We start from the raw sequence: 65278 nt of genomic DNA on the forward strand, positions 1-65278 counted from the left end.
AACAAATCTATATCTAAAGTCGGCACACATGACTTCTGCTGAATTTGATTTGTTAGTTAACATGAAGTTTTAGCAGAATAGAAGGAGCATTTACAACATTTACAACCTGCTACGATCTATGAAATATTTGCACATAGAAATTATGTCTTTTTGTTTTTTTAAACTCACTGCAAACCATTAAACTAGTAATTTTCTGATTTAAACAGGCCTGTGTACAAACTTTTACATTTGTATTAAAAAACAGGCATCATAATAAATCAAATTCTGGACGGTGTTAAATATTTTCCTATTTGATTTAATTCATATGTTTACTTGAAGTCAATAAATTATTTTAATAATTGCATTTTGGCAGATAAAGTATATAAGCAAACATAATATAAACAATGGCATTTTATATCAGTGAAAGAGACTTACAACTAGTATTATTATTATTGTAATGTATTATGTTATTATTATTTAAAAAATGTTTACCCCATATTCATTATTTTCTTTTTATTTGAAGTATTGGGTCCATTCATTCATGCTAATTCCTGAGGTATTAAGAGTTAGAATTTATTTATATTTTGAAACTCTTTTTAAAGTTTTTATTGGGAAGTTAATATTCTCCATGTGTAGCTGGGAAGTGTGTGATGAATTTAGGCAGCTGGAATGTGCATATGATTTATTATGGCGGGAGGTGAGGGTAAAAATATTGAAGGATTTCTCTTTAATCAGATCTCTTAGGAGTCCAAGTAGTGGACCAATACCCAGATGAGTTCCCGTTTGTAAAAAGCCAGAGACATTAGATTGGCTGCACGCTGCTTTAGATATCGCCTCAATCACTGGGAATTGGGTAGGATTTGGTTAAATCTGGCTCTTTACATCTCTGAAAGTTCATTTCTCTTCATCCATTAACTCGGAGTGAACGCCGAGCGTCATTTATGCATGTTCTCATTTAGGAATCCTGGAGCTCGTGAGCTGTTGATCTCAGCCCAAATTTGGCTCGTACGGATGACCAATCACAGAGGTACATGTGCCTCAGAGCGAGACCACAAATGGATCCTTCGCAGCATTGTAAATCAGAACCTCAAAGGGTATTATTTAGCCTGGAGCAAAGTGAGCTTGTTTATCAAATGGCTTTTCTGAAGAAAAAAAACAGCGATAAATAGGGTAACTTTTCATGTGCTGATGAAGACTGGTTGCTTCATCTCAAATGTAATGCTTTGACGAATGCAGAGGTAAGTATGCCTTTAGCTATTGACCCTGATTTTCAATTTGTATATGTAAAACAAGGTTGTTCTACATTAAGGTGGAAGCATATCAAGCGGGTCGCTATGATAATTGGGTTTCTAGAATCTGCCAAATCAGCCTTGATGTGTTCGCATGTCAGCGCATTGGAACGACCGTTGGCTTTATCAATGTGCCGTAAAGTCTTTACACAAAGAAGCTGTTTTGCTATTTCTCATGATGAATTATTAAGGGATATATATCATAAATATGTGACCAATTTTTATTTAAATAGGGATTCTCTAAGAGGAAAAAATATTTCTCAATTTATTTTAAGGGACAAGTCATAAAGAATGTATGTTGAAGAAAGGGAACTTGAAAAAATCATCCAATTTAAACTGATGAAATAAATGCAATGATTTTTAAATATTACACTACAAATTTGTTGCTACTACATTTGTTGTGCCATTATGAGATAAATGTCCAAAACACATTTACATTTTCAAATCTTCAAGTGGTTTGTCTCGCATGTTGCCATTAGCTTCACACCACATCCTAAAAAAATGTAATCCATATTTGTCGTTTAATAAAAATGTAAACATTTTAAACTTTCATCCTGAACACCTCCACTATAACCAACAAGAGAGACACACATAAAGTCCATATTACACATCAAATGCTCACATGAAGTTAATAAATTATCAAATGAAAAATATAGTTATTACATGAATGCTCTTAAGATAAAGACATTATATATTATTGATAAAAATAAACAAAAAAGCATAAACACAAGTATGAATTAAACAGAAATGTATCAATCAATACGTATATTGTATGATCAGCTGAACATTGTTCAATACAGTGAAATTATTTAAACATTGAAAACTGTTTGATATCAGGTTAAAAATCAGTTATCTACAGTCGAATGTGTTTTATTGAAGTTGAAATTCTGCAATTTAGAATTTATGATGTATTTTAAAGGATGTGTATGATTGTTGAAAATTGACATCAGATAACAAAATTTTATTGTAGCTAGATAAAACTTTATTGATCCTTCTGGAGGTGTATGGTGTATACAAAACAAAAATGTGTTTTAAAAAATGCATTTTAAAAACATACTTAATTTAATGGTGAAAAGGACATAATGAGTTTCAAAATGCATGCATTGGAAAGGAATGTAATGTTATGTGTGTCAACTTTATCTATGAACCGTTAAGTCTTTACACAAAGAAGATAATGTGTTATAATGTGTTAATCTGTTAATGAACAGCATATTTTCTTAAATCTGGGGTCTGCAATACATATCATAAACCAGTGACCAATTTTTATTTAAACGATGGATATCTTAGAACTAGGGCCAAAAATATTTTACTATTTAACTTAAAGGCAAGACAAGTAATACAAAAATAATGTAAAAGAAATGCAAATTAAAATCATAAGATTTAACTAAACTATATTATTATGAAAGTGGTGAAAAAGGGAAATTGAAAATGAGATTGAAACAAATAAACCAACATGACCACGAAGACCAGCGTTAAAAAAAAATCCATATTGTTATGATTTTAATCGATACATGATTGTTGTCTAAAAATCACAAAAAAGGCAAACTTTGGCTCCAAACTCAGAGTTGCCTGGAGCTGAATCAATCTCTGGACCTTCATGCTGTGAACTGCAGCACTTGGATTTAAAAAACATCATAAAAATACACAACAGAATACAGTTAATAGTATCCATGCTAATGACTCACTTCAATTGATTATTCAAGAAAAAAGAATCATTCATTGACTATGAGATAGTGTTTCAAAAGAAGTGTTTACTTCTCTATAGGCTCTGCATCAAGGAAATATTCTGAAGCTTTTTTTTTTTGTTTTCTTATATATTGTTTGTGTGATATAGCAGCGCTAAACCCCAGGTGATAAATCAAACATGCAGCGGCTGCCTCTGATAACTCAATAAGCACCTGGACTCCTCCTAACATGTCACACCTGCGCTGGTTCCTATACAGTTCTTCTGCCTGAGCCTCACAGGGGGACTCAATACACCTGTCTGGTGGGTTTGTGAAGCTTAGCAGCTGCGAGAGGAACATTATGCATGCTTAATTAGGAATATCAGGAACCATGGAAAGACTGTCTTCTATGGATATTATTTTTTTTACACAGCAGAATATTAAGCAGGCCTGATTAAATGAGCGTATTTAACACGAGGATACCAAAGGGTATACTTTATTAGTCAATATTATTGCATACAGTCTATCGGATCAATGTAGGCGCTTCTTATGAGTCATTACCAAGTGGAATAAATTGCTGTTTGTTTAGTGAAATCATAAAGTAATGATTCTCAAAACCCTGCGGTATCTGTTGAATGTAAAATAATGAAATTACAGTCGATGAATTGACTTTTGAACTTGGCTCTATATGTTTCATGCAGGATAGTAAATTGAAAAAAAAAGAAAAAGTGAACAGGAAACTCACATGTTTTTATCATTAACGTTCAGAAAATTATAAATTAAACCTTTTATTATAACTTAAGTGTTAAATAGAAATATGGCAATTATATTTTGATCCATTATATATATCATTAAAAATTTAAAATAATAATCCTAAAAAACCTTCAGTCATATTTCTAAACTGATAAGAATGTAACAGACATTCTTATACCTCTGGAATTGAACTCTTCAATTTCTCTTCTTCAGTTTGATTTAATAGAGATTGGAAGAAAACATGAGACGTCAAACAAAGTTACTTTGTTAGTTTTGCATTGTATTCTGCTTGCCTACACATTGGAGTTTGGTGTTAAAAAAAAGGACAATGCTGCTCATTCTCAGACTCCAGCATCTCTCTGACATTAGCATGAAGTGAGAATAAAATGAATATATTTCCTTCAGCTGGGAAGTGAATCCCTGTGCGATCTGTTAGGCTTTGGTGACAGACGTGACTTGGCGCTGGGATTTGATTCCCCGCTGAAAACAAATGACTACAGTCGCCGAGGTGTCTAAAAGGCAGTTCAAAGACGAGGTAAAACTCTAGTTATGTTTTTGGAGTGTTTTATGAGGCCAATCTCCGGCCCCAGTGTAAGGGTGTCTCTGATAAGGCGGGAGCCCGATGTTTATCGTGGACTTTGAGTCATATAAGCAATTCTGATATGAGGTCTGGTATTGCTCCAGAGGCCATAAAGACTAGGGCAGAGCGTGCATCAGAGAGGCGGCTTGATAACTCAGAGCGTCCTTCTGTAATTATGGTATTCATGAAAAGATGAAATGGAGTGCAGACTAAATCTGTAGCCTGAGGAAAAATCAACAGCTCCGCATTACGCGCTGACCCCTGCCTATCTCCAGGATACGTGAAACATACCAAAACTTTGCTTTTGCTTTTTTTTCCCTCATCTGTCGGGAGTGAGGGAATGAAGTGCATCGATTGCTTGTGATTATTAACTAGACTGAGATAAGCCCTCTCCTTATTATGCAGATTACTGAGGCTCTCCGCTCCAGCATATTGTACAGATGCAAGAGAGCAGCTGCTCTTACAGATGGTGGGTACACAGATCTATCATTATGCCTCCATTGTCTCCACTTCAATTGTTTGGGGGACAACAGAACTGCATCAAAGAGGAATCCGACTGCAGTAAATTAAGAAAGGGAAACGAAAACAATCAAGTAAATTTATACACTGGAGGCCGCGGGATGGAGAGGAGCGTAAAGCTGGAGCTACCCCACATATACAAGCATGGAGTCGCGCAGTCATGTATACTGCATCCAAATGTGTTGGAAGCAGTGCAGTGCACCAGGCATATGTCACTTTTCTATTATTTACAAATGAATAATAATTCAGTCTGGATTTCAATTTCAGGTTGTTTTTGTGCATTTAATGAGGATAGAAAATCATGTTACAAATATTTACTTTTAATTATTCTTGAAAGCACTAGAAATGTTTTAGGTACTATTTGTTATAAACTAAATGTTTTAGACTAAAGGTCTTATAGCAAAGTGTTATCCATGATTCCTGCCTTTTTTTGTCTCAATTATTATTAGTTTGTAGGTTTGAAACTCAAATAACAAAAGTAACTATTGGAACTTATATAAGGACTTTCATAAGTGATTTTACATTTGTAATTTGCCTATTATGATGTACTTACTTATTTACTCCTAGTGTATAAATGTAAACAGTAGACAGCAGTAAAAAGAGAGTATTATAATGTAATTTCCATTGGTCAATCAAAGGACTTCCTGATGCTCATATCGGTACCAATAAATCTATACAGTGTTATTTTAGGGTTTGTATAATTTGACTTTAAAGTAAGAGTGTGACACAGCTTTCCATAAGAATCTACACATCAGTGGAGTTGAACAACAACATAATAATGTCAATAAATACCCAAAAATATCTAACACAGCTATATATGTTGTCTTTTGATCATCAGTTTTCAGTGTGTCTTTTTGAAAGCAAGTCTACCCAAAGCTGTATTCAGAAAAGTCATATTACTGACTAATAATGAATTCTACGACACAACCCACAGCAAGGACAGAACACGCCGGCAACAGCAAGTTTGCCCTTAAGGGGAACCTCTGGTTGCTTCCCGCTGAGCAGATCTGAGATCAGGACACTGGTAGGTTCTCTGATCCGACATGACATTACACTAGAGGGAATTACACGCCCACATTATAACAGAGAAGGTCACACCGAGCTGTGTGTCACGACAAAAGTCTTCAGAGAGAGCACGGCTAACGTTGCTTTGAGTGTAATGGGTAGTTCAAGAGCTTGTTACACGATGACAAAATGATCACATGATATATCAAGGATGGCCTTTATATATTCACACTCATATATATATATGGTTAAAGATAGCAGTTAGCATTTGGGTTCCCAGTGCTAGGTTAGCCTCCGGTCTTTAATCTCTTATATTAGCTCCAGCTTACTTGTCGATGGGACGTTTAGGATCGGTTTCTCCAGTACGCCTCTACATATAGGAGGAAGTTTCATTTACCACTTCCACGTATTGTTTGGAGTCGCAGCCATATGAAGCTAATAAGTGGCACATCGGTAGAGCAATCACAGTCTTGCAAAAATATGTTTCAACATGAATGATCTCACTTCGGCTTCATTCAATAACCAAATAAACAATTCTTCTATGCTCGTGTGTCATGGGTGGATAGATTGAGCTCCTGTCAGAACACAAAGCTCCCCTCAGAAGTCCACGTTGGTGTGTCTGTTGTTAGGACCCGGTCCACATGGGGCCAAATTTGATTGGAAAGCCCAAAGGGAGGAGTTCCACCAGTCACAGGGGCATTGTTAGCGCCTCCAAAATGGCCAGAGAAGAATGACTGATTATGCAACCACAGCGAGGGTTACTAATAGGAATTCTATTTGAATTTCTAACATAACAGATGTTTGCTGGGCACAGCCATGAAGTGCGAGTACACAGTTATGCTAATTCGCTAGTGTTTCCCTTCAACTTAGCTGGGAGTCATTAGAGCACACAACTATCTTGGATCCCTCTGTCAGACCAATAATTGGCCATTATTGATATTAATTAACATTTCTGCTCTCTGTGTCCTCTCTGACCCGCTATCTGTTGGTAAATCAACTTAGCGAGTCCTATTAGGGCAATAAAAACCTCGAGACTCAGCGGTAGTTGCAAGCAATTTATCAGAAAGAACATAAAGCCAATTAGGAATGGGTGCAGACAGTCGTCTTGATTCTCCTGACTACTTCTTGATCTCCATTATAAATTGCTAATGGGGCAGATACTCGTAAGGCGAGGAGGAGGTCGGGGGGTTCACCATTGCTCACTCCCACCCGTGATGACAGGTGAAAGGGACCAGTGCACTTCTGCTTGATGAGGCCTCATCATCAACGAACTGTTTTTTCTTCCACGACTTGTTTTCTCCCTCTATCATTTAAATTCTCCTCCAGAAAAGCGACGACAGTTGCTGACAGGGCTGTGGAGCGTTCGACAATAACAGCTTTTGCTCTTCTGCAATAAGCGTCGGAAACACCGCATAGCACGGGTTTATGGGCTCAGATCAAGAAATCCTAATAGGTGTATATTGACCTTTTTCCCACTGAAGTCCAGGGGGGATGATGCTCGCCAGAAAATATATCAAAAAGGCTATCAACAATGGTAGGGTCTTGGGTGTGAAATCAATAGTGAGCCAAAGACAGCTTGAGTTTTCACACATTGCTTTCGTCATTTTAAAAGACAGTACTGCCTGGTAGGACCCAAGAGAGGTCTGTGTGTGCGTTTTATGTTTGAAGAGACAAATATCGGTAATAACCTCCTCTATTTTGACAAAACCCTACAAAAGTACCTCGAGTGTGTCAGAGTGCTAAAAGATACGATGTCCAATACAAGATTAGAAAATAATTGTATTTTTTATCAAAATATATTTGATGTACTGTGGAGCTATGTACACACAGCCGACCCCTCCTTGAATGGCCACTGTGTCATGATGAAGTGGAGCCTCACAATGGTACTACGAGCTATGTGACCTGGCAGGGTCTCCAATAGAGGAACCAAACAAAGGGAGACCAAGGGAGAGTTTGTTACTTACATTTACTGTACAAGTAAGAAACTCATACTGGACTAGTTGCCACACAAAGAAGTTAACGATAACCTGCTTTTGTAAGTCGACAGGACCAGAGGAAAATGGGCTACTGTCGCTGAAGACGATCAAAAAAAGTACAGAGTTGTGGTAAACTGATAGGAAGTGGTAGGGATGAAGAGAGGGATGGAAGGTATATTGTCTGTGCAGGGAACCAACTAAAAGAGAAAAAGTGTAGACCTGACACCCAACCATCATTGGAAAATACAGATGAAGACTTTGGCCACATTGAGTTACGAATCTTAATCAGTTCAGACACAATGTTACACCGTACATTACTAATATTCTGGGTTTGACTCAAAAACTTCCAGCAATAAAATACATGTACAATTTATGGAATATCCAACACAAGTAGTTAGATGTACTCTAGTAACCAATAACATGCTCTTACGGCTTTTAGTTATGGAAAACGGGGCACACAGCAAGAAAGTTGCAGGTTTGCTTCCAGGTCCGGGGGGATTAAACTTGCAGCCTTTCTATGTGGAGTCTGTATGTTCTCTCCGTGTTGCGTGGGTTTACTCTGGGCACTACGGTTTCCTCCCACAGTCCAAAAACATACAGAGGCTGATTGGGAACTTAGGGAAATTGACGGTAAAAATGAGTGTGTGAGTGAATGGTTGTGTTTCTTTTTGTGCAAAAGACATCCTGTCCAGGGTGTCCACCTGCCTCTTGCCCGAATATGCAGTACACATGTGAAAAAATACATATAGAGAACCCAAAACTGTCAGATAATAAAAAAAAAAATGCAAAAGGTATTGCAATATATCACTGGATATAAATCAGAATCAGATATACTATTGTTTGCATTTAAATAGGAAACAATGTCTTGTTTTGTTCACACATTGTGATGAAGTTGATTCAGGTTTGTTCTCAAAATGTCTATAAAAATATAAACAATTAAATCTATGTTTCTTTGTAGATTATCTTAATAGTCGTTCAACATAAATAAATATATATTTGATATGCTGTGATTCTGGAATAACTCCACTGATAGAAAGATGTTGGTTCATCACTTAGAACCGCCAGACGCCATATTTCACTCCAGTGGAAATGAGTGATTTCCTCTAACAAAAGGGCTCGGCTGAATGAAAGATTGCGTGGTAAAGCAAGTAGCCTAACATAACCTATGCAAATTAAAACGTATGTTACTGCTCCCTAAATCCAGACACCTCGGTGACAGCCCGGGTTTATGACAAGAGGTATTGCGCTCCCTTAAATGAGTGCTACTTAATAGCCTGGATTCAAGTTTAAAGGCTCCTTCCCTGGTGCATTACACCAAGAACCTAATTACAAGTTTCATCATCAATCATGAGCATTATTTATACAGTGAAATGAAATTCTAATTAATAACTGATGAGCATTATGGCCTCAAAGACTGTTAAGCAATTAATTACACTTGGCAACAGGGAATATCCGGGTAAAGAGGTATCGGAGTCACAGCGTAACAACAAGTCCATAAAGGCTACGTAGCTTTTCATGTCATCAAATTAATTCAGTGTTTATCACATCAATCTTAGCTGCTATGGGTTCAGAAGTGACGCTGAAAGCAGATCATCTCATTTTAACATCCACTTAAACGTATAAAACAAACAAGCGAGTACGCTATTGATTATTAACTTTAGCAATGTTTTTATTTTTGCTTTTTTAAATGATGCACTGTGCACAACAAAGTCATATATGGCGATACTGTTTCCCACGTTACTGTATCAATATTCGACAGCACTGTATCAATTATTTAAAAATATATTTCAGTTTTGGCTTGCAAATCATATTTATGTGTTACCATAGTTTTTTATTGGTTATAGATGAATAAATAAAACAATTCAATTTTTTTCAATGAACATGCAAATATCCGTTGCATGCATTACAACCTCCGCAGCTAAACGAACATTGATATCCTGTGAGATCAATGACTGAGAACCAGAGGATACGGTTGAGTATTTTTTTGAAGCTAATGTTTGTTTTGGTTTCTAAACAAATGAAAGCAGTTACGACTTGTCATGTGTTCTGTAAATTCTGCAAAGCCAGGGTCAAGTATTCGGACAATACTACAAATATAAGGTAAGGTAAGGTAAGGTAAGGTAAAACTTTATTGATCCCTCAGGAGGTCTCCTTCGGGAAATTGTTTAAAGGAATATATCCTTGTACGTACAGTATCTCAATATATCTCAATATATTGCGTTGTTGCCCCTGTATTGTGATACATATCATATTGCCGTATTCTTGACAGTACACAGCCCTAATAGTCATCATAATCTTAAAATAAACCAAAGTCCATTTTCAATGTGTTATTTTCTTAACAGTTATACTTTTAATGACCTGATACTGTCCCTCAGTGACCAATTCCTTACTCGGAAAGAGAGATCTATAATTGATTCATGTTTTTAGTGGCCAAAGGTTATTCACCCAGTGGGGGTTTGAAGAATGGATCACCTTAAATGAATCTAGTAATCTCTGTTTTGTCTTTTACAGTTTCATTCTTAAAGAGCTAAACTCTGTATGGTTTGTCAGCATTAATTATTCAACAAGGTCATTCATTGCAACCCTTCGTCGATGTCGGCAAGTCAGACCTGGAGTGCATTTTACATCGTGGAGACGAAGAGCAGAATTATAAGAATCAACATATGTTGCAGTAATATTTTCATTTGGCAAATGGAAGTCAGTGAAGCAGCGCTTTCATTTAACTTACAATTCAGCAGGTTTTTGCAATTCATTTGTAAAACAATAAAATGTTCGTAGACAAAAAAGATGGATTGGGTCATGCATGGATGTTTAAACCATTAGACGGAGAGGTAATAAATGTATGTGACATGAAGGTGGTATTGAGGCAGAGTTATAATTTTAGTTTATAATTTAACAAAAAGATTTGATTTGGTTTCAAACATTAACTTGTCTTACATATGACCCAGAGCTTGTCACATAAAAAATAAGATGGAAATATACCTGGTGATAAAAGTACATTCATCATAATATAACTAATAAATACAACTAATTAAATGTGCTTCGGCGATAACTATCTGCAGCAAAGGGAGGTAAAAGAGAAGGACAACAGCGATCTGGTGAAAAAAAGCTTAATGAGAATCAAGTGTGAGAATAAATGTTCAACGTCAATACACGTTAGTGCTCCGTAAATGAAATTCTGATTTTTTTAGCATTGACGTTTATGTATATTGATATTTTTTTCTCCAATTAAAAACCACAATCAATCATAATCAATCACTATATTATTGAGAGTAATTGAAAATCAGCTTGTTCTTGAAGTGTTTTACAGACATGGCTATCAAAGAGGAGCTGATAATATAAATTATTAAAAGTATTCATTTATTTTATATCAAATGGTGTTAGATAAAACATAATATTGACAAATTTTAAATCTAACTTGATATATCATTTTCATAACCTACAATGCCACTTACCTACAGAGTTTTGCAAAGATGCTCCATATATGGTATCTTTCTCTCTGTATGAATCTTTATATTCACCGATCCCTGGCAACATCTCTTCAAGAGTCAAGCCTGCAGAAATCTAAAGTTAATAGAAAAAAACTATTCAAAGCACTAATAAACCAAAAGAATGATCAACCGTCATACTCACAAAATAAACTATTAAAAACAAGTATGTGTTACAATATATTAATATTTAATATGGTTAATATATATGCAGCAATCATATGTTAGAAAGACAGGAATATTTGACAGAAATATTCATTTTAACCCAATAAACAGAAGAACACGTTTTGTGTTGACAATTATTGTGCTGATAACGTATAAGCTAAATGCTCAAATTGTGGTTTGCAGGAAAAATGTCTTTATAGAGCTTTTCTGAAATAAAGATGAATAGAATAAACAGTCTAAATAAATAATAATAGTTTGTATTTTTCTAGTTAGCTACAACCCTATATTAGCATGCTGATAGTAATATTAAGCAATATTATTATCAAGACAATTCTTCTGTTTTTATGAGAATATAGGACCAATGTGTAACTTACTCCCTTCTTGTGTAGATCTTCGGTCTTTCAAATATAAATAAAAATTCCAGCCAGAAGTTTAAAATAAAAAAGAGAGAGATATCAAGCTTACATTTAGCTATTAGCAAAACGCTAGCATGAGCTAGCAAACAAGTTGGGGCTATTAAAAATACCACTAATAACACTGAATTTGCACTTTCTTAGTAGTTATTATCAGTTATTTAGAAAAGTTATAAGGTAAGTGTCTTGACGGCATAGTAAGTTAGCTAATCCAAGAGCTATTTTCTTCTATAAGGCAAAATTTATAATATTATATAAAAGGCTAGCACTGTTCTTTAGCAGCTCTGCTAACCAAAGTGTTGTACAAATATATTTAAGAGTGTTGAAGAACAATTCTTAAAATAATAATAACAGTAGTGCGTTGTTAATTTAAATACATTTTTAAAAAGCAATATGATAATATAAATAAATAATATAAATATATTTTTTAAATGTATCAGAAGCCAAGCATTTGAATCAAAAAATGTAAAACCAAAATAGTTCCTTCAAATGACAGACTTAAACTTAGGAGTAAAATGTATTAATTAATTAAAATTAATTTGAATATTTACTTTGGTCAATCATTTTCTTTTCTTTTCCATCTCTGCTGCTTCCGTTTTTTGTTGTTTTTTTTCCCATAAAATTAAGTTGTAAATTTAAACAAAAATCTTGTCAGTGGCATGTTTTATTGAAGTAGCTGAGACTCAAAGTGTGCAGATTTTCCACCTCCTCTTGTCTGCAGGCCTTCACTTCCCCCACAAACACACATGTAAACACTCACACACACACAGAGGTGCCAAAAGCGCTCGTCTTTCCATCTGCTAAAGTGGGCTGTTGTGATTGATTTGTGGATTCGCTGGCTGTTTTTTCCTCTCCATTTAAGTGAAATAATGTATGGAAGCAATCTGCCGACAGACATTTTAGAAAATCTATTTGAAATCATTTCAGCTGAAGCCCTGGCAGTTTGTCTTCTTATGGGAGAGGAGCAAAGTATAATTGTCTGCAGTCTAGTAAAACACAGTATAACTGCCATCACACTTGACTGAGCTTATAGCCGGCGAGTCCCATGGCCTCCAGAAGATAGAGCAGTTAATGTTCCCTTTTATTTTAGAGGATATGTCACTTGTATCGCAGATTTATACCATGATACAGCAATTTTGTCCAAACAGATGGATAATGGTGTCACCGGCAGAAAGCCCTGTTTTTATTGAGTTTGGAGCATATTGTTTAGATAGGAGGCGCCGTTGAACAGCTCTGATGCGCGCTCTCTCTTTATCTCTGTAATCTCAGCTGTATTAGATTTGATCATTTTTGTTTGAAGGAGGAAAATGTGGCTGTAATGGTTTCCTAATAGCAAACACAGGGGAAAGAAATCCGGGCACCCGCTTCTATAGTGCTTCCATAAGCACCGCTGATTTATAGAGGTCTTTATGACAGAAAGGAAAATGATCTGCTGCAGGTATAAATCAGGTGAGGAGAAGGAAATTGAACTTAGATATCATCTTGTCAGATGCTTAATGCTCTTCCTCCTGTCACATGCGATAGGACCAATTTGGAGAATCTTGCGGAGGTAAAAAGAAGACAATTAACAATGACAGTGTGGTAATAGATGGAGCTATAAAATGAACCTGCTGCGTGCAGTGTGCTTTGTATGATTTCCACATGAGCTGCTAACTGGAGCACATTTCCTTTCTCCTGTTTTTCTAAAAGACTGTCTTTTTAATGAGTATCACACGCAGATGGACCTCTGACTTTATCTTTAGGTTATTGATTTGGGGGCATGTTTTATTTTTGCATGACGATGATTTGATCAATAAATCCATACACATGAACAAGCCTGCGCTTCCACCGAGATGCAAGAAATATCCATTCAAATTCATCAACAATTTTACTACTGAGTATAATTTACCCAGATTTTATGGTTGAAAGCATCCAAAGTTAAAAGACCTTGACTTGTATAAACCCCCCTACCTTCTCCAGGTCAGTGAGGACCAGAGCTGGTCAGGATGCAACGGTCCTTCGACTGTATTAATGTGGCCCTCATGAGGTACAATATAGTGATGAAATAAACTATTTTATATTGTAATTATTTTTATTATTCATTACTAATATCTAAATATGACGATAGGATTTTTCTCGTTTTCTCTTGTATCCTTTGCTAATGTCATTTATTACATTTTTTATTTTTTTTAATTAGGGGGAAAAGTGACTATAGGACTTTTCAAATGCAAAAGAGCTATATAATAAATACATTAAATCATATTTAAATATTGAGCTTTATTTTATTGGTTGATTACATGCTTTTCCTACTTTTGGACTCCTGTGTTTGTCTTATGTGTCTTGGTCATCTATAGTATATAGTTTTAACTGTGTATTGTTTTTGATTGTTAAAGCTCTTTGTGACTCTGGTCTAGAAAGGCGATTTACAAATAACTATTACTTACTTTGTTGGTTCATTGTCTGTTACAACAGCCACTGTATATAGATTCGATTAACTTTATTAATCCTTCACGAAATGTAATTTCCGGTTTACAGCAGACGATAGAAGTTACAGAAGTTTCATGAAAGCAAATGGCGAAAAGAGTTATTGGTCCAAGATCACTGACATCGTGTCAGATCAACCTGGCCGAGTGTCCAGAGTGTCATAGCAAGGACGTTACACACACACACACACACACACACACACACACTGAGAGTTTGGGAAAACAACTTATATAATGAGATTGGAAAACATCTTGTGAAATCGTCCTGGCCGAGTGTCCAGAATATCATGTCAAATTAACATACATCATGTCATGCCAAGTAAGGTCCGGAGGCGGACCCGACTGTGTTGTGTATAAAGCCAGTGCGAACTCTGTAACAATTCGATGATGTTTGGACTCTAAGCTTGTACGGACAGTTAATGAAATCCATCATCCCGTTGACCTGGTCTGGGTTCACTCATTTCCAGTCGACAACCTCTGGTTCCTTCTTCTATAGAATATAAAATATAAAGTGCAAATAAAAACAAGTGCAAAGCGATAACAAAGTGAAAATATAAAGAGCAAAAGGAAATAACACAAAGTATAATACGGCCCCGAGGAAATTGAATTGACCACCACTGTAGTAGACCTTCCTATGATGAGTCAACTTTTACGCTGCTATATGCGGGGATGTGATACGTTTGACATGTGGCACGAATGTTCAATTTAAAGAAAATTTTCATTCATCAACATTAGATAAAAGAAAGATTCTGTTGCCATGTTGCATTCTGACAAACTTTTAAAGCTAAGCTAACAGGACTCGGGGCAGGAAACTCAAATGAAACAGGCGTGATGAATGAACTAATATATTAATAGAAGACTAACCAAAAGAGCAGCACAAGGTACTGATAAAACAAGGCACAAAAACATTGGCCAACTGAACTCAACATATACTAACATAGAGCAAACCATGTACCATAGAAGTTTGCCATCAAGACAGAGACTGACAGACAGTGAAGGGTTTAAGACACAACAATCAAGGGAACAAGGATCAGGTGAGACGAAGACTAAGATGACCCGAATCAGGGCAATCAGGAGCAAAAGAGGAAGTAAACAATACTTGGATCAGGACTTCACAATAAAACCAGGAAGTGAGACGAAACATATATGACAGGACATGACACAAGAAGGGTTGACCTACTTTTTGAGATGCAATTTGAGAAATGCCAGGAAGTCAACAAAGTTGTATTCAAACAAGAGAAATTTCTCATGATTTAACACTTGGAATTAAATTGCATTTTAAAAATGAATTGAACAAGTAGCGATAGAAGTGTCTCTTCCTGCAAATATGTCTAATGCTCTTCTGAAAGGCCATCCCACTTCTTGTGATGGTCGTCCGTCATAGTAATGGGAAAAACGTTTTGCAGTCTTTAGTCATTCAAAAACATGAACCGAGCATCGTACAAAAACGTTATTAAAAAAAGATATTCAGTGGTTCCTCACCATATTTGGATTTTCTTTCCTGTATACCATACTTGCATATTTAAACACTAAAAAGAGCATCATCGGAATTCACTGACTATAAGTAAGGTGGGTGCAGCAACGAGTGCCTCCCGCCAAGAAATATATAACATTCATTCTAAGAGTTGGATTTATTTCAAGCCAAGTGTCCACTTAACGTTCACAGCTGTGCATCCCTGAAGCAACTGCTGGGGCCTCAACATGTATTTGAAGAGTTAAAAATCTTAAGTTCATATTGACAAGTCAAGGATTTTGTGGCCCTTAGTCAGATTTCATGTGGCCCTCTGCCTCTGTGGGGGCCCACATTAACTTACAAGTACAACATACACAGATTTCCTAAGATGGTTATTATCAATGAAAATTACATTTGCATTACCATTAGCCGCTGATTGAAAAATGCTAACTTTTTTTTCGCTAACTTCCTGTTTAAGCCAAAGTTTCTGTTTCAAAATAAGTGAGAATTAACTTCAGGATTTTGTTTAGTTAAAAATCAGGATACAATGCTTGGCAATAACTTAACTCTTAGACACATTTACTCTAACTCTTGTGTGCAGTAGCGCCACCCTGCTCCGAGAGCTGTCGGTGCGCTTCAGGGTTGATAATTACCGCCGATTGTTTGCAATAACACTGTGTCTGTGCGCCACATGTCACAGCTCAGCGTCGTAATGACGTGAAGAGAGGACGGAGAATGACAATGCTCCCTGATCCCTGAATGTCATCGCGGTATAAACCAAACCCGCGGTGCTTTATTGCCGCCATCATGCATTCAGCTGCATGCATTTGTGACAGATAGAGAGCGGGGGATGTGGGGGGGGTAGAATGGAAAGCCATCCATCTCGGCCGGGAGCTTTCAAAACGACTTGCGTTTTAAAAACTAATTTCTCCGAGGCTGATGACCTTTTGTGAGACGCCGGGCAACTTTGCCAAGTGGCAGTTGAAGCTCAACTAAAAAGCTCGGGTAATAAGTGAGAGCCTCTGCTCGGAGCCAGCGCCCTCTGAGCTCATCAAGGCCGTCTCTAATTTGATTTTAATGCTCCTCTGAAGGAGATTGTGCTCTTATTACTGCATAATGATGCCGCGTTAAAGAGCCGGCGCCGATGTCTAATAGAACGACGCTAACGGCCTCTGTGACTCTCAGCGTAGCATTTAGCGCGTCTTGTGTTCAGCACGTGTCGTCGCCTCCAGACTTTATTACCTGTGGCTGTTCGGCAGGCAGAGCGTAACGACGAAGGTCTTTGTTGAAGATGAGAATTCTGAAGCTTGGACTCGCGGGCAGCAAATGGAAAAGTGACAAGCCTGGCGCACTTGTCTATTCTACTTATTCTCGGGCCTGTGTTTCATATTCGGCTCCGGCTTATTTTCCTCCAGGGTTCACGAGGGCGAGCTCTTTCATTTCTTCAGAAAATTGTTTCGCGGGGATTTCAATCTTACGGCGGAGAGATATGACAGAAGACAATATCAAGAACACTTATGTTTCTTATCTGCCATTTTTCTGGGTATAAATAAAAGATCAGTATAAATTTGAGTCGCGTGGCCTCCAGTGCTCACGTGAGGGATGAGGCTGAGAGGGACGAGGAACCGTCGGACAGAAGCGCCCGACGGTTCCCTAGCTTGCTACACATCACCCGGGCAGCCGTCCTCGTAGGTCGTTCATCAAGATGGAGGATCAATTAGTCAGGAGAGTGATCAGGTTTATGATAAATGATCATGTGATATTTTGTCTATAAAGACGCTAGTTTTAAGATAATTGTATCAACAATTTGAGTAAAACTTGAATTTGTTATGTTAAAAGAATAAAAATACAATATAAAACCCTTCAATCCTGTTTGGTAAATGTACCTGGACGGCTAAAAATGTTTGGTTTTGGCTTTTGAAACAAAATATTAATTGAAACATTCAATTTATTCAGCTTTTTCGCAGAACAGGTTCCCAGTTACTTGGGGCACTAGGCAGAGGACCCCCTGGACGTGTCAAAGCTCTGAAACATCTATAAAGACTTAATCATTCATTCATATAGGTGGGATATTTTATTTTAATTATAGTAATTTAATGGTTTATATTTCAATAAAGTGCAGATAAAAATAATTGAATCTTTAAATCTTTAAACGTATGTAATGTAAATATTCACAGTTTCTTCATCTTTGTGTTGCAATTAAACTTCCAGCTGCTAGATGGCAGCCATCCTTATGTCCTCCACAGCTAAAGGAACAATACATTCTCGTGATATGCCGGGCGATGACTGAGGACAAGAGGATACAGTCGACTCTAGCTGCTTTTAAAGCTTATATATGGACATATTTTGGTTTACAAAACAAATTAAAGCATTTACGACTTTGTCAAGAGTCATGTGGTCTGTAAATTCACCAGAGTCAAGTACTCGAATATTACAATACTTAAAAATATATCAATGTTCCTACACTATCAAAATATACTGTATGGTTTCCCCCTGTATCGTGATACGTATCGTCAGATCCTTGCCAATTCACAGCCCTATGGAGCGCTCAAGATGATGCACCGAACATGTTAAGTGAGTGTAGTCCGTGCAGAGAAAGCCTCCCGCCATCGTCCTATTGATATCCCATTCTTTTGCCTGTTTGTCTGCTGTCAGAGGTCAACCCGCACCAGCACGCGGTGGAATCAGGCGTTACTGTCGGTGTCACATTGATGCATTACGAGGCCCACGGGGTCGCGTCTCTGTAAACATACATTATCAAAACCCATGCAATATGGGAGGGTGTCCGCCCCGGCCAATAGTTACAGTGCAGATTGAGGAGAAGCGGGGGTCACATGATGCCAGGGAGCAACTCTTTTCGCCGCCATGTTGCAAATGAAGAGGGTCAAGCAATCAAGACCGGCCCGGGCTGCGTGTCAGCGCCATTATGTTCCGCTGTCTGAAATGATCAATGGGCTAAAATAAAATGATCAGAGAGTAAAATTGGCTGGTTAATGAAAATAGACTGTTTAAATGTGTGTGCTGATTCACACCCAAACACCAGGACTGCACGAATACCTCTGCAGCTTAAATGATGAATAATCAAGACGGCTTTGTCCTTCAGTTAGCATCAGTGGAATAACAAACTTCATTCATGAGTCAAACATTATGACCTGATACAACTGACTTCAAACTCGAATGGTGCAGAATTATATGAAGTTTCTTATTGATTTATTTACTTTTTCAAAGACCAAAGTAAACTAACTATAGACACATTCGAGGGCTGAAAAGTGAAGAAGAGAGTGCAGCCATGGAGGAGTAGCAAGAGACCAATGACACATTCTATACTTAATAAAGTCAGTAAGCAGATGTAGAAGTCAGAGTTGAAGATACTGTGGTTGTCTTCAAATCAGATTAGAGGACGAACAAGAAGTTAAAGTGAGGGTTAATACAAAATGATTTCTTTTATTTTTCATTTTACTCATTTTTTACTCACCCTCATGTCAACTATGGGATAATTTTTTGGTAATCTAGTCTATTTGGAGTGACAGGCAGAAATGCATGTCCCTTGTGATCGGCGCCCACTTTTCTTCATCACGCTTGTCCAAAAGGACACACGTAAAAACATCCAAATACCTCCATACTGCTTGTCGGCAATATATCTCTTGTAATTGTTCCGAAAAAAAAAAAAAGTCTATATTTTAAAGTTTTCTTTAGCAGAAGCTAAAAGGTTAACATGCTACACAGACAGGAAACACTGGTAAATATCATGCAAGGTCCACGTGTACAAGGTAGACACTTGGAGCTCAAACTTCTCATATAGAGGCTTCATTAGAAAAGGGACTTTACGGATGAGCTTTTTGGTGAGCTCTGTTTGTGACCGTCATATGGATTTACATTTGTGCCTATACCTCCATTAAGACAAGGATTACTCTCAGATAATCCAAACACTTAAAGTTTAATCAAAGTGTCTCTTAAAAATATGTTGAACCTCTATTGTTTCATCAGTATGTGTCTCCAAGGTACTCATTGTATAAACACAGCGGGGCGTGATTACAGCTGGCAGGAGGAGGAGTGAAGACCTGTATTACATTATAACGGGCTCTGGTCGTTTGCTGAGATTTCAGATAGAACTTTATAAAGTAATAACTTTAAAACATGGTCATGATGAGAGACTTACTGCATCTTGGAGAGGAAGACTTTAACATTTGAAACATGTGAGCCAGTCAGGAACGTTGGGTTTTCACATTAGTTGCACTTTGGTCGACATGAGGGTGAGTGGAAAGTGAGTAAAATTTCAATCGTGAGTGAACTTTCACTTTAAGGCAGGAGTATGCTCTGGCCTGATGGATAAGGCCAAAAGAAGATAAAAGTATGTAAGGAAAGATAAGGAAAAAGACAAAGAGAAAAGAAGACTACTTAAAAGGGGGGGAAAAAAAAAAAAAAAAAAAAAAAAAAAAATCACTTAAAGAGGAGACGAGGAAGAACAGGATGAAGATCTCTAAAAAACAAAAGGAACACAGCTCCAAATGTTTGAATAAAGTTGGGAATAATAAATCACAATATAGAACACAAAATAAGTCAAGTTTGGGTCTGTGCATGGATCGTAAATAACATGTTAAACAGGTAAAAAGAATTTCAAGTCCAAAAGTCAAAGTTGGATCTTTAGTTGTATCCAATGGACAAATCACAAAAGTTGTAAAGATGCATTTTTTCCAAGTTTATTAGATATTTACACAGAAGACAAGACACGTTTAAGACTCCGCTGATGGTCTAAATGCAAATCTGTTGCGTAAACTCTTACCGTATAAAAAAGGCACTTCAGGAAGGAGCTCACTACCCACAAACCTCTGCTTCGAAACAAATAAATACTGTTTTTCTTGCTACCATGGCTGTGTAAACATGTTGTCGTACCATTGTGTTGCCTAAACAACAGCGTTCTCCGAGGCATAAATATTGTTCAATAAATACAATGATTTGTCTTTTCTGTTCCATCAACACCCCCAGAAATGACGCATAATCCAGAGAAGACAGCGACCACGATGCTCACGAGGAAAACTCTTAGCTACTGCTATAAAAGCAATTCTATGAGCTGAAATTCTGACTCTCAACTCACGGTGACGACTTTAAATAGTTCCGACACATGGCTACTCCACCTCCATGGCGGACAGATCGTGCTCTCCATCGGTCTTCTCCAAGGACGGTTCTTCAGGCTCCTGAGTGTGTTGGTGTTCTGATGCTGAGCAGTGTTCTGCTGCTGCCGCAGGTTCCTGAGTGTCTGCAACGGCCGAGATATCGGCAGGATTTCCATTTCCTGTTGAAGATTTTATGTCATTTGGTTTTCTTTATAAATCTACCATATTATTCTAATAATAAAACATGTTTTCAATGAGTCACAAATGTAAAAAAGTATTTTTATACTCAGTAACCACCATTAGACGTGCACTCCAACATCTTTATCATCTCTTATTGTAAAACCCTTTCATCTTCTAACCTTTTTCTCCTTGAACATAGCATTATAGACAAGGTCACGGAAAGCTAAAAATATATTTATAATTTATTTTTTACTTCATTTTTTATCTAGTTTTCCACACCCATGTGTACTTCAAACATAATTAATCGTATGGGTTCTTGTTTTGTTTTTGTTTTTAAATATGATTGAATTATTTTCATTTTAGGAACTAATTGTGATTAATTAACTGTTAAATATGTCTGTGTTTGTACTGCCATTGGGTTTGTTTTTTGGCAATTTTTCTGGGGAAATCGTTTTTTAGGGAAAGAGTTTTTTTGTCAATTTCTTTTTTTGCTGCTTTCAAAACCTTTTTTTGTTGGAATGGCACTGGAAATTAAAAACTATGGAACTGACAAGCCAGTGCAACTCTTGACGGCGGTGAATCTGCTCTTGGTTAGAGCAGTTTTTCTGCCTACAACAAACTCCCATATTCATGTCACATCAGCTACAGGACAAGCTAGCATTTCTGTAGGAGCAGAGAATGGCTGAGTTGACAACTTGTATTTTGCCCCAGTTGTTTCTTTACCATGACTCGGTCTTAATAACTGAAGACACTGATCACACCATCACCATCATCCTCGCCTCACTCATGAACAACATCTCAAGATAATATATTAAAACCCTAGACCAGACAATCCACCCTTTTCTTACAAGAGTAAACTCCCCGACAATATTGTTACCTATGACTGAACGATCTGCCTCCCCTTCAGAAGACATGGACGACCCCTCGAGCGACATTTTGGGCTCCCCGTTGACCTCCGGCAGCCTGGGCGGTTGAGGTCTGATCTTCCTGGCAGGGTTCATGAAGTAACAATACGCACAGCGAAAGGCTGAAACCACAACACAGAGTCGCGTCAACTTTCATTCATTGTCAGACGGAGATTAATAGACATCAATATGAAGCCTCGACAAAACCCTCTGATGTACGACTGCGGTTTACATATTCAGTCTTGAATTTGCTTACAGAGGTCGCTGATGGCGGCGCGTTTAAGAGCAGCATGATATACTGAGCTGCCAAGTGTTAGAGGGTAAATGAATAAACACACAGACTCTGATTAAGACTGAGAGTTTTGCGTCTCTTACCAATGTATTCAAATTCCTCTTTTAACGCCATGCCATTGTGGGACAGACACTGCTGACAAATCATAGCGAATCTGAGAAGAGGAAGAGACAAACAGAGCACGAGTGAAATCATCTGTATTAGCATCGCAAGCGCTTTGCAGTCGAGGACTGAAACCTGACACCAGCAATCGCAAAACTATAAATTGTGTTTGTTTAGCTGCATTAGTAGAAGGCAAAATATAAAACAAGGTGATTGATTTAGAACTCTGGATCATAGCACATCAATCTGTGTGGAAGTGACAGCAAATAAACACGTGGATAGGACAGAGAGATGAGCTATAAGGAAAGAGGAAGTCAACTAGTGAAGTTAAAAGAAAGGGGATAGATGAAGAAGAAGGTGTTGAGTGGGCAGAAAGAGGAGTTTTAAGAGAAAGAAGGACAAAAGTCTACCACTGTCTTTTAAAAGGGGGAGATTGTGTTGATCATACAACTTTGGTGGCAATAAATATTTAAAGACCATGTAGATGGAGCTACAAGGAAGAAAAGGAGGAGAAAAAGGAAGACACCGGGAAGAAGAAAGAACAGGAGAGGAGACGCAAAAGGAAAAGAAAGATGTAATTTTCTCCAAGCAGGTTAATGAATATTATCAACAGTATTATTTTTTATCATTATAGCTTATTTTTTGTGTCTCTTAAGTTGATAAATCACTGTCCCACTAAGGAACACATTTTGCTCCATCCCTAGAGAATGGAATGAAAATTCTCGTAGGCAGGAGAAGATGAAGAAGAACAAGTAAGGGGGGAAGCAAAGGGACGAGGACAAAGAGAGCATGTAAGGACGAAGGAATATGAGAAAGGGAAATGGAAGAGAAGGACAAGGAAGAAAAGAAATGGGAACATAAGGAGGTAGATACTGAAGGATGAGGAGATGGAAGAAGAAAAAGATGAGGGGAAGATAAGAGGTTGAGCTGGAAGAAGAGAAGAAGCACTTGTTCCTAAACGACTACAAACCTGTTTGAAGGACCATCTCCAACCAGATACTCCAAGACCTTGTCCATGGCGCCTCTCTCTCTGGGCAGGACGGGTCTGGCCAGAGGAGGACCCGGAGGATGCATCCCTGCTCAGAAGAGAACAAACAGAAGTCATCATAACCTCTCAGTAGTCGTTCTTAAGGACTCCACACTGGTTGACTCGCGAAGCACGTCCAGAGTCCCTGCCGGGTGGGCGAGAGGTAATTAATATAATCTAACATCAAGAGCGATCATAGGAAGATGACTGGTCATTTCTGGGAGACTTGGCAGAGGCTCCGCATCCTGCTGGTTATTAATTTAGCAACATATGGAAACTCTGCGGTGACTCTTTGTATCAAATCGCTTTTCACTTTCCATCCCAGACAGAAGCAGGTGATATCCAGTCATGTAAACCATTTGTGAGAAGCTGCCAACGCCATCGGCACTTTCACCGAGCATTACCAGACATTTAGTGAGACTCCAGCACCATCGCCCAGAGAACAAATGCAGGTCTGGCTAGTTAATCATAGTTAATGTAATCCTGCTCCATGCATCGCTCACAGTTGGCATTCCACATGGCAATTACAGTGCTCAGCTTCCTCTAGGAGCTTTATTTCTTTTACTGTTCACGCTCGTATATAGAGCATTTACAGAAATGAAACCGCTTTTTTGCCTCCCACAGATGTCCTTCTCCATAAACAAAACTCCGGCGTGAAAGTTTTTAGCTGGGACTTAAAAATGATTACAGTTGTGATCATTAAATTCAGAGTTGCACAAGAGTCTGAAGAAGTTTTAATCTTCCAGGAAGTAAAGCCACATTGCTATAATTACACATTATATATAGACCCCCCCTTGCTCACACACACACACCGCAGAGTCTTGGCCGACTGGGGACAAGAAGCCAGGAAGAGTAAATCACACCTTAATCGAGCACATTATGATGTGGTCCCCCTGTGTGCAGGTAACTCACCGACTCCAGGAACAGGTGTTCCAGGGGGCACAGGCCTCCTCATCAAGCTCTGCTGAGCAGCTAGAGCAGACAGGTTCCTCTCTGGGGGTCCACCTGGAGCAGAGTGGGAAGATCGTCCAGGATAGTTCGGGCTGCTGCCGGCGCCTGCAGGATTCACCACCACTGGGGGGGTCTTTGGGATGACATTACGCTGACGAAGCTCTAACACAAGAAATGTGGCAGTGAGTGAGGAGCACACCAGAGAGAAGAACCTCGGCTGGTACCTTGTCCAATCCTGGGGGTTGACTGAGGTCCGAGAGGAGTTGATTCCAGCTCCTAAGAGAAAACAATCTTGAAATCTTCCCAAGCTTAAAACTAACCCAAAAGAAACACAACTTACAATTTTCTTTTTCGAGTCGGGGTCAAATCTTTCCAGAATCATCTTGGCATTTTTATACGTCTCAGTCTCCATTACTTCCTCAAGCTGAAAAGAAAACCCAACATTTTTAGTCAGATACAAAAAACTGCTCCTTAACACACCTTAGGTTTTCGTTAGACTCACATGCACAAGTGTGAAACACCACGCACAACACGTCGTAAAATCCCTTTATAAAAAGGTATATATAAATAAGCATGGTATCTTCTAATCATTCCATTTCAATAAACATTCCACATTTAAAAACGCACTCTTCGTCTCACTCCCTCTCAGGAAACTCATCACAGTGGCCACAAGCTTTTTGTTTATTAAGAAGATCAGCAGCTCAGATTATATTGAGGAACACGAAGATGTTCACGGGTCAACTGAGGACTCAAATCTTGCCATATACATCTTGTATCATGAATTTCCTGTTCTGTAATGACTACTTCCTGAACTCTCTCCCCCATTTTAAAAGCCTTGATATGGTTAATATAAGTTTGCCTACAGGATAGAAAAATTGATTGGTGTGTAATCTGTGAATGAAAAACTCATCTTGAGATATCTCACCCATGATAAACAAGCATTAGCAACACCTAGCGAAACATTACAAGTGACTGAGAACATGAGTTTAACTGCACATCTTCATATAAAAATAAGCAGCAAACACTTGGAAATGTTTACATTTAATATGAAGAATAATTACATTCACTACTTCGATAATGAAGAGTGTGAAAATCCATCAGCCCTAATTATTGGAACTTATTAGACTTGACAGAGGGTGACAAGCAATTTCTCAGATTTATTTCTTTCCCGCTTTAAATGCTATTAATTAAAGAGACATTAGCGAGGCTCTTCGCTGGGTTAACTCATTGTACCAATCAAACGCCATCTGCACACATCCCAAATTCGCACGTTTGCCGCTACGAACTGCTGAGGAATAATAAAAGCAATTCCACGCGGAGGAGTTGAAGCTTTGGCTATTATAAATTCAAATTAAAATGCAGTTCAGAGATTAGTGTGTTCATAGAGGAGCTGATTCGGAGAGTAAACCTGAACGCTGCTGAAAATTAACACCCACTTAAAGAGATCTATTGGAATTTTAGCTGCGCCTAATGATTGCCCAGCTTTGATGGACAATATTTACACTCAAACTACAAAGATTTATTTTGTTGTGTAAACTAAATTCTTGACACAAGCGAAATCAAGAAATGAATGGTCATTTATTTTAGACGAAATGTTAAGTGACATTACTGATAAACACCATCTTATGAAAATGAACTCGTATAGAAAATTTAAAACTTACAATTTTCCTTTTTTGTGCTTTCAGATCCTCCAATTTGTCATCTGACATGAAAAGAGAGAAAATTAAGAGCTAGTTGAAGGAATCATCAGTAAATACCAATACTCTTACTATTCTTTTCTGTTCTTCGAGAGAAGATCACGATCAGGACTTTCCGTAGTAACCACACTCTGTTAAGAAAATCAAAACGTGTACAATAATAGTCTAAGTCTAAGTTAAGTCTTAAATCTATACTTACAGAAAGGGAAACACCAGCAAGGGAAGACAAAGGATGAGCCGGCCCATTAACTGTTCAGGCAGGTACCAGAAATACACCACGATAACCGTGAACAGGTAGAGAACAGCCGAGTACATGAGGAGTCTGCCCAGCCATATTTTCAGCTGCCGTTGATTCTTTTCACTGTATTCCTCAAGAGTCTGGAGGTCCTGAGGAGAAACATGGAACACATTTTCCAAAACCGACTTATTCTTGAGTAATTGTTTCATAAATGTTAATCAAGATGGATGAATACTGAAAGTGGACTCCCTTTGATCAGTAATAGCTAAATATGTGAAGTGCTTAAAATTAAATTGTGTCAATTCTAATGTAGGTATTTTGTCATCCAGCACATTTGTCATTTAAAATAGAGTTGAGAGGAGTGGGAAAACTACTTGATTCACTTTTTAACTTGACCTCTTATTCACAAAGCTATCTTTAGCCTGTTGAGCCCGTTTTGGTTTTGTCAGAAGGGCAAGAAGGTGTCATTCGGCTTCACGGTATGTTCTTCAAAGCTTGAGAGAAGCGCAGTTACACACCAACAGGAGCGTAATAAATAAAAATAAAATAGTGAGCAAAATGGCTCCATATTTCACTGCCACCTGACCTCTTCACTACACGTTGAGTGGCAACGTCTCAAAGGACAGCGGCTGGAAATAGCACAACACTAGCTTAACTGTAGACGAGAGCTAAAGCCCGATCAGTCGACACACTGGAGATCAACTGGAACTCATCTCAACAACTGGTCAAAACAATCACTCAACAAATCGGGGATATTTGAACTTTAATTATTAAATCTGGTCAACAACCGTCAAATAATGTTAAAACCAACATGTGACGAATGATGTCACTTTAGTTGTTGTTGTTGTTGTTGTTAAGTCGTTTGTTTATGCAGCTTGACTATTCTGGTTTAAAAATAGAAAAGGCTCAGGTTATCAAGCAGAAGGGCGAGGCTAGTTCTACATTTAGATCCAATATATTTTTTATATAAAACTTTGTATAGAGTTCTAATCAAATCTAATGCTTTGTATCAAATAGACTCTGCTAAGCAAGTAAAATATTACCATTATATTTACTTTGATAGTAGAGTAAATAGTCAGTTTGACACTTTTATATTTGTCTAAATCTGAGGCAACAAAAAAAACAACAGAACATTTAGATGTGAAAGTATAAGTGGTACCTTTTCTATTCCTTCCAGCAGATCAACAGTAGATGGCTTTGCCTGTGAATAAAAAACTTCATGATCAGTAAATTCAGAATTAAAACATTCATCTTAACATGTTGCACTTGAGACATGTTCCCTTCAGATGCATCCATACATGCTGACGTGTAGTATATTAATAACACATGTTATGTGGCTGGTTAAAAATGTATACCTTCCACCGTGAAACCACAGCCCCCATGATGAGACTCCCCCAGGAACTGTGACACCTGTCGAAAAGTACAAACAAATCAGTTGAGTCAGTTGAAATAAAGCCACAACGTTTAGCTCCATGAGCTACAAGCTAACAACATAAGTCTGGCGCTCCAACAGGTTACGTTGCTAACTCGGTCGAGTTCAGAAAAGTTCTTCACGCTACAAAAGCTGGAATCACTCGCACCAATCGATCTAAGATAAGTCAACTTGGATCAAATATTTGCCTAAACACCCCGAAATAGCGCCTTAAACAACTTTATTAAAGCGTTAGCTGTGTTGCTAACTTTGAGCTAGCTTGTAAAGCTAACGTGTGCCCTGAAGTTGCTGCTCTATTTTTGAACATATCATAATAAACATCGATTACTTTGACATTAACAAACATATTTACTAAGATAGCAGAACCCTGCGGATAGAAATACCTTCGAGACTCGGTGACCGGTTTCAACAGGCTGCAGCTCGGGGTCTGCAGTTGAAGCGCGGAGGGGGGAGTGTCCACTGACAGGTCTGGACTAGAACCACGAAGCTGCTTATGAAGGAGTTTCTCAACTCTCTGAAGGTTCCACTGTTCCTATGCCATTCTAGATCACACAAGTCGATGAGTGAAAAAAGGCAACTTGTTTAAGACTCAGCACCTGTTAACTCACCAAAAAGACGTCATTAGTATCGACTAGTTTATGATCCATTTTTGCATCACCGTTTGTACCAGAATCTGAAATAAAAGACAATATGTTTCAATATGTCCAATATCACCACATTTATCCAACGTTCACGTGGTCCCAATAATAGTTTTCCAACTAGAAATTAAAAATATACATTCTCTGCTCAATATGTAAGTTATCAATAGCAAATATATTAACATAATAACCTTGTGCATATGTGATATTTATCTATTTAAAACACAAAATAAAAAGGCCACACCATAAAAAGGTGTAATGCTATATTGGGGATGTAGGATATTTGCAACTTATATGTCGTTTTATTTTTGTATTGTTTCTATTACCTAACCTTTAAGAATCACACCTCATTTAAAAATAAATAAATCTGATTTCAAAACAGTGGTCCCCCATTTATGGCCCCTGAAAGATATAAACAATTTAGAGCATTTCTGAAATCTATCAATGTATTTCTTATTTATTTCATAAACAGTGTTATCATACATTTCCTGACTTTTTCCTGTGAAGAACCCTGAGAGGGTTATTGATGATTATTGATTTCATAAAAAGTGTTTGATATTATTAGTTATTTCAAGACCATTTTCCTGGAAAGGATTATTTGGTTATTTTGTGGCTTTCAGGAAAACAATAAATTTTACTGCGTCGTCACACTTTTTCTGTTGCACACTAACACAGGTACACCCACCCTCCACCATAGAAGGCAAAAGTTATGTGGCCCTCAAGGAAAAAGTTTGAGGACCCCTGGTTTAAAACAACTAAAGGATAAAAACACCATGTGTGTGCAATTGTGTACAAATGTCTTTAATAAATGATTTAAATAGAGGGTAAGTTCACCCCAAATTTACTTATTTTATACTTACCCTCATGTCGACCAAGGGTTGGGATCATTTCATTCATTAATTTAGTTGAAGTGACAGGAGCTCAGTTTTCATCGTCTTCATCTTAAGTTCGAAAAGACAAACTTAAAAACATGCTCAACTGTAACGTCCATCTTGTGTTAAATCCCTGACCAGGGGATTTGTTCCATTAAAACTTTTGAAAAGCTTATATTTTCAGGTTGTTTTTAGCAGACGCTGCTAGGCTAGCTGCATAAATCTGGTGCACCGAATGTGTTTCAATGAGGAAAGCAACAAACAAATTTAAAATATATAAATATATTTAAAATATTTAAGTTCATTTTCGTAAACTATTCCTCTTGTTGAGGCTTCAATATAAGATGGACGTTACAGTCGTGCACTATGAAGATATTTGGATGTTTTTTAAGTGTCTTTTTTAAAGAAGATGAAGACGACAAAAACTGAGCTCAGTCGCTACATTAAAATGAACCGATATGTTTGCGTGTAACTCTAAACAAGAACAGATTACTCTGAAAATATTCCAAACGCTTAGTCGACATGAAGGTGAGAAGAAAATGAGTGAAGTTGAATTTTCTCTTTAAGGAGATGTTGCATCCTTACACTTGAAAAATGCACTTTTTGAATCACCTCGAGGCTCAGCTAGTTGACCACGAAATAAAAACTCTCACTCCTTCATAGCCTGTTTCATATTTTCATACGATCCCTGACTGATGGTGCTTGTGAGTCACCAATCGTACTTGTTATGGTCGTTAATGGCCCCAGGGACAGACTTTGGATGGACATATTTTTCACTATTAGACCAAAAAAACATCGGTGCCTCGATCCTAATCCAAAATATCTTTTGCTCAATTATTTTGATTTTCTTCATGAATTTAATCAGTCGTCAGGTGTTTTAAAACGGTGGAGCTTCTGAGCAGTTCTATCAGTATTAGTTCATTAACCTGCTAAAGCATTCATATTCCTGAGAGCCTCCGCGTCGACTACACCTGTCACAGCTCCTGAATAATGCAATAATACTAATAATTCCTCGCTCCCGTGAGCCATCTGAGACGTGAAATAAGAACTCTCTCGGGGGCGCAGACTCGTAAAGGTCTGAGTGGCATTTTTAACGACGCACCTGATTTATGCTGGAAAATATTTTTCTCCCACTAAAATAAAAAAAACCTGGTAATGAAGGAAAAGTGTTGACTTTTAATGCAACATGAGTGAAGTGATAAAAACAGCAGTCACTTTCATATTCACACCTGCAGTGGGAGCCGGGTCTGACGCAACCACCGAAGGGATTGAGATTCAGAACCAAGCTGACCCATTTAGGGGGAATTCTGACAGCTTTAAATTAGAGGGAGCGCCGCACGTCCAGAACAGGAATTCTCAATGAGACAAAGAAAGTTCCAGTGGAGAAGTTTTCAAAGTAATCTGTTGACAAAAATGGAAATGATGGGACAGTAGTATGAATTCTTCATTATACAGATTAACTTGTTTATTAAGTAGTTTTACCTTCATTTTTCAGTATTTCTAGTTTAATATACTTTAAATGGACTTTCTTCGAATCAACATTGTGACTGTTAGTCTCACACAACAGTAAAAGACACTGTATTAACAAAAACTTTTTTTTTTCTCTTTTCGCTTATCTCTTCCTCATTGTTTTTTTTTCCCGTTAACTGGTCAACATTTTGTGTTCCAGCGAGCAAGAACAGCGCGTTTTTGGTACACAATGTTCTCTTGGTCCCCCGGGGACGTTTGGCCCTGATAATTGATGACGTTATATTACGATTACGGATTCACCGAAGTGAAAATAACTGAAGAATTAGGTAACAGAGGCGGAAACCCAAAAGACTTAAGACTGAAATGGCTTATTATGTTTTTAACCCTTGTGTTATTTCCGGGTCAAGGTGTCCCTGTGGCCCGAAAACAAACGTGTTTGAGGTATCCCTTGTGTTATCTCTGGGTCAAGGTGAAAACTTCCACCGCTGGTTCACCTTGACAGAGACGACACAACGGATACCATGAACACGTTTGTTATCGGCCACCGGGTCACCTTGACCCTGATATAACGCAAGTGTTAAGACCCTTGTATTCATGGCTGTTATCTCATCAAAATAAAGACTTTGCACATAATTAATATTCATGGTTCAAAGACAAAATGTATTTAAAAATTGAAATGAACAATTAAGTGTCATAATAACAATGTGTGCTGGGTTTTTATATTGAATAAATAATAATATTTTTTATTATTACTCCACTCCTATATTCAGAAGATGAATTTACTGGTAAAATGAAAGGAATATATTTGCATATCTCTCTCTTCAGTTAGATACACTATGTGGACAAAAATACTGTTAAGGGAGCTGTTGTGAAGTGAATGGTCGCGGAGAGTTTGCGATCTATGTTGTATATAGTCACGACTCCTGCAAAATGTGTTCTACGGTGTAGTCAGGTCAACATTATATGATTAAGTATGCAATCCGTGGGTCTTTCTCAGGTTATTTCCACATCGCAAACATGTTGACTGTATCCTGGCCAACGTGGGCTGTCAGGCTTTTGTTTATGTTATCTTTTCCTGGTCAAAGCCAATAATTCAAAAATGCAATTTGGCCATTGTCGGCCGAAGATTTTCAGTAGCTCGACTTTCCCTGATTGCGTCATAATAGCTGTAATGTATGGACCACATGTGATATTTCTAAAAATTTAACCCAAACCACTACCGTTGGCATTCTACATAAAATACTTGTATCTTAAATATGTGTCACTTAAAGGTGGGGTAGATATTGCTCAGAACGTTGTGGCGCGAGCTGTGTTTATAATTATCGTGCCAACAGTTTCTTAACCATTGTGTTATCTTAGGGTCAAGGTGACCCGACCTTGACCAGAAGGCAACACAAGGGATACCATGACCCTGGTCTCGAAAAGCGCTATATGAATAAATATTACTTACTTACTTACATTTGTTTTCGGGCCTTTGGGTCACCTTGACCCTGAGATAACACAGGGGTTAAGGGTGCATCGAAGAATGAAGAGGGTAAAAGGGAGATAGTGGGGGACAAATGGAAGTTGAGTTTAATCGACATATTAATCTCCAATAATTTTGAACTGACTGCTTAGAATGATTAGCCGATGTTTTTGTCTGTTACGGTGACTATGTTTCCTTTTTGTATGTATTAAGTTGGTAGCAAAGGAGGGTTGAATTTACAGCGATATACTTCTAAATCTTCCAGGAATACAACCATCACTTCCTGTAACTCACAGCTAAACGAAAAGCAAATGTCCTTTCAGCAACCAAGCCGGTGTAACAAACCTAACCCTCCTCTCAGTCCTTTACACTAATCAAAGCAATTTCCAAAGATAATTGAAACACGTTTCAATACATATGCATGAAAAAAGAAAAGATTTTCCATATGACCGCGTGTGGGGTAATTGATGGAGGGGATGACCTGCTGTGTTATTTGAGAACCATCAAAAGGCGCACAATCACAAATTGGCCAGCTTGTATGTGAATTAAGAGCTCATTCATCATGATTATGGCTTGATAAGTTAATTTAACCGTTTCGTTCAGTCTTAATGAGCTATAGTTGAATTAATGTCACGTAATGTATGAAACGTTGAGCGATGATTTAAGAGAAGCCGAGCAGAAACTATACAGTCGCGATGGCGGCTTCTGTGAGATCAGGAAATAATCTCTGGAGCAGATTTTGAAAATTCATCAAAAGATTTTGAGCTAATTTGTTGAAAGAAATTTCCTCAAGGTTGATCAATAAAGATGATTAAGCGTTTGTACTCTCAATATATTGTTTTGAACGAAGAGTAACCACTTTAATCATGGAACCAACCAGATCCTGCCTGGATCTTTTTATTGTCCTGTTTCTAATAAAAGTCCTTTTTACTGTGAGAAATAAACGATAAAATGATTCTGTTATTGACACAATGACTCAGCTGATAAGGTTGACTTTCACTCCTCTGCACTTTCCTAATGGATTCTGTTGTTGTTGTGAAGAAAGAGCTGAGCTAAAAGCCTAGCCTCCCCTTTGAGTTCAAGCGTTTTAGTGTTGACTAGAAGAACAAGACAAATTTGGTTTTCAACATTTTATCTGATCATTTTTACCATGACACATTTGTTACCAGGCCGCACAGAAAGAATAACTATTTTTATCATTGATTATTACTGATTAAAATGTGTTTTTTTTTTTACAAAAATATGGTGTTCAAATTATCTTGTGGCTCTTGACATGTCAAGACGCTGGTTTAAGTCAAGTCTATTTAAAAAATGAACCTGTAAACTAGTGAAACACAACTATATGTTTTACCGTTTTTATCTAAAGGTCGGTCTGTTAATATAATTTCGACATAATACTGGTCCGTGGTGCAAAACACTTTGGGGCCCCTGCTCTAATCTAAGGGGCCAATAATGCAATGGGATAATATTTTTGGTGATGCTTTGTTACCACAGCATCTTGCTCACAAATACTGTATATATTATCCCTGTTGCTATGTTTATGTTGCTAACCACAATAGTTTACATCAAGCCCCCAAAAATACTAAGTTTAATCCAGTGAAAGTTCACATAAATACAACCCACGTTATGAACTGTAATCTGGCGAGAGATTTCTGTATTTCTATGAATTTAAATAGAGAATTTAATGACCAGTTGGATCTAATCTGAAAATGTAGTTCATTTAATTTATCCAGAAACACGAGTGAACAATCTGGTTTCAAGCTATTTTCTGTCGCTTTTTAAAGCTTCAACAGTAAAGTTGATACATAATTTATGTATATGACCTTTTAAAAACATTTTTATAGTTGAAAACAATGGGTTGAAACACATTTTAAAGGTTAAACATGTTTTCAATGAATTCACAAGAAAAGAAATGGGATTTTTTATCAAAAATATATTTTTTAATTCTATTTTAGAATATTATTTCAAAGGTTTTTGGTATATTTATAGTAATCAGATGACATTATGATATATAGAACAGTTCGATTATTTTATTCATCTTTGTTCCTGATGTCGTTTGTCAAGGTCATCCATTTAGAGTTGATTCAATCAAGTAGTTTTGTCGACATATTTCACTCCTTCAAACTACTTTTTACTGGGTTTTTAAAACCAAGTTGCGACCGATATCCGTGTTGGGCAGCACATGTTGGTAAGATTTGTCCTCCTGCTTCGTCTCCTGGCTCCTTGCTCGCTGACCGGCCTCCCGGGGTCAGTTGGCTCATCACGGCCCTCTGACAGCTTCTGATTGGACTCCTCTGGATCCGCCTTAAATGTGTTTTGGCCCCTCTTGCTCCCTGTAGCTGAGTGTTTTTGTGTCCTCTCTCAGCAGCAGCTGTCACCCTGCATTACTGGCTCTGGGCTAAATGAAACATTATTCTAAACATATGCATCGTAATCAGTCCGGTCACACTTACAAGAACACGCGTTAATAAGGCAATCAATCACCGCCCAACAAGCGGGTTGTTCCGTAACAGCTCATAAACAGTGTGTAATGAAGAATTGGAGGTTAGCATGACATGCCGCTGATCAGATAATCAATGTCAAAGATGCGATGAATGTCAGTAAAAGCACTTTTCATGTCGTTTCTATAAAACCCTCCAATTTACTACAAGCACTTCAATTACCCTGAAAATACACTCAATTAAACGGCCTGATTGGACGGCCGGGGCGCCGGCATCCATCTTTGTGTTTCTATCTCCCCGCCGGACGTTTTAATTTGCCTTATTTTTTTTCTTTATGATAAATAAATATTAAACCAGACTTGTTCACGGTGAAGGTGGCAGACACTCCTGTTGTGATGAAGTATTTCTCATTCCTGCACTGGAATTGTCTTTTATTTGCTGTGAGTTAGCAAAGCGCTCATACATCACGCCCCATATTTGCCGCCCTATAATCCTATCCTTTCTTTCTAAAGCAACTTATCTTGGAGTCCCGAGGGGGCGTTCTGGAGCAGGCGATATTTTAACCAGGAGCAATTAACGACAGTGTGAGCTTGTATCATTTAGAGCTAATGCAGGAATAATGGTAAATTATCAGGCAGGACTGACCCAGGGTGGTGGGACTCTTATTCCCCGAAGCTTTCCCTTTGCTCGCTAAATTAAACTACAGAACTGTGGAAAGACATTTTTATTGTTTTTCCCAAGAACAAACACGATCAATAAATAACATGATTTACATTTCATATTGCACATTTTTTTTCAAGTTAAAATATTTAAATCCATACAGTCCATGATATTTTAAATACGGAGTTATAGACACCTCAGAGTTGTTTTCGCCAGTCAGCCCTTTAAAAAAAAGGCTCATTTCAGTTGAGAAATATTAAAAAAAAAAAAAACAACACCAAAAAAACAAAGAATTTGGGTCATTGGTGCGTTTACAGGCTGATGTGAAACAGGCTGTGTTCACTTGAGGAAGAAAAGGAGCAGTTATTGTGAGTAACATTGATTATTTAATGTAAAAATACAAATTGTTTAAAGAAAGAAATATTAGGAAAAAATGTGAAGAATTATTAGTTTACGTTTATTTTTTGTGTTATCTTATTTAATTATGTTATTCTTTACTAACCCCCCAAAAAATATCATATATTGTGTTAGCAACACTGGCAATAAAAGTTTCTGATTTATAAACACGTTGTACAAACAATGAAATTGGTGTAAAATAGATGTAACACTTCTTTCTTCTAATACTTTCCAATTGTCTTCATTTTGTGATATTATGCACATTTCTTTTTAATTTGTATTTATCATTTCAAGAAACGAGGTTTTTCATTTGTTTAAGGTGCACAATATTTATGGAAGACATATTTTATCGATTTAAATAAAGTATAATCGAGGAAAAGAACGAGAAGGAACATTCGTTTCAATAAGGTGTTTGTATCAATATTATTGAATTTTCTGATTCGGAAATAAATGCAATTTGAAGAGGAACAAATAAATAAATAAATAAACTATTTTGAAATTTAAAAATGAAATCAAGCTGTGCGTTAGTTCAAATAAAAAAAAGATTGACTATAATATTAAACTGACAAAAATGGAATTACTTCCTGAAGTGAACGCAGCGTGCCTCAGTCGCGTTGACGTCCAGTGTTTCAACAAAGAACATTCATAAAGTCACATGAAAATAAATATTAACTTAAAGAAAACTTTTTTTTTTTCCTGGGCGTTTCAGTTAACGCCAGAAATTCACCATTTTACAATTCACATGTTGGATAATTAACATAGTGTTGATGTCCCAACAGGAACAATTAAAAGAGCAGAGAAGATTGTTGCACATCAGGAGGTCCCTTCTTCAGGAATGTCGTGTCGAAGTGGTCCATGATAAGAGCGGGGGTCCCTCATTTCTTTATATTTATGTACAGGGCTGTTGTGCAGCAGGACTGTCGCCTCGCCTGTAATGACTTCCCTCCGCGGGTTGTTAGCTCCTGACAGCGGGTCTCAGAACGAGCAACTTCTGCTGCAGTCGTGTATTCAAAGTAGCTCCATCTAAGGTACATGATTGGCAATTTTTGTCATGATCCGCTCATTATTAGCATAAAAATTGACACGGTGCGAGAATGGAGCGCACCTTCTGGCGGATTAGTCTCGTCCCTGCAGAGCAGAGGATGGAGGAGGACGCCAGAGCATCTCCAGTCTATTAGGCCTGAAGAAGGATGTGGAGCTGGACCTTCTGCCAGAATTAGGTTTTTTTGGGGGGGGGGGGGGGGAAGTGTCCAGGAGAGAGTCCTCGATAAATGAGGGCAAAATGAAAAAAAAACAAAAAAAACTACTGGTACGAGAGTTGAGAGGATCAACCAGAGTTAGTGAGGATATAACGTTTATAAGCGCAACTTAAAAATATCCAATATTAATATCAGAAAAAAAAAGATGACATAGATCTTTAAAATTTAGATCAAAACCTGACGTCAGCCAAATTGTTATCTTTTTTCTCTTTTCCCAATTCGATGAAATACAGTTACAGAATCTATTCTAACCTATTGAGACCTGTACTTATTTATTTGTCCATGCATTTTTGACCCAAAAAATGATTTACTTGCTTGGTTTTTAAAAATGTTTTTGTATGTTAACTTATTCTAACAATTGTTATTTCTATTCATAAATTCGTTACAACTTTTTTTTACTTGTTTATAAAAATCCGAATATACCACTTAAGCTTTTTTTTTTTTTAATAGCTGCTATAGAAGTCTTTTGCTGACATTCCTGCCATCTTGTTTTCTATGGGTGTTGAATTTTCATTTTAACGTGGTTGTGTCACTTATGGGGCCAAAAAATAAATACAAATATTGGCACTGATAGACTAAAAAGAAGTGTCCTTGAATGAGGAAACTTATTTAATTAATTACATTAATTTAGTGACGTTTTATGGCGTGTCTGTCTGCTTCAAAATTCATAATAATTAATATGTATTTATATTTTGTGCATTTTTTGATTAAAGCAGCGACAAAGTTGAGCTTAATAATAACCTTTAGATTTTTTAAATTTGTAAAAATGTGGCTTTTTTTAAAAAAAAAACAAAATTTCTATTGTGATTTAGGATAAATAAGTTAGCGCTTATAAAGGCTTTACATCAACACTGTTGACCTTCATCTGCTGTTTCTCGACAGTTATCTGTTCAGTGACGTCTCCTCCCGCGGGTCCGGCGACGGTACCGACGTCTTGCTAAGAACCGCGGCAGAGTACGGCAAGAATCCGCTCTCGGACCTCTGGCCGGAGGCCGTGCAGGTAAAGTCGGTTCCGGGTGTCCGGGCTCCGAGCGCCGAGGCCGCCTGGCTGCTGTGGCAGCTCAGGCACGAGCACGGCCCGCCGGCCGAGGGCGCGCTCACCGCCGCGGCCGCCGCCGCTGCCGCCGCCGCCGCCGCGGACGCCGCCGCCGAACTGTTGAGCCCCGCGGGGGACTGGTACAAGCCCGGGTGTCTGAAGCTGCACAGGAGCTCCGGTCGCGAGTAGGGATGCGACAGAGCCCGGAAAGTGTCGAGGGGCCGGATGGAGGTGGCGAAGGGCGAGGAGGCCGCGCCGGTGGCGGCAGCCGCGGCCGCCGCTGCCGTGACGCCGACGTGCGGGTAGTAGTGGAGCGGCATGTGCGAGTGGAAGGGGTACGGGAGACTTCCGGTGGCGGCGGCGTGGGTCATCATGTAGGTGTAGAAGCTGGGGTCTGCAGGGTGAGGCCAGGACATCGCCAGGCGTTGACGCTTGTCCTTCATGCGTCTGTTCTGGAACCAAACCTACACAAGATCCGAGATAGGTTTTAGAATCTAAATCAATTCAATTATAATTAATTCAAATATTTGTTGTAGAAACCCGAATTTAGATCCACTCAACAACTACACGTTAAATATTAAATAAAGTGAATTAATTATTTTTTAAATATTATTATTAATAAAGATGAAACTCATTGAATAACATTAATTAAAAGCTAAAAATCGTTCTTTAAATAATCAAATTAGTTTTGCTATAATAAATAAAATCGAATATTGAAACAAACAAAAAAGACACGGCATCTCACACATACACACACAAACACACACCTTTATCGTCGTCTCTGGAAGGTTCAGCGCCGCCGCCAGTTCGCATCTTCGCGGCCTCGACACGTAGTTTTCCCGGTAGAACTCCTTCTCGAGTCTGCCGATCTGCTCCCGGGTGAAGGCGGTTCGGTACCGCCGGACCTGGTCCGCGTTGGAACTGTTCGAACCCACCGAGTTGCCGTTCATGCCCGAGAGAGAGTTGGAGCTGTTGTTGGAGGACGCGGAGTTACTGTCGGAGAAACCTGGACGAGACAAAAGCAGACGATGAGCGGATGTTGAACAGAGGAATGAACTGAAACAAACAAAAGGACACGATTCATTCTGTTGGACTCAAAAAATAAATAAAAAATAAATCGCATTAATCGCCCCCTCAAATGTTTTTTTTAAATTATTAAATAAAATACATTGAACGAGGTAAATAATCAGCCAGCATAACATTTCAAAATAATAATAGAAATATATATTGTTTATTCATCATCTGTATTATGTTTCAATTTAAAAATAATAATCATGAAATTTATGAAAGAAAAAATATTTAAGTCATTAATATTATTAGGTCTCGAGTAAATGGCACGTCATAAAACATTTTCATAACAACATTATTCATTATTTCAACACTCGTTTAGTCGCCAAAACGTTTTAAGTAGAAACTGCATTAAATAAAAATAATGATACAAAATGTTTCAAGATAGAGAAATAACAATAACGACATTTAAAGATAATTTTACAACGTTTATGTTGTTGAATTAAGCGTTCTCTTTGTATCATATTTTATAGGTTGGCGTGACACAAATAATAAAAAAATGATGCGTTGTTTTAAAATAAATATGAGCACAACATTATTAAAATATCTGGTATCGTTTAAGTTAAATAATAATTGCATGACTCTTCTGTGTCAAATGCATTGACTTGCGAGAAAGCGGTAGCGTATTTATTTTTTTAAAAGCATTGTTGATATTTTTAGAAAAATATTAACTATTACATGTTTGTTACACTGAAACGACAACTGCATGTCATTTTTTTCTCTTGGGTTCAAAACAATACATTTCATGGTTTAAAAAACGTGCACTTTGTTCTGTTGTTTTGGCACGAAAAAAACATTTAAAAATATTAAAATCGAGTTTATGACATGAGGGGAATTGGAATAAAATGTAAAGGTAAAGTTCACACGACACATTTATCGGTCAACGAACAAAATTCATCTGCAATTCTGCACATATTTTGAGGATCAATTGTACAGTAGAAACAGCGCATTATTTCAGATATTACGTTTGAGGAATACGTTTATTTATTTAAAGTGATAAACCGTCGCAAATAACGGCCCAAATTGTATTTATATATATTTCATTTATATATGTAATGTAACAATTGTAACCTCGGTCGATTATTTTTAAATATAATTATCGTTAACAAAACTTTATAATTAAAAATGAATAATTGTCTTTTAATATTTTACGACTAAATGTTTGCCTTTTATTGAATTAAATTCTACTTTATCGAATTGTTGCCTTAATTAGAAATTACATTTTTTAATATCCCTGAATTTAAAAGTCGTGTTCGACAGTGTCGTTGCAAATGTTTTTTTCTGGTGGAATAAATACCTTTGTTGTTCTCCTTGTGCTGGCTGGGGGAGCGCATCGAGGGGCAGCCCACCTCCACATCGCTGTTAATGTCGGATTCCTGCGAAACTTCCGAATAAATGCTCATCTTCTTGCGGCTCTCGGACGACGAGATCTCCGCCGACGACGTGTTGTCGCTGCCGTGGTGCGAACCGAACAGACTGTCGATCTCAAACTTGCCTTTGCTCGGGATGTCGGCCAGACTCCCATGCATGGAGGCAGAGCTGATCCTGGGGCTCAGACGTCCTCCGTGCTGCGAGTTCTCCAGGGCCTCCAGCACCGAGTTCCCGGCTCCCGCCTCCGAGAGTCTCTTCCCTGCGACTGGACTGTGCAGACCTCTCTCCATCAGTATCATCTCCTTTCTTATCCTCTCCATCATGGACGTGTGACAGCGGGGTCTGGGGCTCCAGGAGTCGAACTACAGCTTTTCAACCAACAACAAAGTCTCCAGAATGACGAAGAGGTGTTGAAAAGTCTCCAGTGATCATTTATTTGAAAGAGGTTTACACGCAAATAAAGAGCAGAGGGCTGTCACTGATGATGGAGGCGGCCTTCGCTCAGACGAATAATATCCAAGTGAGGAAGAGGAGGAAGAAGAAGAAGAGGAGAGATGTGCGTCCCTGCTCTGATCTCTGCGTCTGCTGCACATTGCTCATGGGTTTGGCCTCTTGGGTGAAATTGACAGTCTGATTAATAAAATGAGCAGCGCAACATTTCCCTCTTCATTTAGGAATATTATTATGCTTTGATTCTCCATTGTTTCCTCCTCTCTCCTCGCCCTCCCCCTCCTCCCCGCACCTCCTCGCGCCTTTTTAAACAAAATATATGCACTTTAATCACGCGCACTCTTTCTTAAAGCCCTCCATCCGTCACACGGAAGAAGATTATATTTTAACTTCGTGTTTAAGCGAAATAAACGGATGCATTTATTAGGAAAAGTATTTTCAGTTCAACTATTTTATATTATCTTTGCACATTTTTACATTTAATAATTCCAAAACAATCTCATCCGTCTATTTATTTATTTGAATAGGGAAAACATGAAGTTTGTGTAGTTATGCTCAAATCTAAATTTAATTATTTTTTAAATGAAATTAAGAAATCGCCCGACAAGCATCCCTGCGTCCTGTGGCGCCCTCTACAGGTTAAGATAGTCACTAATAATAATTAAAAGAAAATGGGATTTTATGAATCTGAAAATGTTGCATTTCTTGTGTTTTAGCGATTAAAAAATACAGAGTTTCTATCGCTTTCATATTACAAGATTTCAGTTGAACTTTCTCCGGGGGTCTTGTTCACGAGTGAAGGGACATGCGGCTGGAGTGAACTCACTCGACGGTAAAACTGAGATGGTAGTTTCTTAAACATGTTCATCCATGAGTTTTAGAATGTTGTAAACGTAAACAATAGTAGAAGCGTAAACCCAGCCTATCTCTTATTACTAATAACCTTACAATTGAAAATAGGAGAATTTAAATAAATATATTAGAGAAACTGCTCTTCTTCAGGTGCTTAAATGAAACCCACTTTATGTTGATTTTTGTTCATTTAAATTAATATAAATAACCTTTATTGCTATTGTAAATTACGATAAGGCCAACTTTTAATTTGAGCAAGAAAACCTTAAAATGTAACATGTAATTTATTCTCTTTTTTTTAATGCATTTGCACAAAAATGCGATGAACATATTTTGGTCTTGTTCTCGAGTGAGGGAATTTCTGGACCTGAGAACGGTGGTGTAGAGTTGAATAACAACGTGAAATATGCGTTGACAATGTTGATCACAGGAATAATGTGGGGGAGATTCAATTGTTATCCTAAAAATACAAAGTCAAATAAGAATTATAACATAAATATCTGATGAATTTGATGCGTGCTGTGTCTGGACTTTACTCCAAGTCGAGAATTTATTTCATGTAAAATATGGCGAACAAAATCATAATTATGAATGTTATGAGGAAACTAACTATGGTATTATTCTGGTGAAAAAACAATTTTGATAAATGTATCAGTATGAAATCAAATAACAAACATTACAAGATATGAAGTGCAAATTATGTTAGACATGAATGGGAAATAAAACACCACGAAAATAAAACACCATAAAGAGAAATTGTTGCCAATAAAAATCATTCAAGTCTTCTTTTGCATGAGTTTTATGGACCTCTTTGAAAGTCACAATGTGTCCCCTGAACCAGACGTTGAACCCAGACTGATAATAAGAAATAAGAAAGAATAAGAAAAAAATATTTATATTTGTCAGCAGGTTCAAGATCCAGTATTAAAAAATATCGTGGGTCACTCGATTTATGGCTGTCAATCATTACGTTTCGTTTGTTAAAGTTGTCCCACATTTGACCACGCCCCCTTTGCAGAGCAGGATATAAATCTACATGTGTGTCTGGAAAACTAATCCATCTCTGAAGCCAGCACTGGCACCAACATATTAAGATACTGGAAAAGTGGCAGCATTTTGAGAGAGGTTGTAGTCAAGAGCGCCATCAAGTGGGTGTAAGTGGTATTGCAAAAGAACGGCGCATGAAAGTGCAACACAATCAACTGACAGAGAGAACATCAATGCCAAAAACAAAAGGGAAAAAGTGTGTCTGTAGCTGTGAGTATTGGTCTGTGTGTCATGGACTGGAGACCCGTCTGTGGTCAACATTAGAGGTAATCTCAAAAACTGATTGGCTCATCGTTTTAATGCAATGGAATTCTAAACTACGTACACAAAATGATCTTCCATTCATCCGTGAGAGATTAGAATCTATTATTTTACTGCATTATACAAGTAATCCTAGAGTAATGTCCTCAAATGTATTTATTTGGGCCCTTGCTCCTGCATTTTACTTACGTGATAGCACCATCTAGTGGTCAAGCAGTGTGTCACAGCTTAGCTGTCTCAGATGATTTTCCATGTTTCACAAACGTAGGAAAATAATTGTTTAAAAAACATAAAACGAACTAACTCACTGCAACATGTACAATCAAAAATATCTTAAATGCAGAGGTTTGACAAATGATAGCTTTATGTAAACATACAATTGTATTTTTATGAAGGTCTAGAAAAGCGCTATACAAATATTACTTACTTACTTACATAATGTTTGTTGTTGTTATCAATTTGTTTATCGTTATTTTATTCATTATTGTGCATTATAAATTATTTGTTATTCTTTTTTAAAGGGCAACTAATGTGGAAACCTGTCTCTCATCATGACCATGTTTTGAACGTATTACTTTATAAAGTTCTTCAGCGTCTGAAATCTCGGCGAACAAGCTGTTACGAGAGCAGAATACATTATGATAATGGATTCATTCCTCCTCCAGCCAGCTGTCATCACACCTGCTTTGTTTATACAACGAGTTCCTTGAATTTATGACGTGTAGTGAAAAATCTCGAACTTCTTCTTCTTGAACAATGACAGCAGAGTGGGCGTTGTTATGGTAAACAAGATTTAATCTTCAGAAAATAAAGGTTTTTTAAGTGGGTGGGGCATAAGCACATTTTCTAATGTACATATTTGAATGAAAAGAGAGTTTTGTACAAACAGACACATACTGATGAGTACAATAGAGTCCAAGATCTATTTAAGACACACTTAAATACAAACATTAGTTACCCTTTAACTTTTGTACTTTTATTTATTCTATTATGTGATTGTTTAATCTTGTTTTGTGAACTGCTATAATATCTTACATTTCCACAATGTGAAGGTATATCTAATCTTATCTTGTTTTGACTCACCAGATGTGCATGTGATCCTTGCTCTATGAGTTGCTGTTTAAATGTCTTTTGATAAATATCAAAATGTATAATTACATTATTTATATTGCTTAAATACTACCTAAAGAGTAGCCAAAATGCCAGCATACAAGGAAGATGGATTAATCACGTGGCGTATTCTATTAGCGAGGAGGTCTGTCTCTCGGTCCACTCCTCCATCTGTCCAAACATTTGTCCGTCTCTCTGTTTGGGGTGAAAATAGCTCAGTTATCAATGGATTTTAACTGGTGTTTCTGGCTCCAGGAATCTTTTGAAGAATCTTTTTTTTTTTATTTTTTATTTTTTTTTTAGAATCCCTTATTAGTCCCGCGAGGGGAAATTCAACCATTCACACATACTGATGTGAGTAGGCTGCACACTTGCGCCAAGTTCACCATCAGGAGCAATCAGGGTGAAGTGTCTTGCTCAGGGACACAACGACACAAGCTTGTCCGGAGCTGGGATTGAACCTGCAACCTTTTGGACTGCAGGCAACCACTCTACCATCTGATCTGTCACTGTACAGTTTGACAAAAAAACAAACTACAACAAAAATAAAGACATAACTCAACTCCAAAACATGTTTTGAACTTTAAATCAAAACAAATGCTTGAAAATGAGTTGTTTGGTGGCGGTCTGTGCTCTCTGAGTGCTTTTCTAGCTTGTGTTGTTTCTGTCATTGGCATGATACAACGTTGAACTCAGTGCTAAGTGTTAGGAAGTAATAGGATCTAACAATTGAAGACTTATTTTATTCCATATAAACAGCAAGTGGTACAGAGGGACTCGTCTGAAAGCCTGACTTCTCATCGGTCTATTATTAGCTGTAACGTTCCCACTCTTCAACTCATCACTCCACAGCCAGCAGGGAGTCATTCCGTCGTGCTATCTGCTAACCGTGGAAGTATAATGTGCGTGTGAAACCCTTCAGGACTAATATATGGTTTATTGTTGAACATCTACAGCAGCAAAGAAACCATTATATTAGCCGATATTTATTAGCGCTGGACCACATAAAGAACCGCTTTGTCAACGTGTGATTCTTTTGTTTGTTTCAGGGTTAGTGACAGACAAAAAGGTTTGAGCACTTACAGTTAGTTAAAGATCACAGATATTTTTGAACTCACTGCGACTTTTCTGTCATTTCAAAGTCAATTATAGTGATACCAATCAAAGGAGGTATTCCATCTAGTGGCCAAAATAGGCATTACAACCAATAACAAAGACGTGCATTCAGACGTTTTAGTAACAATATTTTGTACCACCAGAGTTGCTCATGGTTCATTCAAACAACTTTTCACCATCTCTCAAGTTCACCTTTACCTGGATTGGTACCAGTCCGCCGTACATTAAAAGAAAATAACTTATTTTAATTTATTTTGTACCGATAAATACTGTCTGAAGGTCTTTTTTCTTAAACATAAAGACAGGATTTTCCCCAAAGTCATATTGATTCTTGAAATGTTATTTTAGTAAGAAAAAAGTATTGAAAATTGACTAAACTACAAACTTTATATATGGGTCCAGAGCTCTTGCTGAATCAGTTTTATAGTGAGGTGTATTTTAATGCACTTAAGGTGGTTTTTCTGGCGGTTTGTGCCGTTTTTATCTTAAGGTTGGTCCCTGAAAAATAATATCGACATTAAACAGGTCTTGTCTAAATCCCTGCTTAATTAATTTGGGTGAGATCAAATCATTCTTCTTCTTGATATAATTACATCTCAGTCTGGTTTGGAACTACCGGCTTCAGTCAGACACCCTCTCTATGTTTAAAAACAATCTTAAAACATTACTTTCCAATAAAGCCTATAATTAGGACTGACTCTGGCTCTGCCTGAATCAGCCATGTTTGTTTTCTTAAGCTGCTATAGGCTTAGATTGCTGGAGGAGTTTTATACACCGAGCTCTGTATATCCTTCCTTTTCTGCATTACATTAATCACCTGTGCAGTTTATACCCACACTTTTTATTTCTCTCCTGGAGCCCCAGAGCTCCACCTCCAGAGCTGCTGCTGATCCAGGATCTTCACCACGTCATCGGATCCAGAGTTCTGTCCAGCACCTCCATGGACTCTTCTATACTCTCCTCCTTTCTCTCACTGTCTGTATCCTCCCTCACACTTCTCTCCGTCCATCTGTCTACCCCCCCCCCCCCCCCCCATCCTTCCTCCTAGCCAATCACGGCAGGAGGCCTTCAACAATGAGTCTGGTTCTGCTTGAGGTTTCTGCCTTCTAAAAGAAAGTTTTTCCTCACCAACGCCACGCTGTGTTTTACTCATTATTGAGTTTCTGGGATCTGTTTTTCCTTTCTCCACTATAGTCTTACTTTAACTGTAAAGTGTCTTGAGATAACTTTGTTATAAGACACTTTAAATCAAATAAAATTGAATTGAATTGTCACTGTAAAATCTGTAATCGTTTAACCAGCAGCAACTTTTCATTTTTTTTATCTTGAGCATTTGATATGACAGACAGCGCCTGGAACGTGTTGCTAGAAACACATTGAAGCTATATGGCCGTCGCCCCGAACGTGTCACATCCCCCGCTCCCATATTGTAGCGCAATAGTTACTACTGTCACTCCAACTGTGTAGGAAGTTTAAAGACAGTTCAACCCAATAAGACTGAAGGCTGACAGACCTTGTTAAAAAGCATAATGGGTTGTATATGACCCACAAACCTTTTAGCGACTGCAAGGATATGAACCTCAGCCACTTTAGAAAGAGTGTTAAAAGGATGGTAACACTTTTCCTTTCGTTCATCAATTTCCTCGAAAGGGAGTCATGAACGACTGTAGTCCCAGCTAGTTTGGGTGAGAAACAGGGGACAACCTGGGACTTCAGTACAACAGAGGACATGCAGTAAAAATATAAAAAAGGTAAAATACAAAGCAAAGAAGATAGTTTGTTAAATAAAGGGATGGATGAATAGTTGGAAAAAGAGATTGAGAGATGGATGGAGAGTTTGGTGAACGAATGGATGAATGTAGAGATGAATCGATAATTTGATGAATGGTTAAATAAATGGATGAAGAGATGTATGGTTGAATTTTAGTTATGAATTTCAAATAATTTTAGTATTAGAGTTGGTAGAAAAGTTGGATGAATTGATGGATGGTTGATAGAAATACGGATGGATAAATTAATGGATCAGTGGAGGCTGGTGAATAATATTCTAGTTGTGGCTCTTTTCCAGTACATTTCCCTGACTATACCATTGAAAGAATCACTCGAAGATAGTCTTATATTAAACTTTAATTACATGTGGAAGTCAACACTTTAAAATAATGATGAATAATAACTTTTGTTGTGCTCTTTGTTTGGATACAAATTAAAACACATTTTAATAATATATGACATACATCTTACAGAATAGACCTAATTATTTACAAACTAAAGTAAAAACTATTAACAACATGTCCTCTGCACCAAGACAACAGAGATACTCTACTCACACATCACAAACAGACACAAAGACACTGCAATTTAAAAATAATAATACAAAAAACGTATAAACTAAAAATGTTGAGAGTGGGGATCAAACCGGAGAAACCCTGTGTCCTCAAAGTTAATAAATGATGGTGCTAAACAAGCTAGTAACACAGTGAAAACATGCACCATCATGAATGGCAACTACCAGGACAACAAGATCATATTCAGAGACGGTCTATGATTGGCTGAGGTACAGAAACGTGACTTCACTGACGGGCTCCTCAGAAAGCGACCCCCAGATATACCGGAGATAACAAATCTGGACGTGAATCAATGCAAATATAGTTTATCAATGTGAGTTCTATAAACATACACAATTATCACTGCAGATGATTATTCTAAAACTATATAAAAAAAAAAGAATAAATAATAATAAAAGAAAAAAAGAAAAAAAAACAACCTCCAAGGGTGGGTGGCAGAACACGGTCCTGGTGCTGCATGAAGATCTTGAGAAGGTCCGGTCGGGAGAATGAGCGACAAACAACAGGCAATTTAGACAAGTCTGTTTGATCATGTGACGATTGTGTAACTGTGTGAACGTTGTCCTGAGCCATTCATGTCCCCGTCCCTACATTGTGTTGACGGCCGCTGTGAAAGGAACGGCCCTGCAGGGACATTCTGCTCTGGATACTATTGTATACGTTAGTTCACTGTACCACAATATACTAGACATGTACAAGAACTATACCTCACTAAGCAATACATATTTACTTAACTATATTTTACTGTAATTCAAATACAATACCAGCATTTAGTATCATGTAAATGTGTATTTTTCTTGCTTTATTTAACAATACTATATTCTTAACACTATACTATTCTGATGCTATGCTATATGGAATTACTTTTTACTTTAAATTCATAGTATTTTACTTTACTAAATTCAAGTTTTGTAGTAATTCCTAAGTCAACTGGAATATACGTAGTATGATATTAATAGTACACAATATAGTCAAATTTTACATTTAACGATACAATAAGTTGAATACTCTTCCATGGTATTTTAGTGTATACTATTTTTTTTTCAGTATACTTTGAATGAAACATTATTTCTGGTTATAAAATATACAATTGTATTATAGTATACTATATAATGCTATACTATACTATACTATTTTTTTTATTGAGCGACAAATATTTTATAACTACTTTATTTTTACATAGTATAATATTAGGAAATATTTGGTATACTTAACTTATTCTTTAATTCATGATGTTTCACTACTGCTATAAAGGACTGAATCACACTATACAGCTGCATTACATTTAGTACTTTTTACTATATCGAATGTAATATATTTGTTTAATCACATCTACAGTTTTTAACTATATAATAAGTCATTATAATTATTATAGTAGTTCGTCGTATATGACAGGATGGGCTTTATTTTAGAATAGCATTGATATCATCTCTTTATTATATTGTTATTATTCATCGTATAATAATTTAATTCCCTGCGAAATTACTGCACAGTACTAATACTTCCAAAACTATATTGCATGTATTTTCAACTGACTATCGTGACGTGTTCTTCGACTCACTTCATAGAACGCGTTAAAGAAAATATCTCGTGATGAACCGATAGTTTCTAAGTTTGTGTAATTATTGACCACAAAAAAAGTGCTGCAAAATTGTTTTTGTATAAATGTCGTGGAGTCCAGACGTGCATGTGGAGATGTCATCAGCTGCAGGAGAACTTGAACCAGGGAAGCAGCAAGTTTATGACCAAGGACAAGACTTTTGTCCAGGAAACCTTGAGACTGCTGCGGCCACATAAATGACGCCCTGAATGAGCAGGAAACTCTTTATTCTCTGTCGGACAGAGAAGCTGTAAAAGAAGCTCTAAACCTGCGCTCAGAATTTTCATCTTCTTTCATGACTTCTTCCATCTATGGACGCGCATGACTGTGAATTAATGACGCTGCGGCCTTTTGGGAAACACGTGGAGCCTCCAATCAGCCTGAAACACTCACCTTACTTTAGTGTGTGTTGCGTTTAATCGCGTTTGTTTGGATTCTACTCACGCAAGTTTGCTGTAAAGACGATAAACCTTCCTGTGTAAATGTCAAGGTTACGCTTTTCCTCCTGTTTTTTTATGAGGAAAATCATGGAAAAAATCCAGAACTTCACATTCCCGAACACTTTATTCTTCTATTAAAACGGATCGCGCGACTGTTCTCGTTCTAACGAGACGCAACATTGTATTTAATCTGCGAGAAAATACATTTAATTCAGGATATTTATAGAAACGTGCATCTGACGGGAGAGCATTCGTGGTATTTGTGAATTCCGATGATAGTTTAGATAACTATGTTGTAAGATATGTTTTGTTCGAGCTTTAATTTGTGATAAAATATACAAATCCGAGTAATAAATAAAACATTGAAGTACTTTCTTGAGCAAATCGGTTTGTAAAATCCCAAAAAATCATTTTTTTGATAAGCCGAAATACTGCTATTCCATTACACGTTATAAGACACTTTTACTTAAATATCTACATTACGCGTCTTTCAGTTATATATATGTTAAAATATTTTATAATGTATTGTGAACAATGTATTTATTGGGCCAAATCTCCCATAACGTAAAATTCGATTGCGTCTATATGGTTTATGGAAAATATTACCCTAGAAGAAAGCGTATTATTCTAAAGATGCGTTCAATAACGCGCGGATTATCTTGCTCCAAAACAATAATATATGATCCGTATTCTAGAGTATTAAAACCGCAGTGAATGATGTAACACACTCGTTATTTAGGGCGAGATTTTATTCATTCTAAAACTAAAGAATGCTTCTTGAATGTGTTGCATTTTTAAGAGAATTTCCAAGGGAAATGACAATATTTAATTATGTTTTAAGGTCAAGTTTAACCGAGATGTTCGTACGTTCATACACGTGCAGCCGTTTCCGAGCTGAATAATATAATATAATATAATATAATATAATATAATATAATATAATATAATATAATATAATATAATATAATATAATATAATATAATATAATACTATACTATACTATACTATACTATACTATACTATACTATACTATACTATACTATACTATACTATACTAGCAACAGTATAACATATATATTTTTAGAAAAGTGATTCAACGAAGGTAAAGAAATAAAACACTTATTCACAATGAAAGTTCACAGTGCATTATGATTGACTACATCACGATACATTATATGCTATTATTCTAAAAATGAAGCAAATGTAAAAAAAAATAAAACGGTTTAAAATTATTCACAATAATCAATATGTAGAGACATTTTTCGTATTATTTAAAGTTGAGCTATCTTATACTTTGCTGTATTTTCTCCAACTGAAAACAACAGTCATTTTAATTTGTCCTGGTAAAACGATATATTTCTCTTTAAAATGTCACCTTAAAACCGATGAATTTAGGCAAATACATTTCATTATCTTAGAATAGCACGGATAAGAATCCCAGGAGCCTCAAAAATGATGTGATGACGTGTATTGATCCTGACTTCCACGATGCATGGACGCGATTGATCCTCCAAATTGTGCTATATTTGATTCGTTTGAGTTCAAGAGTCGACCTCGTGAGACACATCTGATCCGTGCAGGTCCGTGAATGCGACATTTCAGTGTGTGTGGAGGATAAAGCCGTCGTTGTCTTGAGGGGAAACATATATCTCGACTGGTGGGTTTCAAACATGACTCTTAATTCAACATTTCCTCAAGTCTGGAAAAAAAAGGAATCCCCCTTCTTGTGGTGCGTTCAAGTGCAGGTCAAAACTGGACATAAACAAGGAATCAAATCAAACTTGACACATTTCAAACGGATGATATTAATATTGGGTTCTGAGTATTTTTGGTCTCTGCAGTGCGTTGGGGGGGCAAGGGTGGGGCGTTGAGCGCGTCACGTGACCCGCTGTTGGCAAATCAACAATCGTGAGCTGCTGATTCTTCAGGACTTGCTACGAGCTGTGCGGGAATCGTGCGCGGAAAGGCTCCATGGACATGTGCGAGCGGACTCCTCTGACTCCCGGCTACGTTGGTTCGCTGCTCAATCTGGCCCCTGACTCCCTCTACTTCTCCAACCTGCGGGGCAATGGAGCCCACGTCCACGGACTCCACCACATCCCCTACAACAGAAGGGAGGTGTGCACGCTCCCGTGGTCCTCCTCGGGTTCGTGCGCGTCCGCACCGGCCGCGCCGCCTCAGAGTCGCGCCTTCGCCGGCTACTGTCCGCCGTTCCTGAGCAGTCCCGTGAACGCACCACCGCTCAAGGCGCACTTGGAGGAGCCGCACAAGACGGACCACACTGGGGGGCACGGTGACGTGTACGCGGAGCAGCACGCCAGAGGATACTCGGAGGGTTCTGTGGTGCAGCTCGGTCCAGACCAGAGTCGAGTCACAGACGACAAACTCCAGAGCCTCAGCCACCCTGCAGGTCACTCAGGTCCACGGACGACGTTCGCTGAAGGTCAAGGTCCGTGTCTAGTAGTTGACTTGAATATTGATACACACTTTATTCGTATATGTGTTACTATTCTAACTTCTTTAGAGGAGGAGGAGGAGGAGGAGGGAGCTAGACATTTATTTATCACCCAAGTTAGCACAAATAAACTCAAATAAAACTTCAATGTCATGTGTTATAAAAATATATTAAATGGTAATTGAGCATTATAGCTGATTTGAGTTGTGTAACAAGGTAAACACAATAGTATTCAGCCTAAAATACAACTTTTATTTTAAATCAGCTTGTTGTGAATTTAACTTATACACACTTATGTTATTATTTTTATTTCAAAAAGTAGTATTTGTCATATTTACTGTGTTCTTTCTACAACTTTTTCCTGTCGTTAATGAAACGCACAAGAGCTTGATATAATTCCAATGTTTAAGTCTTGTGGGTCCATTGTGTGTATCGTTCGTGCGTGTTAGTGTGTTTATTTGAATGTACTGAGATTGTGTTGTGATCATGTGACCGTGTGCGTCATTTTGTGTGTATCTGATGTTGATTGTGTGCGTGCGGTTGTGTGAGAAAGTGTGTGTTTATTTACCATTGTCTGTGTGATCTTGTGATGTTGTGTGAATGCATGTATGTGTGTGCGTGTAAGTTGATCATATGACTGTATGTTTGTGGTTATAGTTGTGTAACAGTTTTGTGTTTCCCTAGTGTATATGTTGTGTGTCTGTATGGACGTGAGCGAGTTTATGCAAGAATTTTTTTTTGCAAGAAAAATATATTTGGGGTTACGTGGTTGTTGTGTGTTTGTGCACATTGTGTTAGTGTGTGCATCTCTTTGTTTGACAGTTTATTATGGGAAGGGATAGATGTGTGTGTAACCTTGTGCGCGTGGGTGGGTGTTAAGACGTGTGGGAGTTTGTTAATGTGCGAACTAGTTTGTGTGTCCATTTGTGACTCGTTCATGCGTCGTGTGTGTATGTGTGTGTATCTCCGTGTGTGGCCTCTAAGTTGTTGTGTAGTGAAACTATTCCAACATGAGTGTGTGTGTCGCAGGTGCTCCGTGGTGCTCGGCTCAGGTGAAGAGCAGGAAGAAGAGGAAACCTTACACCAAGCCTCAGCTGGCGGCGCTGGAGCACGAGTTCATGATGAACGAGTTCATCACCCGCCAGAAGCGGAAGGAGCTGTCAGACCGACTGGACCTGAGCGACCAGCAGGTGAAGATCTGGTTCCAGAACCGCAGGATGAAGAAGAAGCGACTGATGATGCGAGAACAAGCCTTTGCGATTTACTGACTCTGAACGCATCACAACGGTGACTGTTATTTAAAAAGATGGGTCGGCTCTAGTGGACCGCTGGAGCTGAAGTTTACAACAAAAAAAAGACTGCAAAAAATATAACTGCATGCTTATTTACACATCTTGAATGTTAATGTCCAGAACTTTTCTTTAGACTCGCATGAACGTGGTGTGGTGAGAAAGTGATGCTCGTGGTCGTGACGTCGTGTGTTCGTGTGTTTAAGACAAACATGGACGTATCCAGGTGTAAATACAACATTTGTAAATAAACAAGAGCCGTATTGTTAAACTTTCTATTCATGTCTTTTCGATACGTTTGATGATGTGGTCAAATACATTTAAAAACACAAACTGGTTATTCATTCGTGTGTCATGTCGTCGAGTCAAATATAATGGTTTTGTTCTTTCAGGACGATTTTAAATCATTTTATTTACGTATTTATTTAGTTCATATTTACAAGAAACCCATTTCAAATATCGTGTACTTGTGATTTTTGACGCAAACAACACAAAACACACTCATTTAATTGAATACACATTTCTTAAAGAAAATAACGCGAGAATATACATTTTATCACAATTAAAACATTTAAAGAACGTGAGCAGAAAACAACTATACGACGCTGTTTTGCTTTCGAATGTTTATATAAGTATAGTGTATTTTAAAGACGATTTTATTAATTTCAGAAAAACCCTTTTCCTCTCATTTACGTATTACACTTCGTACATTGAATAACGGTCATTCTGAACACATAGCACATTAATCCAGGGATTTGTATTTTATTAGCGTAAAAAAATAACTCAAATAGCAAGTTTATTGTCATTTTAACTCGCGTCTTTATCAGTCTACAAGTCAAACATGATCTCAAACTGAAACTAATTCGACTTTTTAAAAGAATATAGTATAAAAATAATAATTCATATTCTATATGCAAAGAGTTAGTGTTATTTCACAGTTACTTACACTTTTTTATTTGTCAAGATGAGCTAAATATTGTAATTGTAAGTGTAACACTTGTGGGGATTTCAAATGAATACGTGTCAATTAAATATAGAGATGAAATATTCGACCTAATCTTTTCTAAATAAATTGGATGGAGTAAAAAATAATGTAATGATATAAAGGAAATAAGACGAGTATATTTCAGAAAACATTCGTGCATCAAATTGACCTCATTTTAACTTCGTAGGTGCTCAAATAATTTAAATAAAACAATAAATAGGCATCATAACAAGTATATTTGTATGCATTAACGATATATTCTAGAAATAAATTAAATGCCTATGTCGCGTCTATGACTTGTAATGCTTCCTATAAATAGTCAGTTAAGCTCTAAAAAAATATATTTGAACGTTCTAGCTGAATATTAAATACTCCTTTTGACAGTTTTAATTAAATGTTGTGAGTCATAATCCGCAATAATCCCGAAGCGAAACTTTACCAATAAATTCCTCTCAAATGAAATTACTCCCCGATAAATCCAGCAACCACAAACCCCAAATACACACTTGGACTTTAATGGTTGTTATGAAATATTCTGAGGGATAATCCTCGTTAATCCTTCAAATTAAAACGGCGCTTTCCAGTATTTTCCTGGTCATTCTGGAGTTCTTATTAAACACCAGCTACCTCCGTATTGGGTTCCTCACTCTGCTGCTGATGTTGTGTTTATGTTGGCAGACTTGAGTTCCTGGCACACACACACACACACACACACACACACACACACACACACACACACACACACACACACACACACACACACACACACGCACACACACACACACACACACGCACACACACACACACACACACACACACACACACACACACACACACACATACACACAAACACTTACAGCCGCAGGAATGTTAATGGCAGGATTCTGCAGCGACTCAATGAATCATTAACAACCGTCACTGCTGTATTAAATCAATGAATTTATTTCAAATCACATGCAACAATCCGGGGCTGCTGTGACGTCACCATCGCACCCACCAAGAGTTCTTCTATGATTTCAAATGTTTCTTCCATCAGCGCCGCCAACTCCGCATCTGGACACGAGCTCCATGTGTCCTGCGCTTATTTTCGAATATCATAAACTCACCGCGTGACTTTTGTTCTGATTTTCCCTCTCTGGACTCCGGCCCACCCTCCTGCACGGCTAACAAAGAGTTTCTATGAGCAGTTCGATCCACTTGGTGTTGCTTTATTGCTTTATGGTCCAGACAGCTCGGGCTCGTCAGGACGGTGGGGGCGCCAAAACAAAGTTAAGGTCAAGTTAGTAGACTGGGATTTTAGACCAAAAAAATATACTTTTTTCTCTCTTGTGAGGAAAGACACGCACTCTCTCGTTTGTTGAGCAACTACCGTTATTTGTGGATTCAAATGAGGTGAAATACTCTCTGGGTTATATCAACACATGATGGTTTTGTTCACCAATATAATATCCTGGAAGTTCATCCAAAGGCCTCATCCTGCAGCAAAAAAACTTTTTTTTATATTCAATACTGCGTAATAACACTAGTTCGCTCGGTGACGTCACACTGCATCAGACAGCTCGAATTAAAGTATAAATATAAAAGGGCAGACATTATGACTTTTAAAGCACTTCACTCGCCAATGCTAGTCCAACCAAAAACTATAACCAAAGTCATTTTGTCCAGTACAACTTGTATTTATCTTTATTAGGCCCCGCTCACAATTAAATAATACTGACGTGGATATTTAATAGAAACCTCTATTTACTGCTAAAAAAAGATAAAACTAAAGAAAATGCAGCGTTATTATCTTAACATACAAACTAAATCAACTGGTAGTGACATAAGAATGATGACGACACTGTTCATGACTGCAAATGTTGCAGCAATGCGGTAGCTAATGCTAACGTCGCTAGTTCAGTAATATCTTCACTAAACCATGTATAACTGGTCAACAACATGATCAGACGAATGTAAGAAACACAGAACAGACAGGGATTATATTTCCATTAGATTTTATACTGACAGAGAGGCTAAAGATAGCATGCTAATAATGTTAATTATTATTATTATTAAACCATCTGAAGCTGAATCTTGCATTTCATTAAAAAAAACAATACCCAATTCATCCTGTTATTCATCACTATTATAAGGAAGGTAAATAGGATTATATCTCTCACTGTCATGTGAACCATACGATACAGATTATAAAGATTGCCTAATAATAACAAAAAAAACAGTATATGATATCAAATAATACCACTTTAAATATCTGCAACCATAAAAATGTATCATGTACTGGTTTAAACCAGTATTTTATTAATCATATTTGAGTGATCTTATGATACAGTTACTGCCATTATGCAAATTTCGAAAAGTACAAACATGCGCTTAAAATACTCCAAAACGGAAAGAAACACTACATGCTTTTGTGGTATTGCTGGAGTTTATTTTGTGGTAAGTATAGTAGTATTGGTAACTGGTTTAACCCAATGCACGTTACTTCATATTGTAATATTTTTTTAATACACATTCAAATGTTAGTACCACGAAACATTATTTTTTAAATCGCTTTAAATACCGGGATTAAGGGAACACGTTTACAAATGTATTCAAATGTTATTATTTGCCAGCAAAACTGTCGTTCTGGATCATTTTTTCGTCAGTTCATCGCGCCCCAAATGATTAAAAAACACAAGATAAACTTACTATTACTTTCGTAAATTGTAATAATTAAGATGGACTTTCCTCGGAAAATGTACGAATAAAGTACAATCTTAACGAATAGTCTACGAATATTTCAAGAGAGACATTCGCTTATCTTTTGTGTTTTAAATTGTTGCTTTATAGTTTAATACAAATATTATTTAAATAGCTCAATATAATTGTGTTTTTTAGTCGTTCTTTATTTCTCAACATGAGAGTATATATTATTCCCCTGTTTTGATTATGTTTTGTTCTTGCCGACGAGTGGATTTGAATCCCAAAATATCTAAACGTCCTTTACCTCGCGTGCACTTGTGAGATTTAAATGTATCACTAGAGACACAGTACATGTCTGTGTTAAAATGAATAATACTACCCAACATACACTTCCGCTCATCTTTAAAAGCTCACAAATACTGCGATAAAGCGAGTGTACTACCATATAGCTATACTGCTTCGGAATATACTGCTGTAAAATAGAGAATATACCGATATGACGCTGGTATCTACAAACATGTCTGAACTCCTGTCCCCACGTCTATTTGTTCTCTGTAAATGTGAGCAGTCTTTTGATATTAGGAAAATGTATTTACTTGAACTTGCGTATTTTGTATTTCTTACACACTCTTTACAATTAAACTATACCAATGAAACAAACTAAATTCATGGCGATAGTAGATAATACGTTTAATATACGATAAGTATATATTTAAAAAACAAAAACTACTACTTTTCTACTACTATGACTAATACTGCGACCCCTGCCTTTAGAAAATATTAATTTAATAACGACATATATTTAAGCAGCAATGGTTAGTATACTTTAATTATACCTGCACTTTAGTACAGAAACTATTTTTAAAATGTTATTTTTTGGTCTTACATACTTACATCTAACTTATTCTACAAACACTTCACAAGCCATGTAAACGTTTTAAAGGAAAATATAATTTGAAATTTGAATTGTTTTCTCTTCATCTCGAACTCTGTAAATATATTTACGTCTGTGTTAATTGTGTTTTTAATTAACCATAAACTTGGTTTTGTGGAATGTTTTGTCTGACACAAAGTGAAGTGCGGGACTGGGGGGACGCTGATTTGACCCCCAATAACAATAAACCGAGGCTTTGAAGCTTCTGGCACATTGTGAAGCTGCAAAGTCACAATACTGAAGAAGCGTCTGGTGTTTTGCCTGCAGAACCGACAGAGAAGTGTTCAGCTGTGGCCCCGGAGGAGGCGAAGCTATAGTCGGTGATGAGAATGAGATCTTCAGGTCTGGTGGTTTTTTAAAGAAGCCAACATGGCCGACGAAGACGGTCAAAGGCAGTCGGGTGGACTTGGCAATGCTCTCTCTTCTCTTTGTCTCTCTGTCTTCACGTACGTGACCAATTTTCTATCCTTTCTGTTTTTCTAGAAGCGCCTATAATTTTAAAAAACAGTCTTTTGACAATTCATTTCTAATTTAGTGCGCAGAATGTGTTTTAAGATGTATGTATTTTTATTTATTTTACAGATAAATACAAATAACAGTAACTCTTTTTGTCACTTAATTATAAAAGGATATCCGTATAAAACGTATTTTCATTTTATTTCTCAATGTTTAAGTTATATTAATGTTTTTGTTTAGCCTCGATAACGTAGAATTTTGGAATCCGTTTTGATTCAACAGCGCTTGTTTTATTTTACGTACTTTCCGTCCAAACACATACATTGTAAACAGATATTTTTAGAGACTTTTTTCCTAATTTAATTAAATTAAGTTAACTCACTCTGATGCGCTGACAATTTAAAGAAAATGTGTATTTACATTGCAAATTTTATTGACTTTAATCTATTCTTCCTTATTTTTCTCAACTCTACATAAACAGTAGTCGTTCATACTATTAAAAATAACACGTTTTAATGTAATTATCCAGCATTGTGGGGCTATTATTAACAAGAATGTTGAGTAGTCGTTCAAATATTCTCGATCTCATCTCCTGTCTCTTGTCACGCTTCATATTCATTCGTTTACCTCATGCAACACTTGTAGATTCGAAGCCCCTCACCTGTGAGACACACACACATGATGATATTGAAATATGTTTGACCTTATTAAACACACACTTCCGGTCACGGTTGCCTCAGACGCTGCGCAATTACGCACCATTACAGCTTGTGGACGGTGTTGCGGTGTGAGCTGAATATTCCAGCGCTGGTCAACTATAAATTATATCTTTTTTTTTCCTTCCTCCTCTTTCTCCCTCGGCAGTGGCGCAGGAAGTCTGGAGAGGAGTTTCCTCCTCAGCCAGGGAGCCAATCCAGTCTCTGGTCTGGGCTCACATGAGTTCCAGCTTTTAATGACTGATATTGATGTATGGTAATTTCTCCTGCGCGGATCACATGACACAATTACCTCAAGAATCGATCAAGATCTGTTGCATGTTGTGAGCTTCTCCCCACCCTGGCGGGGTCTTGTGCGCGCTCCCATGGACAAAGTTGAGGAGTATTGTGGAGGAAAAGCGGACAGAAATGACGGAGTACGATGATCACCGCAGCGCCTCGAACATGTATCTACCGAGCTGCACGTATTACGTCCCCGCGCCAGACTTCACCTCCTCATTCCTGCCGCAGACCACCTCATGTCAGGTTAATTTCCCTTATTCTGCCAGCCAGCCAGTGCGGGAAGTGGCTTTCAGGGATTATGGGCTGGATCACCCCAGCAAATGGCACTACAGGGGCAATTACGCGACCTACTACTCGGCGGAGGAGCGGATGCACCGGGACCTGATCCAGTCCGGCGGCACCAGCGGGACCAGGGCAGATGTGCGGCTCAAAGGCGACCCCTTATACGGACCCCACGCAGGGGCGAGCTTCGGCAGCGTCGGCCGGAACGGGGTACTTCCTCAGGCTTTCGATCAGTTCCTGGATACCCCCCCTAACCAGGAGAAAGCGGCTGAACCACCCAGAGAGAAGCCGGACGCGGGCGGCGGTGGTCCGAGCGTGACTTTGACCACCAAGCTGGAGGAGAAGGAAGCCGAGGAAGACTCGTCCTCCAACTGCGGCGACAAAAACACGAGTGAGTGGTCATTTCCACGGACAATAGAGATCCAGCGTGTGCGCAGCCGCTGCTCGCTCCACGACGCTTTATAAGCATGCAAAAGCTTTTTATATCCCTGTAAGATTGGCTTTACGGCTGTAAAGATATTTACTATGGGAAACTGTTAAATTCACGATTGTTCAGCGTCCACTGGCTGCAGAGATGATGACAAATCCCCTTCTCAGCTCAGACGATGCGCCCAAAAGTACTTTATTCATGATAGAATTTTGAATTAAACGTCAATCACACAGATGAAGCCAGAGGGAAATCATTAATTCAACTTAAATATGATTATTATGGTAGTGACGTGGCTTCGAGAAGACGCATGAGAGTTGAAAGGAGCACACCTTTATGTGCCATAGTTCCACATCAATCTTCATTTATATTCAATTAAAATGCACTTTAAGATCCTGGTACCCCCAAAACACTTTACTGTTCACATCGTATAAACGCTTGTTCTATCTATGAAACTACAAGATCAGCACTAAGAGAAGGAAAAATTAATTGTTTGCTACACCACTGCTATTTGCTGTCCAAGTGAAATACAACAAAGAACAGACGAATCATGGAAAATAAACTCAAATTGAGAGAAACAAACGTATTGATGCTGGATATTGATCAAATATTATATCAGACATCAACATAAAAAGAAAAAAAAACACAAAAAAGACAAAACACAATCATAGAAACCTCAAAACCATATTAATAAAATATAATAAAATAGAAAATAGCAACCGCATGTTAGTTGAGTAATAAAATACAAAATTGTTGTTACACATGATTGTAAGAATCACTGAATTCAGGGAATATTGAACGTAAACACTTCCTACAAACATTTATAGTTATCACTGATTTATTATTTGTAAATATTAGAAATGGTTCTCTTCAATAGGTAAAACTCAACTAAACCAACAATCAATCACAGAATGTATTTTAAAATCACAATATTTTTCAAACAATGGCGCGCCAACATCTGGGTAACACATGTCCTACTTTGCATTAGCTTCGTCTATGATGATCTTCGGTCATGACATTGAGATTAGATAAGATAAGAGACTGGATAAACAATAAAACAGCAGCAAGTGTTTAGAAGTGAACTGAATCTGAAAGGTAAGGCGACACAGACATGCTCACAAGAAATTATCTTTTAAAGGAAATAAAGACTACATTTATACTTTTTTTCTATGACTAAACACAGCTTTTAAGAAACGCGCTAACGTGGCTATTTGCTGCTTTTAAAAACACATTTTGATGAGATAGTATTCCTTTAAAAGTACAGAATAAGAGTCATTCATGCTTAGCTTTATAACAGAACCATTGTCTGCTTTTGTAATTGTATCGCCACATTTTCTTTGTTTAGCATGCTAGCTAACGACTGCACTCATGTGGTCAATTAAAACTCACTTTTGTTCCCTCTTTTGACCGACTACAACTTTCAACTTAGCTGAACCTAAACTAGCATAACTGAAATGTGTTTACTTCCGTGTGTGTTCTTATCCAGCTACACTCTCAACACAACAAGATCACAACATGACCTTGAACAGGAATGGCTTAACAATTACTGTTTGACCTACTGGGTTTATTTTGGTGAATAGTTGTTAACATTATTGTTCTCGACGTTAAGCAGCCGTCATACACGCGACAAAATAAAATAGTAAAATAAACAAATCTTACAACAATAGCACTAAGGATGGATGCTTTAATTGTCTTTTGGTCACTAGAAACAACATGTATTATGATTATTTAAGTTTAAAAGGTTACACTAGGGCATTTAAAAAAAAGAATAAAAGAAAAAGTAAATTTGCGTGAATAAAAGCGATAACTTGATTCATAATTGTCTCTTCTGGAGGCTCCACTGTCACAATTATACTTTAAATAAGTTTAAATATTGATATTGGATAGAGACAATTCTTTATATTAGATTGCTTTACTTTCTTTCTTTCTTTTTTTAATCTTTTTACAATTTATAACTTGATTAATGTTTAACTATCAGCGACTTTGGACACACTTTACCAGCAAGTCTTGAGATCATGGCTTCTACTACAAACAAGGCCCCTTGACCGATAGTTTTGGGGAAAAACTGCTCCAAAACAATACATTTAAAACATGAAATTCGATTTTTTTTATTTCCAACTTAATTTTTTTGTCCACAAAGACACAACCCTCAGCAAATTAAAAAAACATCTTAACGTCAATAATGGAACAAGACACTATAGTTACTGCTTAGTCTGCCTTGTGTGAGGATCGACACTTGTTTACACACACGTTTCTTAAATCTCGTCCCCTAATAAGAATAAATAAAAAAATAAAAAAATGAATTTTCTGTAGTTATTTGAGGGAAATAATTATTTAAAAATATTAACGTGTGTGTTTTACGCTGTACCTTATTAACGTAAGAATGTAAGACGTGAAACCTAACGAGAAAATTTAATTGAATGTTTTGATCCTAACAAGAGGAAATTGTTATAGAATAGATGACGTATATTCCTATTAATTCATCCAATTTTGAAAATGTTACTCTAAAAAAAGTTATAATTTAATTTCAAGATCAGATCTTTTGAACGATTTTGGTGTTTTGAAATAAGTCGTGGAGCTCAAATGGGCGCATTGTGTGCGTGTCGGTTCGCTGATAGCGCACTATAGTAAATTGAAGTTTATTTTGATTTTAATCCATCAAATCTCCGCCCTCAGCTCCGTCGACCAAGTCCAGAAAAAAGAGGTGTCCCTACTCCAAATATCAGATCCGAGAACTTGAACGAGAGTTTTTCTTCAACGTCTACATCAACAAGGAGAAGCGTCTGCAGCTCTCAAGGATGCTGAACCTGACGGACCGACAGGTGAAGATCTGGTTCCAGAACCGCAGGATGAAGGAGAAGAAGCTGAACCGAGATCGTCTACAGTACTTCACTGGGAACCCATTATTCTGATCTCATACACACACACAGACACACACACTGACACACGCGAACACACACACACTCACACACATACTGACACACACACTCATTGACACACACACACACACACACACTTACACACACCGACAACCAGTCACACACACACAAACACACACACACACTAATTTATTTAAAATCCGGCGTTATTGCTAAATAAAGACGTGTACGTGAGTCCAAACACACTCACAAAACTTGTCTCATGAACTCAAGGACAGAAATGAGACAGGAATCCTGAGGGGGGATGTTTGGGGGGGTTTATTGATCAGTGGAGTAAAGAAATGTGTCGCTCCCAGGCCCGGATGGTTCTGTTACTTCCTCCTCTTTCAAGCAGGATTGTTTACGAAACCTTGAACCGTCTAGACACAACAATAAAAGTAGCTGTAAACCGTCTAAATGAGGGGGCTATTGGACTTTGCTGTCCCAGCCCCCAGACCACAACAGGACCCACTCTGAAGTCCAGGCGGGCCACATCAGGACGCGAGGAGCAATGAGAGAGAGGACTTCTCTCTGTTCTGGGCTCTTGTTTTTTTTTTTGGACCTATGATGGACCAGCTGGACACACCGGGCCGACCGCCTCCACCGTGAGTTTGACGCCACAGGAATATTAAAAACTCTCCAAGATATTACATTTTAATTCGATTTAAACCACCGGGACTGTGCATCTCTTAACGGGTTTTTTCGCGACAATTCTAGCGACATAGAAAAAAAAAAACCCAGACCATCAATTGGACTCGTTATGAGCTGATGGATGTTTCGCTTGTGCTTTAATCTCGATTAGATCAGTTATTTACCCCAAATTGCAGGAACTGGTGAAGTTTCATTGGGCGTTTAATTAGCTTGTTTGTCATCAAGGCGACCAACTGTGCAGGCTGCGGCGCCGCCTTCGACCACACAGGGGCGCACTTGCAGCTGCAAACGAAACACCGCCGCGGCTGCTTTTTACTGACGAAACACGCTGTGATTGTGTAATTGCGATCTAAACCAATAATTATAGACAATAGGTACCTTCGTGTCGATCCTATTTAAGTTGTTTATGCCAAACCTGCTAATTTAACGCCAAAAACATATGATTCCAATGATCATATATTATTTTTTTTGTGTTTTGAAGTAATACAAATAATCGCCATTTATTGTATTTTTTTTTTTTAGCCAACATTTTCAGCATTTATAAATTGACATTTTTAATTTAAAACGGTGTCGAACACAAGTTAAAACGAAGCTTCAGTGAAAGAAGGGTCAAATACCGGGTTCGGAATGTAGAATAAATACCATCGTTTGTTGGAGAATCGAACTTGATGATCATTTTAACTATAATTCTGCAGCTTTTTTAAAACACGCCTTTCACTGCTCATCTGTTAATAACATTGAGAATTTTCCTCACGTCGAGTTTGTGTAAATATCGTGAGTGTGTGTGTGTGCGCATATAAATGTGTGTGTTGTTTTCAAGAATAATGTCGATTAAATGCAATTCATGAAAAGTTAAGTTCATTGTATCAGTGATCTTCTTTTTAATTTACATCCAAACGCTTTTATGGAACTATGATTATCCTTCTGTTTGTTTGTTTGTTTTATATGCATTTATATTAAACTATACTGTCACGAAGTGGATTGTGTTTTATTAAAAACTAAAAATACCATGCATATAGATAATCTTGTAACAGAGTATTCATTGTGTAACTTGTTTTCGAAACTCACACCAGAGCGTTTTTAATTTATTTCGGCCTCCACAAAAGATCACGTGACAATAGTTAAATTAAATCTAATAAAATTATACGTTAATCAAATGTCTGTTAAATGCTTCGTGTAGCAAATTCATAATATGAGTCACACCTGTGTGATACTATTATTCATAACAATGTGACCTTAGGACCCAAAACGAACAGTTGAAATTCATACAGAATAATCGAGACATACGGTTATTAAATACTCGTGCATTAGAAAACACGTCAATTATTTTTTTTAATTAATTATATAAGTGTTATTTATGTTTATTGTAAAATGATAATTATTTTGTTATTAAACTTTTCTAATTCGAGTTGAGTAAATCAATTATTTAAATATGTATCTGTACGACAATCCTTTTTTTGTTTATTCCCTCTTTCATATTCATTCTAAAGAGCATGAATTAAACATTCCGTTTTTGTTTACGTTTTACTTCTGTAAAAAAAGGTTTAGAAGAAAAGTAGAAGCATTCTATAGGCGAACAACAAATAAAAATGAATTAAAAGAGTTTTTTTTTAACTGAAT

At 37.4% G+C, this 65278-nt stretch overlaps 4 protein-coding genes across 4 annotated transcripts; 2 read left to right on the top strand and 2 right to left on the bottom strand.

Annotated features, from left to right (window-relative positions):
• Positions 1-20430: 20430 nt before the first annotated feature.
• lnpa (limb and neural patterns a) lies at positions 20431-28142 on the bottom strand. The gene is made up of 13 exons (XM_087804458.1): positions 28068-28142; positions 27608-27662; positions 27412-27453; positions 26214-26401; positions 26087-26145; positions 25979-26019; positions 24658-24741; positions 24542-24593; positions 24279-24479; positions 23310-23415; positions 22321-22391; positions 21918-22067; positions 20431-21039 (listed from the first exon to the last, which is right to left on the bottom strand). The coding sequence occupies exons 2-13, from the start codon at positions 27632-27634 to the stop codon at positions 20873-20875; spliced, it is 1188 nt and encodes a 395-aa protein (XP_087660584.1). The 5' UTR covers positions 27635-27662; positions 28068-28142; the 3' UTR covers positions 20431-20872.
• A 9625-nt stretch (positions 28143-37767) lies between these two features.
• On the bottom strand, positions 37768-40683 carry evx2 (even-skipped homeobox 2). The gene is made up of 3 exons (XM_087804171.1): positions 40287-40683; positions 38689-38927; positions 37768-38385 (listed from the first exon to the last, which is right to left on the bottom strand). Exons 1-3 carry the CDS (start codon positions 40681-40683, stop codon positions 37768-37770), a joined length of 1254 nt encoding a protein of 417 aa, XP_087660297.1.
• A 10775-nt stretch (positions 40684-51458) lies between these two features.
• hoxd12a (homeobox D12a) lies at positions 51459-53304 on the top strand. The gene is made up of 2 exons (XM_087804108.1): positions 51459-52024; positions 53066-53304. The coding sequence occupies exons 1-2, from the start codon at positions 51553-51555 to the stop codon at positions 53302-53304; spliced, it is 711 nt and encodes a 236-aa protein (XP_087660234.1). The 5' UTR covers positions 51459-51552.
• A 6190-nt stretch (positions 53305-59494) lies between these two features.
• hoxd11a (homeobox D11a) lies at positions 59495-63321 on the top strand. The gene is made up of 2 exons (XM_087803891.1): positions 59495-60053; positions 62766-63321. Exons 1-2 carry the CDS (start codon positions 59507-59509, stop codon positions 62999-63001), a joined length of 783 nt encoding a protein of 260 aa, XP_087660017.1. The 5' UTR covers positions 59495-59506; the 3' UTR covers positions 63002-63321.
• Positions 63322-65278: the final 1957 nt, after the last annotated feature.

The sequence above is a fragment of the Callionymus lyra genome, chromosome 12 (genome assembly GCF_982586985.1).
Source record: "Callionymus lyra chromosome 12, fCalLyr1.hap1.1, whole genome shotgun sequence".
In the NCBI taxonomy this organism is placed as follows: Eukaryota; Metazoa; Chordata; class Actinopteri; order Syngnathiformes; family Callionymidae; genus Callionymus; species Callionymus lyra.

What these genes read in the sequence shown, in the direction of transcription:
- evx2 (XM_087804171.1), bottom strand. Translation starts at nt 40,683, where the DNA reads ATGATGGAGAGGATAAGAAAGGAGATGATACTGATGGAGAGAGGTCTG. An exon ending in GCACAAGGAGAACAACAAAG is followed by an intron (nt 38,928 to 40,286) that starts GTATTTATTCCA and finishes TGTCTCGTCCAG; the next exon opens with GTTTCTCCGACAGTAACTCC. An exon ending in TTCCAGAGACGACGATAAAG is followed by an intron (nt 38,386 to 38,688) that starts GTGTGTGTTTGT and finishes GATCTTGTGTAG; the next exon opens with GTTTGGTTCCAGAACAGACG.
- lnpa (XM_087804458.1), bottom strand. Translation starts at nt 27,634, where the DNA reads ATGGGGGCTGTGGTTTCACGGTGGAAG. An exon ending in CCGACTCGAAAAAGAAAATT is followed by an intron (nt 24,594 to 24,657) that starts GTAAGTTGTGTT and finishes GTTTTCTCTTAG; the next exon opens with GAGCTGGAATCAACTCCTCT. An exon ending in AACACCTGTTCCTGGAGTCG is followed by an intron (nt 23,416 to 24,278) that starts GTGAGTTACCTG and finishes TCTTCTGAGCAG; the next exon opens with GGATGCATCCTCCGGGTCCT.
- hoxd11a (XM_087803891.1), top strand. Translation starts at nt 59,507, where the DNA reads ATGACGGAGTACGATGATCACCGCAGCGCCTCGAACATGTATCTACCG. An exon ending in CTGCGGCGACAAAAACACGA is followed by an intron (nt 60,054 to 62,765) that starts GTGAGTGGTCAT and finishes CTCCGCCCTCAG; the next exon opens with CTCCGTCGACCAAGTCCAGA.
- hoxd12a (XM_087804108.1), top strand. Translation starts at nt 51,553, where the DNA reads ATGGACATGTGCGAGCGGACTCCTCTGACTCCCGGCTACGTTGGTTCG. An exon ending in ACGGACGACGTTCGCTGAAG is followed by an intron (nt 52,025 to 53,065) that starts GTCAAGGTCCGT and finishes TGTGTGTCGCAG; the next exon opens with GTGCTCCGTGGTGCTCGGCT.